This window comes from Dermacentor variabilis, chromosome 1 (genome assembly GCF_050947875.1).
Source record: "Dermacentor variabilis isolate Ectoservices chromosome 1, ASM5094787v1, whole genome shotgun sequence".
NCBI lineage: Eukaryota > Metazoa > Arthropoda > Arachnida > Ixodida > Ixodidae > Dermacentor > Dermacentor variabilis.
Window position 1 is genome coordinate 163,231,959 of NC_134568.1, and position 72,089 is coordinate 163,304,047.

Sequence of the window (72,089 nt, forward strand, 5' to 3'; positions counted from 1 at the left end):
ATAAGACTTTTGTTCACCTTCCCGTCACGAAAGTGCTGTCCTCCCTAACTTAGCACCATCTGTATACGTAGCGTCTATCCGCCGTCGTAGGTAAGGGACTATGGCGTTGCGCTGCTGTGCAAGATGACGCAGGTCCAATCCCTACCGCGGCTGTCACCTTCCTATGGGGGAAGAATGCAAAGACGCTCGCATACCGTGCATTGGGCGCACGTTAAAGAACACAAATCACTCAAGCTTAATCTGGAGACGCTCACAACGACATGCCTCATATCATATCGTGGTTCCGGCAACAAAATGTAAATATTTAGCTTTTTCATAGTGTCAGAGCAGAAACACTTTAGGTTGCTAATGCATTTGTTTTTCATTATTTTTAACGGCAAGTAATTTTTCACAGCAGCAAACGTTGACGTATGGTTAATAATGCTCCTTAAAGAAGGCAAGCCCATTTATTGAAGAAGCGGGGCAAAGAATGCTTTGCTTTAACGATCCGGCGGGCCCCGCGATGATTGGAACTCTGAGCAATAAGATGCCAGTGGCAGATTTTATCTCTCAGACGCTCCACCGATGCAACAAATAGAAGGATACTGCGCTTGAAGAGCATGATCCCACCGCGAGCTCTTATAAGATTAGCTGGCGCTATGTTCTGCAGGTTATCCATAAACCATCCTCGAGGAGAAATAATTTAAATAACGCCGGTGGTAAGAAGTGAAATGCAAAGTAGGAACTTAAGGGGAGGACGAGAAAGACGGACCTCTCTACTTTTTTTCCTACTAGGGAACACTACCTCCACAAACGAACGCGTCGCCGCAAAAGCTACGTCGCGAGCTACCTGCGAGGAGCGAACACCTATTTCTGAAGACGCGGCTGCAAGGAGCAGACATCGCCGGCGCGCGCTTTCGCTCCCGCGCACTGACATGAAAATCATCATCCGCCGGACCTAGGTCCTCATCGTTCGAAAACTACAGGCCCATCAAGTGACCAAGGCGACCATCCAAGCCACCGGAGGGGCGCCCACCTGCAAGGGGGACGACTTCACCATCCGCCTGCGATGCGGCTCGAACGTCATCATGGTGAGCACCCCTCATGAGGCCACGGCGGCCACCTTCATGAAAATTATGACCCACACCTTCCAGGGATGATCACACCCTGTGAACTTGTACCTATTAACACGCGAGAGCCAGCTTAAAGGTGTCGTACACGGCATCGACACAGGCACCGGCGAAGAAGAGCTTATGGTGAATCTTCGGGTCCGCACACATGGAGTCCGCATCGTGCGGGCACGTATGCTAGATCAATCCCAGACAGCCCTACTACACTTCGAGGGACCCCAGGTGCCTAGATTTGTGTGTTTCTACGGAGGGGAAATGCCTTGCCGAGACTACCACCCGACGAGGCAGTTGTGCCCCATCTGCAGAACCACCGGAGACCGACCGGACGCCTGCCCCAACCCAACGGTTCGTGCGTGCAACGTCTGCAACCACCTTAACCCACACGCCGGACATACTTGCGTTCCGAAATGCACCCTGGGCGGAGGGGCCTACCTCCCATACAGCGAGGCGTGGCATATCTTTATACCTAAATATATGCGGGAACTTTCACTCACGGAGAACTCCGCCGACGCGGACACCAACACCGCATTTTCTGCGATACAAGGCTTTCGCGTTCAAGTCCATGTCGCTGGAGCTAGCGTTTCGCGAGCGGCACGCATCTCTTCATCAGGCAACGAAGCGTGGCTCCAGCAAAACTTGGCTCCAGAAACGTCCCTTTTCGACCCCAGCTGATAACTAAAGCTTCTATCTTCCTTTGGTCCTCCATATTTGGCTCTCTAGACGAGATCGTCCCGTTTGATTTTCAAACCTTGCTACACAAAGAAATACGTCACAACGCGATACTACTTCACACCAGGCGAGAAGAAAGAAAGAAAGGCATGGATAAAATGAGAGATAGAGAGGCTAACCAACGACGTAATCTGGTATGAATTTTTCTGCTTCAGTGCATGAGCGCTGTTCCGTGAATTACGATGGATGTTATTGTTTTCACAACATTGACAGTTACAGCGTAAATGAAAGAGCGTGTAAGATGGACAGTGTTGCGTACTCCAGGGTAGCGTACCGTACTGCTGCCGAGAAGTAGCGGCGCCTGCCTATCGAAGCTCGACCGACACTACTTATTGGGTAGCGTGGCGTTGTCGGCGGGCTGCAGGCATCCGGTAAACCATGGCGACCGAGCAAGGGCGAGACGATTTGCTAGTGCGAAACTTGCATGGTTTATTCAAAGGTAGTTGAAAGAAAATGAGAAGAGCATGAAGTATCTAAAAGTACACTTCGGAGCCCCTTAAGTAGGCTCTCTACAAGTGTGGGCGGGATCTTGTTTCCGTCGATGTCACGTGACAGGCACAGAGAGAGGGCCCCTCCTCCTGCATTACCGAGCACGGGTAGGAGAAGTCAATCCTCTTTTCGACGAATCCTGGGTGAAGGTAGGGGGAACGACCTGTCGCCCGTGGGTTCCGGCCTGGTAGAAGGTAGGGTGAATGAACTGTCGCCCGTGGGCTCCGACCAAGTAGAGGGTAGGGGGAACGACCTGCCAACCGTGGGCTCCGGCCTAGTAGAAGGTAGGGTGAATGACCTGTCGCCCGCGGTCTCCGACCAAGTAGAGGGTAGGGGGCTGACGTATCGCCCGTGGTGTCCGACGCCAACCCTAACAGCATCTCCGGTGGGGGAGGAAGATCCCGACGTGTAGGGGCCAGCAGCCGCTGTACGAGGGATCGGCGTTTCGGTATCAGGATTCCCCGTAGAGGTCACGAACCCTTCGTTCGTAGCAGGTAGATTCCGGGGAGTGGTCATCCGTCCTCGTGGCGCTCTTGTGACTTTTCTCCTTGGTGCGGTCCGCTGAAGTTGGTCTTTGCAGGCAGGTCTCGCAACTTTTCGTCTCCTGCGTGGGCAAGCAATCACCCCAGAACAGTGCCGGACTCCCAACCACAAAGCAGCGAGCACAAGGCCACTCTCCCCCAAGACACACCCGGCTTTTAACAAAAAAAGAAAACCCGCTACACCTTTCCCATTTCCTACGCGCGTCCTCCCCCCATCAACAGTAAAAACAGCCATTTCTTGAAAGCGTTAGGACGTGGTCATTAAAATCAGCTAACAATCGGCTTCACTTCGGAAAAACATATGAATGCACGAAAACAATGCCACGGAAACCCGGATGAGCATGAGGCTTTCGATACTCTAGGGGCAACGACTTAAACCGTCGGCATTGCCGTTAAGCTTACCCTTCTTGTAGCGAATATCGAAGGTGTACTGTTTAAGAGCCAAGCTCCAGCGCAAAAGACGACTGTTTTTCGTAGACATGGACTGCAGCCATGTGAGGGGACAGTGGTCAGTCTCTATGGTGAATCTTGAACCAGCGATATAGCAAGCTAGCTTCTGCACCACCCAAACTACGCAGGTGCATTCCTTTTCTGATGCGCTGTATGCTTCTTCACGAACTGAAAGCTTTCTACTGGCGTACAGTACAGGATGTTCGTTCTCGTCATCTTTCTTTTGACAGAGCACCACCCCCATACCCAGGTCACTGGCATCACACTGAAGAATGAATGGCTTAGAGTAGTCGGGCGCGTTCAACAGTGGCTGACTCGTTAGTGCGTTCTTCAGCATACTAAAAGCCTTTTCTTTTGCGTCATCCCACTTTACCGTTTGTGGTTCTGTTTTTCTGAGAACATTAAAGAGAGAGAGGAAGAGCGTAAGCGCCTAGAGAAAGAGGAAAAAGAGGAGCGCGAGCGGGCTGCACGTGAGGCAAAAGAGGAGCGCGAGCAGGCAGCACGTGAGGCCAAAGAAGAGCGTGACCGTGTTGCACGCGACGCTCTCGAAATGAAGCGTCTAGAGATTGAGCTTCTCAAAGCACAAAATAGCGAAAGACCTAGCACAGAGGCACGTGAAAGCGAGCGCAGAATGACAGACTTGATGGCACCCTACGCCGTAGGAGGGGACATAGGTCTTTTTCTGGTGCAGTTTGAGCGCACGTGTGAGAAGGCAAAATTCGCGAGAAACACGTGGCCGCAACGCTTACTTACGTTACTGCCACGTGAGGTAGCTGATATTATCGCCCGCGTGGGGAAAGAAGAAGCAGAGGACTTCGATGAAGTCGAAGGAAATCTGCTTAAAAAGTACAGATTATCAGCGGAAGCATTCAGGCGAAATATCAGGGAAGTCAAGAAGACCAAAAGTGAGTCATACTCAGATTTTGCATACACCTTGGTGGTAAACCTGAAGGAATGGCTCAGAGAAGAGGGTGCACTCGGCGGTGCCGAAAAGACAATGCAGGGCGTTGCCTTAGAACAGTTCTACCGCCGGCTGCTAGTAAACATCAAGTATTGGGTTCAGGATAGGCCAGGCGTAGACACTGTTTCGAGAGCGGCCGATCTCGCTGAGGAGCACGTAACTCGCCGTGCGGATGAAGGCAGCGAAGCTCCTCAGGAGGAGATGAATAAATGCAGACCCGACAAGCCAAAACGATGGTCTAAGTCGAGTCGGTATAAAACAAAGGAAAGATCAGACTAGGGAAAAGTAGTGACGAGGACAGCGAAGGAGAAACGTAGTCACCCGAACAGAGGGCAGAAAAGGAAAAGAAAAAGGCTTTCGAGGCCAAGAAACCAGTAGTTTGCTACAACTGCCGGCAAACGGGGCATATCTCCGTGGGATGCAGAAATCCCAAACTAGTGTTGATGTCACTAAGTAGTAACGCAGAAAATCTGAGCTTGCTAGAACCATACATTCGACACCTCGGGGTAAACGGCAAACCGTGTAGGGTGCTTCGCGACTGAGCAGCCACAATGGACGTAGTGCACCCGTCGTACGTAGAGGAAGGCCAGTTCACGGGAGAATGTGCTTGGATAAGGCAAGCAGTGGAAACCTCCAGTGTTTGTCTCCCTGTGGCCAAGATTCGTATCGAAGGACCTTTTGGAGTACTAGACACTGAAGCTGCCGTCTCGGCACATCTCCCGCCTCAGTATCCATATTTGTTTTCTAACAAATCTGAGGATTTGCTACGACGCAGGGGAATCGGGTTTAGTGAAGGGATAGTGCAAGCCTTGACTCGTTCCAAGGCACGGGAGCTCGCGGCCAAGGCAGTGTATGAGTGTCCAGTAGCGGAGGAAACAGGTTTGAAGGAGGATTCGTCCGCCAGTACCGAACAGGACAGCCCTATGGGGGATGATGCGGAAGGTACCCCAGCTAATGAAGAAGTCAGGAAAGCAGCAGAGCCCGAAATGTTTCGCGAGGCAGAATGCAGACAAAGGTTATTGAATGTAAGCCCTGCCACATTAATTGCTGCGCAGGAAAAAGATCCCACCACTGCCACCAGTTTGTTGCGTACTCCAGGGTAGCGTACCGTACTGCTGCCGAGTAGTAGCGGCGCCTGCCTATCGAAGCTCGACCGACATTACTTATTGGGTAGCGTGGCGTTGTCGGCGGGCTGCAGGCATCCGGTAGGCCATGGCGACCGAGCAAGGGCGAGACGATTTGCTAGTGCGAAACTTGCACGGTTTATTCAAAGGTAGTTGAAAGAAAATGAGAAGAGCATGAAGTATCAAGTATGAAGTATCTAAAAGTACATTTCGGAGCCCCTTAAATAGGCTCTCTACAAGTGTGGGCGGGATCTTGCTTCCGTCGATGTCACCTGACAGGCACAGAGAGAGGGCCCCTCCTCCTGCATTACCGAGCACGGGTAGGAGAAGTCAATCCTCTTTTCGACGAATCCTGGGAGAAGGTAGGGGGAACGACCTGTCGCCCGTGGGCTCCGGCCTGGTAGAAGGTAGGGTGAATGACCTGTCGCCCGTGGGCTCCGACCAAGTAGAGGGTAGGGGGAACGACCTGTCGCCCGTGGGCTCCGGCCTAGTAGAAGGTAGGGTGAATGACCTGTCGCCCGTGGGCTCCGACCAAGTAGAGGGTAGGGAGATGACGTATCGCCCGTGGTGTCCGACGCCAACCCTAACAACAGCCCCCTAACGATTAAACTCAACTTCAGTGTAAGCTACCTTGTTTCTAGACTCCGCTTCTCCGATTAATTACTGTATTTTCATGTGCATTTGGTTCTCGTCGCCGCCACGCCGACTTGAACTAAATACCTTTAGTAAAGTTCGCGAGACACTTTTATATAGCATTCAATTGAATCATACGCTATTCTATGACTGTCTTTATCTAGAGCACGAGAAACAATGTGCAGTGATGATCATGGTGTGAAAAATTATCTGCGCATGGATGCTCGGGGCGATCACAATGCGATCGCCAAAAGCACTGAGAGTGAAGCAACGGCAGCGTGTGCTTCTCGCTTTGCATGCCCAGCAAACCATGCTTATGCTGGCACATTCATAGTCGCTCATTTTGCCACATAACGGCATTTTACGATTCTAGAGCATGAACGGCAGAGCATGGGCAGATAGGTATGGACAGCTATTATATTTGACCCCTTAAGTACTTAAGATACTTACCGAGCTGTGAAGGTTTCAGCTAAAGAACGGCGCCTTTGGGATCATAGTGGTGAAAGATGCACTACTTTTTGTTGCAGTCAATCGGCTTTGTGCGCGGTCAAAATCCTATTTACAGTGTATAAATGTTCGGCTCACTTGCACGAAGCATTTAAGTGCGTTCAATTAGTTCACACTACTTTAGTGCATGTAAACGCAGTATTCGATCGGTTCGATGCGGTCTAGCTCGCAGCAGCCTTTATTTCACGTCAATTCTTGGATAACGGCGCCGTGTCGCACACTAGAAGGGATAAATGTTTACACTTTCGGGAACATTTGTGACTTATTCGTAGCATATCTAAATACGGAACCTGAGAAACGACAGCGCTATAATTAAGTCGACGACAATCTAAGCCGATCATCGTTTTCACCTGAAGTTCGCCCACGGCAAGCAACCTCCCGCTGCTTTTCGGATTCCAATATTAGTGCTGTGGTAATCGCTTCCTCTTCGAAGGCATAGTGCCAATACTGATGAAACGTCAAGGCGTGGCTCCGGGGTTTTCGCTGATTTCCCCCCGATTAACTAAATATAGCGAATAGAACGGATGCCGAAAATGGCATCAATTACCTGGCACGCTTTGCTTGTTCTTTGGGACGAGGCCGGATGGCGTTGTCAGAAAATGGGTGCCGTCCGATAATCCGTCTCTCAAAGTACTTTAGAGTTCGGCCTCAGATTATATCCGGGAGCCCTGCCAAGCTGCACCGTGTGCTTATATTTGATTCACAGTAAACAAACACAAGTAAATACACATTGAGAAGTTATCTTGCTATTATTCATGCTTCTGCAAATGGCCAGGAACGAATGAATCATGCCTCTCAAGCAACAGTGACTTTTTCTAAGTACAGAAACAGTAGGAAAACGTATTCTAAAAGCAGCTCATGAAGTATGGCTCACAATAAGGGTTAGTCTAACACCGTCGTAGACAGGAGGAAGTACATGCAGCCTGAAAATAACATAGCCTGGAACGTATTTTTAACATCTACTCGTTTTCTTTCTTTATTTTTTGTTTTTGTTGTACCAATTCTAAGAAAAGCTAAACGATCACGCTCGCAACTGCAGCGTTGTTATTGGCCGCCTGTTCGCTGCGCTGAACTTGGGTTTTCTCAATGGCGAATTTTTTTGCTCCTGCCGCGGAAAACACTGGAAGGAGGTGCGCAAAAACAACACGAGCCGTGAGAGCTCCGGCGAGACGTGCGGGCGGCTAAGGTGTAGAGAGAGCGGTCCGTAACGGTTGGCTCCCGAAGTGGCCAGCTGCTCCCCACGGAGAGCTAGCGGCTCGATTCAGGCAACGCGGGCAAGCACCTCGCGTTCCGTCAGCTACGCGTACTGTAGACGTCCAGAGTGGCCGTCCTAAAAATAGTCCACGCACTTGGTTCTTCTCAAAGAAGCACCACGCAAACGCCGCCGGTGCCGGTTAAGGTCGCGCGCGGCAAACGACGCGAGCGCGCGCGCGAGGATGAAAGGGAACCACCACCGGCGGCGGTAGCCGGATCGGCGCCAGAAACAAAACACGGCTGGCTGGAGGATATGCATGCATGCCGGCCTAGAGCACTGCGATCTTCCTCCAAGCAGCTATTCGCCTCTCGCCGGTGCGAAAGTCGGTATAGGAGGGGGGCGGCCGGTTTTTCTATAACTGGTAACTGTGCATCGAGCCGAAGACATAAACAGAATCACGTACTGTGTATGTATACGGCTCCCGTGAGGAAGAGAAAACAGGAACACGCGGACCGCGAAGCGAGAGTATTGCAGGGTTGTTCGCGGATGACGTGTGAAGGGCCGCGCGAGAGGAAAGGCTTTCGCTGGACGGTAGCCGACGGCGACCCTCTTTCCTGGTCCAGTGCGGAGGAGGCCGCCCTTCCCGATTCCGTTCTGGTGCACTCCCTCCCTCACCGGTGGCTCCGGCGGCAAGGGGGCAGCGGTCCCCCACACTGCCCAGAGAAAGCTATAAATGGCCCTTTGCAAACGCACGCGCGGTTTCTTGCCATTCTGGATTTCGTACAGCTTAGGTGGGGACAGAGCGCCGTCTGCGAGACGACATGACGTCTCAAATCAAGGTAAGCGTGGAGCAGCAGGCGCCTTGCTACTGCCCCAGCCGTGCATGCGATTCCAGTGGCGATTAGTTGCCGCTTTCAACGGAGTGGAAAAAAAATTGGCAGCCTGGGGAATGCAGTTCGCGTACAGTAGCAACGGCACGTGAATGCAACCAGGAACGGTTAAGAGCCCGTTGTCCCGTCGTTTCAGTCTTCACAGCGCTGCAAGTGTTCATGTTGCTGCAACTGTAAGACGTGTTCGCGCTGCGTCTTACAGTGGGTCAAAGGGCAGTTGATGTGGTTTGCTAAGATGTTGCTTTGGCGTTCAATTTTATAGAAAAATACTTTGATAGTTGCTCCTTTACTCGCTACGATGTTGCAAGATAAGGAGCATTGTACACGCTTTGTAATTCAGGGAAACCTCGCTCCAAGTTCACGCAACTGCATTTACTGATCGATCTGTTGCGACACCTTGATGAAAACGTAAGAATCTCATTTCGTATATAGTTTTCCTCTATTATGCTACGAAAACCAAATTGCTATAATCGGCTACATAGTTGATTTGAATGACATGCTGCGCTTTTATGCACGTGGGAAAGCTGAAATTGATTTATATCAGCTATGCTCACAAGAGTTATGCGGTGGAATGTTTGTTTGCAGTATGAAATTGGGCGTGTATTCACAAAAGAATCCTTAAACTAGAAATTGTCGCTAGAGCAGATGCTATAGCTATTCATGACATGGACGTGCGGTAATGATGGCGGTTGCTTAATGCAGAGAGAATGTATACGACAGAAAAATTTTTTCAATTTGGCCCCCTGTTTCCTCAAGTGGACATACAAGTGGTGACAAGTTGCTCTTGTATTCCCACGGGAAGAGAAGTGGGTGGCAGGCATAGCTGTGCAGACAGCCTTGATGGTAAGGGCAAAACATAAAAGCGTGTCGTATATACTTAAGTTATTTGTACAGGAAAGCAGAGGTAATTTTCCAGCCAACCTTCGCAACTACTGCAGTTACGGCAACCGCGTGTCTACGGGCACTGACGAACACCCTAGTATAGTTACTGAGTCCGTCTATGTTTAATGCGCATCATTTAATTAACTCTTGCGTCACCTTTCGCTGCCTTTTAGGACTAACTCTGACATCTAGAAACTGCTGGACATGGACGGTCTTAATTCTTCTTCTTTTGTTTTAAAGTTAACATGTCCGAACTTTAGCCCGTTTAACTTACCTACACAATGCGAGAAAAACTATGTTACTTGGAACAAAATAATGCTGAACTGAAGTCTCAACTGAACTAATACTGAAGTCCTCGGTGTGGCTCTAGAAATACATGATGAAGGACAAGCCATTTACGCGCCGTGGTTGCTCAGTGGCTATGGTGTTCGGCTGCTGATCACGAGGTCAAGGGATCGAATCCTGGCCACCGCATTTCGATGGGGGCGAAAACATCCGTGTACTTAGATTTAGGTGCACGTTAAAGAACCCCAGGTGGTCGAGATTTCCAGATTCCTCCACTACGGCGTGCCTCATAATCAGAAAGTGGTTTTGGCACGTAAAACCCCCACAAGCCATTTAGAGAAAAGTATAGATTATATTGCTCGGAAGAGCTCGGCTGTCATTTGGGCCTATTCCACATTAGCTGGATGTATAGAGGAGAAGCTGATGAAATCATTCTTAGAGCGCAGCAAGAGCGAGGGGCCAGTATGTCGCTTCGATGGTAACTTCGTGAGACAACATGTTTCAATAGAACATGCCGCCCCATGTATTTTAAATTAAACACCTAGACAGCAACTTTGGCATCATGCCAAAATGTGCACTTTCTATATACGACGGAGAGTCACCTTCTTTTCTCAAAACTTGCTTGTTGCAGTTGCTTAATCTTACAAGAAAGTCGAGGCTGCATGGACGCTGACAATGGGAGTAAGCTTTTTTCCGTGGATGAACGTGCGACAACGCTCGGAAATTAAACGGTTCGCAAAGCATAACAATGGCATGCGATTTCGCAGCCTGAAGCGTTTAATTAGAAGGCTTATCGCGACTTTTGTCTCATCTTTCAGTCATCAGCCACTTCATTTACCCGGCTGCCCATCGCGAGCATTGCATGCTGCAACCGAATTCAGGCGCAAGTTAATCGTCTGCTCGTGCACCTCTGACAGCTTTTCTTTGTTATGAGGAGATAGACGGACCATGTTGCGAAGACCATTCATTGTTCTACTGGCCTAATACCCTACGAATTTAGGCCACAAACTGGGAAATCGCCAGGAGGCAAGTCCTCTCATTTTCCGTCTCAACCACAAGAGGAATCTTAGCCTGCCTCTTACCTAACACCTCTGTTAGGAATGGATCGCTCTCCCACGTCATTACAACGTGCTTCAGAAAAAGGACAGATGGAATATCTCCTTGGCAGCGACTAAACTTGCTTCATGCGTAGCTACTTCACCGATCACGTTCAAAAGGTTTGGCTTTAACTCTATTAACCCAGAGCTCTTCGATCTCACTAAATAAAATATATATATTTTTAGTTGCTGCGCTGTTGCTAGCCAGGCGATAAATTTATCTGATTGAGTATAAAACCGACTTTATTGGCGTATATGTTTGAATAATTATCGTATATTACGTACAAATACCAGGAACACATTATATTTTTTTAAGTGACGGTGCGAAATGCTCTGAAATCTAGGATGGAACTTACTAAGCTTTCCTTTCGTAAAAGCTGTTTCTTATTGGCCGACCACATTCCTTAACAGTGCATGTGGTATTACTATAGTGGCTGATAACGTTTCCTAAAAAACTGCTTTATAGTGTAGGAAATGATTTGTGAACAAAGGCCCTGGTTTATAATGGAACTCTCACAGCTTTTGTGCTTACTTGCTGCCACTTGCATATGTACCGAATCTGCCATTACCTCTCGTTCTTCTTGTGCCTTGCGCACGTTATGGTACGCATTGAATTATGAGTGAGCAGCAAGCCGGGTGGAACAGTTACGCAACGCTCGGACGAGAAAGAAATCCTTCCTCAAGAAGCGAGGAAGACAACATTGTGTCGTCACTCCGGGTCATGGGGCAACTTGCGTAAGTTTTGACGCTGACAGTGCGCTCGTCAGTACTGCCGATTGCGCCGTGTATTTCGAAGTGACGCCACGAGATGACTCGCTCATCATAGGTGTATCGTCTAAGAGGCATCAACGTATTTCGACAAGAATTTTTTGTTTTATTGCCGTCAGGTCATGCATTGCCTTTCACGTCACGCCAGCACAAAAACCTTGCCTACGTTTGTTCATCCAGTGAGCCGTATCTGAGAGGTGACCACAGCCGCTGCAGCTACCGCGTGGTCCGGTGTTTTGAAAAGCCTGTTGGTTCAAGGAGCGTAGTTTTACTCGGCCACTCTAGCAGCGGAAGAGATCATAATGTGGCTCAACTTCGCTGCTTCATTTAGCAGATACGAGAAGGAAGCTATGAACACTGTTATAACGAATATAGGTCTTTATGACGCCAGCGTCATGCACGGGCCTGCTGAAGTTCCTACTGGACATCTTTTAATAGCCTGGCGCAAGAACACGCATCAAACGGTGCGACGCGCGGCCACGGTCGTGGCGAGCGCATTCTGGTGCTTCAACGACAAGGAACCATCGCTCTCCCGTCCCTGCGACTGGCGGTTTTCTCCGCCACCAAAGGAGACGCGATCCCTCTTCGTGCGCTCTGTTTCAAGAGCCGCGATTGCGATTCTTTGCGGAGCTTTGAGGAAAATTGCCGAGAGCGTCCAAGCCCACGCCCTCACAGTGGGTGCTCTCTCTCTCCGTTCTTCCGAAATAACGTGCTGCCATTGCCGGGCACGTACGCGGATGCGGACGCCCGGCTGCGACTCTTACTTCCAGGAAATGCCTCCGCACCAAAGCCCCAGGCCGTTACGGGACCACGTCACTTCGTGCTTTCTATCTGGAGGTTATGATTTTTGATGTTTCGCTGTTGTAATTCCTTACCGTTTCCTAGGATTTCACTCTCAGTCTCGAATACCTTTTACAGAAATGTGAAAGCCCCTCTCGGCTTCCCACATACGTCCTTCTTTCCTCGCTCATGTGTTGAGCCTTTTCGCAGATAGGAGCTACGGCGCATGTAGCATTATTCATAAACCTAAAGATCGTACAATGTTTTGACGGCCCGAAGCACAGGCTTGGATATTTCTCCTTCGCCGGCGTTCTGGAGAAGGAAAACCTTTAAACTAGCGCTGCGTCTGTGTCGTGCGTATCGTTAAGCGCGCCAGCTAATTACGTCGTGACCTGGATGACGACGCGACGCAGCCAAAAATTGTCACTGATATGGACCTTTCTTTAGCTTTCCGGTTATTTTTGTAACACTGAATATGTCAATGCGAGGTCTGTAGAACACTTTTCGAGACATTAGTTGCAGTTTCTTGCTGTGCGTTATCTTTGGCGAAGCTGTTGCTACCGCTTTGAAAAGGGAGTCCACAAAGTTTATAACCTGCCGTCGTGTATATATATATATATATATATATATATATATATATATATATATAACTTCTGGAAACTGTGTGGAAATGACTTTCTTGTTTGGCAAGTAGCGGCAGTTTATTTAACGGTACGCAAAGCAGACACCACACAAAAACACGACGCGCTTGTGTTTGTTGTGTTCTTTGTGTGTTGTCAACTTTTCGCGCGTTTAGAACGAATGCATCCCCGGAGGAAACACAGTGATGGGAATAAACAGCATCTATTTCATATTACTCTAAGCCTTTGTTGCATCGCCAACGCCCGCCTGGCGACGCCAGGTATAGTTTTTGTTTTGTTTCGTTTTATTTGTACACACTACTTTCGAGCTCCCAGCGCTTAATATCACAACGCGAATAAAAAGAAGGATTTAACGCTTCTATATTATGCGAGCCGTGGGTGTGACAGCGCTGTAACACCCACCCTCGTCTCCGTTCACTAACCTGCTTGTGCGTATATAGTGCCTCCTTACAGCCAAACGTTAGGTGTACTGAAGGGCCGGTGCTTGATCATCCACAGCGGGGGCTCAAACGCCATGGCGTTCTGTTTGTTATCACAATGGTTGATTTCTCTTATGTCATATTACCAAAATGACAATGGAACACAATTTCGGCGAGCATGAAACGAAGCCCGAGTTACTGTGCACTTCACATTCAATGGCTTAAATTGAATGTTCTATAGCTTTCCGGTGCAAAAACTACAGCAACTCTTCATTAGGAAGAAAAAGTAAGCTGAGGACTGCGGGAGGGGGGTTGAAGTCAGGCGATGAGCTAAGGAGGCTCTAGATTTGATCACAATGATTGGTCACAGCTGATCTCAATCTCATCTCTGACTTCAGCACGGTAACATGGCATCAGCAACACGAAAAGGAGGGCAATTTATTTTAGATTCTTGAAAATCTTTACAAAAGCGAATAACAATTTACATAGGATTCATGCGTAATCTGTAAAAGCCTATATACATTCTATGAATAGACATTGTGAGTTATGTAAGAAATGTTTAAATCCGTTTTCTTACGTTAGCTACGTACATATATTAGTTGTACATCTGCCCCGTCGCTTACCTATGCAATGTTGTGTTGCATAGCACGAGCCGGAAGAAGAACCAAACGTGAGAAACAGCTTATCGTCGAGTTTAAAAGTACAAAAAAATAACGAGAACTCGCATAATACAGCGTTGTTAAGAACGGCCTAGCTAAGGTGCAAGTTTTGCCAGCCTGTTGCGACAGTGGCGTCAACTTTCTTGGAACGCCACCGTTACGCTCTAGCCTCGTCGCCGTTTTCACTGAATGCGATCAGCGGACCAACTATTGTTACTGAGCCCACCACCGCCGCCCTGGTCTGCCGCGAGCGGGGGTGTGCTCGCGGGAACGTAGTTCGAGGCTCCTTCCCACACGCCGTCTAAGACACAAGACAATGGGCACCCGGCCGCGCTGCGGGGGTCAGCTCGGGGAATAAAAGGCACCTTTCCTGACACAAGCCCCGAGTTCGAGGAAGCCCGTCTGACGTCCGCTCCGGACCGTGAACCTGTGCGGAAGTGTGTGGACGTAAGCCTGTCCCGCAGAGAGGCAGCTTGTTTACGATGACTGGACGAACGTTTCCGTCACCTTGGGATCGAGGGGGGGACCGAGTGTTTATAAACCGCTGTTGTCCGGCTGCTCAGTGCACTTTTCTAAAGCAGTCGTGTTAGACTGAGGCACTTTCTCAAGCAGTCATGTTAGACTGAGGTACATTCTCTCGCAGTCATGCTAGACTGATGTAGATGCTGTAAATAAACCCATATTCCTCGTTCTCGATGAGAAGCAGTCCTTCCCTTCATCAACGTCCTCAGCGTGGATAAGTTGGACGACGGCATGGGCCAGCTACCTTCGAATTCATGCCGGACTCCAATCTTGACAACGGGTTACGAGCGATGGGATTGAGCCCCAAATCCTAACAGCGTAAAACTTGTAGGTGCACGTCTTCTGGCGAAATGCCACCCCCAGACCAGATGTCTCTTGCGTCCATGCGTGCGCCTATGATTTCTGCACATTAACCCCCGCATCGAAAGAAAATAATCTTCGTGTATATATATATATATATATATATATATATATATATATATATATATATATATATATATAAATATTGCAATGAAGAGTGGGCCGTTGGCTCAGAGGCTGGGAGCTTGCCCCTGCGTAAAATCTGCCCGAATCTTGGCCAACCTCCTTGAGTGGGTATGCGCCAAACACATAAATGCCATCATCATCATAATCATCATCATCATCATCATCAAGGAACAGGTGTTGTGTCGGCCTTGTCTCTTAGAATGGCGCAGTCGCTAAAACCCGACCCCATCGAAGGCCCCCACATCCCTGCGTCCATGACACTCCGAAGTGGACGCGTACTCTCGGACTCGCCGGCAGTGCCGTCCACGGACGGCGTCCAAGCCTTCACGACAGCTCCGCGGCAGGACTGCAGCGTCGCCATTTCACAAGCCATGTTCCTGCGGACTCAACAGCTCAAAACATTGGGATTCGAATTCGCTGTTTGAGAACGAAAGTCCATGTTTACATGGTTTTAAAGGTGACCCGACCGCATCTCTCACCATCGTCAATTCGGTTGCTCTGAAGCACTCCTGGGCAGAGGTTACTAAAAAATGTGTTGCCGAAGGCCGTCTTCGAGGATCCGCTCAAGCATGGCATCGATTTCAAAGCAGTGCATATAGGACATGGCCGACTTGGAGCGCGGCCCTGACGGCCGCGTTTACACAGCTTCCGAGCGCTTCTGACGCGCGTTTCATGACGATGCGGCCTCGCAGTGAGGCTAAACGGATGATATTGCAACCTACATTTACGACAAGCTGTCCCTATTAGTGCTTGCGACATACCATGGTCTTCACCGGCAGCCAGGCATTTCGTCGTCGGCGGGATACACGACTCGACGCACGCCGCGATCTTGTCTCTGCACACACCAGGCCGACATCTCCACTTCCTTAAACCGGGTGGTCGAGTTGCAGGGCACTTCTAGTCGCCGCTTGTCACAGGAGACGGCTACACTGAGACGCGGCTGCTTTGCGTGTGGCTGGTCCGGCCATGGATATAAGAACTGCCCGCAAGCCCAACTCTGTCCATGCAATGTCAGTTCAGAAATGTCAGCTCGGATTGACTACAGCATCTTATCTCGGCTATAAGATCTCTCGTGACGGCGTACGACCCCTACCTGAACGCATAGACGCTGTCGCCAAATATCCTGCACCAACCTGTATTAAACAGCTCCAAGTATTCCTCGGGATGGCGCCGTACTTGTGCAAGTTTGTCCCGAACTTTGCATCAACTGCAAGTCCACTCACGAACTTCTTAAAGTAAGGAGCTCAATTTCAATGGGGACTTTCGCAGGACAAAGCCTTCCGAACCCGCAAACACCAGCTGACGCATATTCCGGTGCTGTGCAACTTTATTGAAAATTAGGCGACAGAAGTACATATTGATGCGAGTCAGATTGCCATATGGGCAGTTTTGCTTCCGCGTGACACAAGTGGGCGTGCACACGTTGTCGCTTACGCCAGTCGTAAACTCTCAGACGCGTAGCGTCATACTATTCGAACGAACTGGTGTGCTTGGCTGTAGTTTGGAACGTGGATGAGAAGTTCTGTCGTTAGTTGTTTGGCCGACAATTCACGGTGGTAACGGATAATTCCGCGATTGCATGAATGTTCTGAAAGCAGTACCTCAAACTTAAGTTTGTCCAATGGATTGTTCGGCTACAGGTCTACATATACGACGTGTGTCCCCGTGCTGAAGCTGAAAATCAGCTTGCGGACGCTTATCACAAAACCCAATCGAGGAAGCCTCTCCGCGGAGCCGAGAAAGGTGTATCATGTTTTCTGAACATGACCTGACAAAGGCGCAACGCGCCAACAAAGGTTTGGTTTCGTATATAGACTATAGTACGGATACTGACACAATGCCAAGTTTGTTTTACGTGATGATACGCTGTATCGTCGCCACTGGGCCAATAAGAGAGATGAACGCCACCTTCCGATAATTACTGGTCCTTTACGATCAAGTATTTTGCATGCCATCCACGACAACCCCGAAAGAGGCCATGTCGGCTATCGAGCAACCTTACACAAGGCACAAGAGCGATTTTGGTGGCCGAGAATGGAAAAGAATGTACGTTCAGACGTCGCCAGCTGCGAGGTGTGTCAACAATGCAAACCGTGTCCTGGAGGTCAACATGGACTTCTTATACCCATTTCGCCTCCCTAGATGGCTTTCTACGTGCTGGGCATAGATCACATCGGGCCTCTTCCAATGTCGGCAGCATTAATCGCTATATTATGGTCGTTGTGGATTGGTTGTCCAATTTCGTAGAGGTCGCTGCCGTGCGTTCTCTTGCCGCCAACTAGGTCATAAGATTCCAGTGGGACCGCTTCGAATGGAGATATGGCCTTCCAAAAAAATTGATCTCCGACCGGTCGACCACCTTCCGCAGTCGCGAGCTCCTCACTTACCTACAACAAACTGGAGTTGCGCATCACTTCGCGTCTGCCTACCATCCCCTATCGAATGGTCTGACGGAAAGGTCGAACCAGACTATACAAGCTCGACTCGCACCGTATATCAAAAATTACAAACGAGGTAAAGCTGATTAGGAAGACCATCTCCGAGCAGCTGCGCACGCAGTGAACACAGTTCTACAGAGCTCTATAGGAACTTCCCTACACGAGATCGTGGGCGAAAAACTACCGAAACTGAGCGCTGCATTCGACTTGGACACACCCATAAAGGTTGGACGTTCCGTGGCAGAAGAGGCACTTTGTCGCAATATCCGAATGGTGGCGCGCAGAAGGATTGCTCATGCGCAACAAGCGCAAAAACGGTATTACGATCGACACCACCATCCGGCGGCACCACAATGCAATATAGGTGACGAGGTGTGGGTACAATAAGGTCCACCGTACTCTTCAAACAAACTGCATGAAGTACAAAGGACCTTTCGTTATTACCGAGCGACTGGGAGAGAACATTTGGCGAGTACGCTCCACGCCTTTTGACTCGCGCATAGGCAACAGAAAGCGAAGTAACTTTCCTGTGCATGTGTCACGCATTTAAAACTGCATGCGTCGATAGACGTAACGTGACATCATGTGATTTTCCTACAGGAGCAAACCAGCCGCAAAGTTGAGGCTCGGAGGCTGGATAGAGTGAGGTGGAGGACGACGAAGCGGGAGAACAGCTTGCCCAAGGAAAGGGTGTTGTGTCTGTCTCGGCTCTTTGAACACACACACACACACACAAACACACACACACAAATATATATATATATATATATATATATATATATATATATATATATATATATATATATATATATATATATATATAGGACGTAGTTCTTAGGATCCAGTGTTTGATAAATTGAAAGTGTGCATACGCACGTTATAAAGCGAAAACAAACATTGAATTTTTGTCGTTTCGGTCGGGGTCCTGCCTTCATCTTCACTCTTAATGAATCCCGGACCCCGGTCGCAGCATCAAAATTTACACACACACGCCAGGGTGCGACATTCACCTGGAAATGCCGGTAACAGAAATGCGCGACGCAAAAATGCTTTTATGAGAAAACCACCGCACCGATTTGAACGACATTTGTAGCATTTGTTAGAGAGAGAAAGGTAAATTCTAGGGACTATAGGTAAAGGTTATTGATTTAGGATCTGATTTCTTTAGGAAAGTGTCACAAAAATTGGTAAATATAAAATTATTGAAGCGTGACGTTTACAAATCGGTAATTCCGCAAGAATACCAGATATCGCAGTTATGTTAACTGCATTTGTTAGAACAGCTAAAGCGCAGAAATTTTACATATGAATGTGTGACTTACGTGAAATGATTACAATGTTTGCACGGGTTTTACGAAAGTCCGGCTCACAAATTAGTGGTACATTTTTGAGTGGTGTGGCAATTTTGCCCACTTTTGATGTATCATTGGGTGCAGCTTAAATAATACTGATATCGTTTTTCATTGCACTGTTAAATGGTTGCAAACTTGATAGTTGAGCATTTTTATATTTTGCAATTTTCGTAAACTTTTCCAAAAAGCTGACGGCATGAAGAAGAAATCTGCTTCCTACAGTCACTCGATTTTAACTTTTTCTTTTAAATGCAACAAATCTAATCAAATTTGGAGATGTGGTCTCCGAGAAATATGATTTCTCCATTCACGTGAATGTGCATACGAGCTCCTGAGCTAAAGCTTTCTTTAAATTAATGCACACATGTTATAGAAAAATAGTGGTGGGGGAGGGGCGAACAGTCGCTCAACCGCTTTCAAATAGCACATGACCGAAAAAAAATGTCCATCAAATCAGGTCAACAATCAATAAAAGCGATAGATGCGCTGCAGACTCCTTGTGTGCAACTGAAACAAAGGCAAATAGAAAACTGAACTACCAATTCGGTAGAATTTTCACGAAAAGCAGAAAAGGAGGGTTGCAAAAAGGATACAAAGGTTGCGCCAAAGAAGTTTTAATAATTAGGTGACAACAGTAGTTCTTGAAATAAACACACGTACGAGACACAAACTGAAGAATGGCAGACGGGTATACCGAACTAAAAAGTTCGTGGTAACAGAAAATGTGTTAACAGAAAGTTTTAACAGAAAATGCGTAAAGGAAGAAGGATGGACAATATGGCTGTTTAATAGCAGTCATCCGGAACTATCAGAACAGTTCTTTATTTATTACGTTCGCTCAGTAGGACTAAAACAATCGTCACCACAGCAAAGTCACGTCAGAGGGGTGTGATTAAAGTAATTTAAGACAATGAGACAAAGCGGGGACGTGAAAGCTGCATCAGAAAAGGTGCGTAAACGTGCATAACTGATTTGTGACGAATTTGAAACTGCCGAGTTGCTAGTGCGTCCACAGAAATGTTAGTTTGCATTGATTGGTTTTCGTTGATGCAAGACGATACGGCCTTGAATTTGGGGGTAAGGAATTCCTTACGAACTTACCTTTCGTATGCAAAGTGAAATCAAATTTTAATATAACCTTCGTAACTTTATAAAAAAAAGTGGCTGCGAATGTTAGCGTGCTTGGAAAGAGGGCTATGTGGAAGGCTTGTGGCATGCGATTATTGAAACGCAGTCTGAAAGGAGTTTACATTTGTACAATGCATTGATGCTTATATACTGAGCATACCAGCATTGGGCACATACACAGCGTTACCTTTGGCACAATCAGCCACCTTTTATCCTATAATAAAAATTTCATAATATAATATAATATTTGGGGTTTTACGTGCCAAAACCACTTTCTGATTATGAGGCACGCCGTAGTGGAGGACTCCGGAAATTTTGACCACCTGGGGTTCTTTAACGTGCACCTAAATCTAAGCACACGGGTGTTTTCGCATTTCGCCCCCATCGAAATGCGGCCGCCGTGGCCGGGATTCGATCCCGCGACCTCGTGCTCAGCAGCCCAACACCATAGCCACTGAGCAACCACGGCGGGTAATAAAAATTTCATGCTGCACACTTTGTTGTAAGTGTAGCGGTCATTTGGGTGCAACCTGGCAATGGTGCTTACAAGGATAGCAACCACTGTTAAATAAGGGTGTTAATATTTAGGACGTTGTCTACTTGATCACTCTACGTCTTTCTTTACTTTCGTCTTTGTGGTCTGTCATCTTGTTGTTTCTTTCTGCTTTACTTCCCTTCTGCTGATCTTCAAGATCTTTGTCTGTCCGCTTCTTTACTTGCCGCGGTGGTGTAGTTGCTTTGGAGTTGCACTGCTAAGCACGAAAGCGCGGGATGTAATCCCGGTCGCGGCGACAGCATTTCCATGGGGGTGAAAGGCAAAAGCGCCCGTGCGCCCCGCATTAGTGCATGTTAAAGAGCCCCAGGTGGTCGAAATTAAGCCGGAGTCCCCCACTACGGCGTGCCTCATAGTCATATCGTGGTTTTGGCAAGCAAAACGCGGAATTTTGTCCCCTCCTTTCGTAAGAGTAACCAGGCTTTGGGCCCCTCTCGAAGGCTATTGCCAACATACTCCTTTCGTCTTTCCCTCTCTGTGTATTGTATGTGTGTTTTCATATGAAATAATAATGATAAGTCGTGTGAGTTACTTGTCGTTTAGTACGCTGCACGTGGTGCTTTAGAAAAGATGTCCTTGGGGCAGTTATATATATATATATATATATATATATATATATATATATATATATATATATATATATATATATATATTTATATATATATATATATATATAACTTATTTCTTGCAACTGCTAGTACTCTGAAGACACGACCGAGTATCGAGACTATTGCACAGAAAGGGGTTACTCGCATCAACGTTGTTCCCTTTTTGCTCAGAATTGGAAGCCGATGTTACGACATTGTGTATCTTTAGTAAACGTCACAGGCGTGAAATGGTGACGGGTGTTTATCGCTCCCAATGTGCATGGCTCGGAACCAACATGAAGCAGTAGTCTTCCTTCACTAGCGAAGAAAATGATTTTTGCTATTTATTACATCTATTTTCTTCTGCCTAGGGTAGACAACATTTCAAGACTAATTTTGTCGTGTAGATACAATATGTCATAAGAAAGCTTTATTTGATAAGTATATTCAAAGTATATAAGCATGACGGTCACTACTCCCTATATAAACGGAAGGCAAGACGACACAACAGGATTGCGCTGTTGCGTCCAGTGCCAAGGTGTGCGTCTCACTATATAATAAATGTGAGAAAAGTCCAGTATAGATGCGGCTTCACTCAGTATAGTGTTGAACTAAGGCTGTCAGAATGAAAAAAAAAGATACTACTTAAGGTGAGGCAGACACAGTTTGCAGCTGCAATGGCTTTTTTCGCAAGGCTTTGCAATTATCAACATTTTATTTTTATTATTATTTGTTATGGAAATATACAAACACACAAAGGAAACAGGGAGGGAGGAAGCTGACAACTGCCACCGAGAGGGGCACAAAGCCTGCCTAATGCTGTGGGAGGGGGGAATGAAACGAGAAGAGGAGAAGATAGGAAAAATAGGAAAGAAAATAGGAAATAATCAATCTTTTTGTCTATGGAGAGAAATTCAACGTGAATTCCCTAATTCTGAGAGATATCGGACTTCCGTGCCGACATACTTGTCATTTTGATGCGTCTCTTGCGAATCTACTTTGTGCGAACTTTTTCACTATGAGTTGAAAGCATCATGACAAGCAGCTTGTAATGTGCAGAGTCGTCTCTGATTATTTCCGCAGTAGAGCATGTCTTACCCTGTTGCCACTATTTAATCCTGTATACTTCTTTTGTGCCATCGTACATATGGCCACTCGAGCGCGTTCGTGCAGTCACTGCCACTACGTTCGTGCTGTGCTGGTGTCGACAGCGTGTGCCCAGCCCGCGCCAGGAGGGTTAGAAGGTCTCCAGAGCCGCGCAGTATGTTTGGCTGAAAAAAACGACGAAGCGATGTGGGCGCACGGTCACGTTCTGCATGCAGCCGATTCCGCCAGTGCCAGGGCAGCGTTCGGGGTTCCTCGGCTTTCACGAGCGGCGCGCGCACCCACATTAGCGTTCCAACTAAAGATCTGTGTGCACGCCACGCCGTGGTGCATACGCTGGTCTGAGCCGAACGACTAGTAAACGTCAAGCTAAATATATCTAAACCTTTTACTTGGCGAAGGTTTTCCGTCGATCTCATCTCGTGCACTATCGATGTGGGGCGACTATAATGCGCCCATTGCGCGCTCATCATTGTACAAGCGTTGTAAGACGCCTGGTTTCTGCAACGCGCTCTTCCTACTGCACAGCAGCAGTTGTCTCGCGTGCTGCTTCGCGCCTAGTCGCCTCTGCGCATTGTTACAACACCGTGGGGGGAGTTATAGCGCAACGCTAAACCTTGCGGCCACTTTCAATGCTTTGCATGGGGACGAAACTGCCATTTTGTCCTCGCGCAGCCCGCTTGGGCCTTAGAAAGCAAGGCACTGCCCGTAGTGTAATCGTTCAGATCTTCTTTCGTGATTTCCCTGTTGCACTCTTTGCGAAACTCCATGGACGTTTTTGCTTACATGGTTTTCCGAGTGTATGAGAAAACTTTCGCTGCCACTCTTCTCGACATATCTTCAAGTTTCGCGACACTGCAGTGGTGCGAAAGAAGATCTGCGCTCTTTGCACGCCAGGAGAAAATTTAAGAGAGGAATTCTGCGAAATATTGGATGCTGTTATTTTAGGCCTTTTGTGTCGCCGTCGATGGACCCCAAGTAAGAGCACTTCATAGGTTGAATACACTGCCTGTACACTAAAAGAAAATGTTTCATCAGTGCCGTCCGCCGTTGACCCTAAACAATGGCGATAATCCAATTACGGTGCTTATCGCTATCACGAGTGGCGGCGCGTTCCCGAACACCGTCTATAGCGAGGAAACGTTCTTGCGTAAGGTAAGTATGGGCCTGGAACTGCAGCTGGCGTCGCAAAAGACAGCAAACAGGGGCCGTTACGTTGATAAGTGCGCTGCTAAGCACCAGGTCGCGGGAGCAAATCCCGGCCGCTGCGGTAGGATTTCGATGGGGGCGAAATGCAAAAACGCCTGTGTCCGATGCATTGGGGGCTCATTGAAAATCACCTGGTGGTCGACATTAATCCGGACTACTCTACTATGGCGTGCCTCATAACCAGATCGTGGTTTTGGTGCGTAAAACCCCAGAAATTAATTCATTCCTGGCCAAAGTGGCACAAGGTGGCGTACGTTATCCCGTCGGCACCGGCCTACGACAACCCTCTACAGGTAACCAAAACGGCTTCGAGCTCCTGGACAAAGAACACCATGGGTGTATCTGTATTTCATACTTTAGGAACACTGTGTAGAGCCGCATCGTTAGTAACTATCGCACCAGCTACTTACATACAAAATTCGTCGGCGACTGTAATCGACGGCTTTGATTGAAGGCCAGTGCACAGAAAGGGTAACGTTGTTGTGGAGAGACTGTACGCTCTCCACAACAGACTGCATTTATTCTGCATGCGCCTCGCTAGCCTAAGGTTGAGGACTGACTTTCTCTGGATCTCCTTTAAATTTGCTGAAGTATGGCGCGAAGCAGCTTGAGTTCATCATCCAGTTCTTGACGGCTTGTTGATATCTGAAAGGTGTGTGTTGAAGCTTCCATTGCTTGCGATCACGTGCTTGCGATATAGCGTACTCTACTGATTGATTCAATCCACTCTTACACGTCTGCGCGATAAGAAGCCGACACGCTTGCTAATAAATTTGTTCAGAGGCTTCTGAAGAACAGGTTTATTTGAGGGCCTTTATGATAAAATAAATTGAGATGTGGCTGCTGCCATCATTTTAAAACTTTATTATCCAGTGTAAGAAGCCAAGTCCAAGCAGATGCTGTATCTTGAGCAATGGAGGTAAGTGGATCGAGCTGATATTGCTTCAGACGCAAAACCCATGGTCTGAAGCAAATGATGCAATATGTGTACCCCTTGTATTTGTCTTCCGACTTCCACAAAGCGGATGATGGCGAGTCAGCGATTATTATTCATGAAATAGGAGTCGTAGCTATGTTAGCTAACCTGATGTGGTCGAACCCACTCGAGTGAGAAAAATAAGATGCTATGAACGGAAAAGAACTTCCTGATGCATGGACACTAGTATTGTTTACCTTTGTGAGACTGAACCACAAACATACGTCAATTCTTTCTTAACACAAACGATGACTTTACTTCTTTTTGCGTATGTTGAAGACGTGAGTGATTCATAAGCAAACAATTTGATAGGGCTTGGTACGTGAGATTCACAGATGACCAGAGTAAGAAAACAATTGAGAAAAAATCATCAGTACCAGATTCGAGATTCTGTGGCTAAATTTGCGCCGGTTCTCTAGAAGAGCGCAGATGTAGCAGTGCGGGACAAGCCACATGCATCGCTGCGTTCCGTGCCTCTGCGTCGTTTGGTCTCTCTGAATTGAACAAGTTGGGTGGCGGCGTTGGTGGCAATAGTGGCTGGCGGTCAGGCGATCTGATTAGTGGTCTGGTGATCTGATGCAGTAGAACTGTGATGGTTCAGGGTTGGTGGCTGTATTCCTAGGCTTCTGTCGGGGACCGGAGCGTAGTTATTGCTTTCTGACGATGTCAGCGGCCTCCTTTTTTGTTTACCCATCCCGTACAATCTGTTCCAAAATTATTCATTATATTTTTAAATAGGAAGTTTTTTGAAGAAGCTTCATGGGATCCATGGCAATTATGACACTTCAAGAGAGTTGCTCGGCAGGATACTGCATTTTCTGGCTCTGGGCAAGGGGGAAACCGCCGCGCTTTCGCAAACTCCAATCACACGTCCAATTTTCTGGAATTTACGGCACTGAAGTGGTCTTGGAGTAAATAACAGAGTGGCGAAAATGTCCGACCTTCATGCGCGAAGGTAAAGTGTCACCTCTGAAGACAACCTTTATGCAATGCGAGTTGCCCATGCAGGAAACCTAGATGATGTCATTATGGCCAGTAACATCAGTATCTGAAAGTCGCCATAAGGAATGGCAACGTCAACATTGCAGATTACGTCAGTCATCATGGTTTGTTCAGTGGGATGTGGGCATGGACCTTGACCCCACTGAGGTCCGTAAAATTGTGCAGGTCACTGCGAATGGCAGTGTGTTCAACGTCAATGGCTACGACATTCTTGCGGGTGTTGACTCGTATATGCTTTATTTCGTTACAGCACCAGCATGTCGAGCCTAACTAAGATTGCCTGCAGGTTCAGGTGCCTCAAGTTCCCCGGAGGAGTTACCGGTGCAATTAAGATGGTGCAGTTTGTGAAAGCCCGGGCAGACTTCAGTGCCTATGCATTTGAACGCAGCGGAATTTTTAGAGATGATCTTTCCGCCTTTCCGCTCAGAGCAGGAACGAAGTTGTGAGAGTCGAGACTGCTCACAGAACATTGTTCGTTCGACGCGCTGTCGGCATCCGTCGATCGGCTGCTCCGCTTCCTCGCCGTGCATGCCGAAGGTGGCGGATGTCGGTAGGTTAGACAGTTGGGTTAGACAGTCAAGCTTGACCAATTAAATTGCTGATGATCGCCTTAAGAACAAAACAGAGAGATAAACAGAGGAGATGAAAGGCGAGGAAAACAGACGCACGTCCACATTGCTACACATTGGGGATAAGGCATATGCTGAAGAAAGAGAGACGGGATTCAGAGAGCCGAGTTTCGCTTATATTTCAAGGTGTGCACCGAGCATATAAATGGTCGCAGAGATCCGTCGACTTCAGGTACTGCAATAACGCTTCTTTTTTTCCTCTCTGTGCCATCGACAGGCGTGGAAATGGCCCAAGGATCTCCATTTCCGAAAATGGTCTAGAGTCTAGAGTTTAATGCTGTCAGTAGAGGTTCATTCTCGACGTAGTACCTGGCACAGAGACACAAAATGTGTTGAGTAGCTTCTGCTGATCCACAAGAGTCACACATGGCCGTATCTCATATGCCGATGTGGAACAAACAGTTCTTTGTAAATGCCACCCTGAGCCAGATGTTGAAGAACAATAAATACCTGCAAAAACTAGGACCTGGTAAACAAAGCGCGGTGCAAGAGGCACACTTTGTCATATTCTATGAATAGGTGCTTTAAAGTTTACTCTCCGCTATATGTGCTACAAGTAGTACATACGTCATTGCAATTGAGAATGAACAGGCGTTTGTAAAAGCAACACCCATTCGATGGCGACATAGTTATCTTCAGGTCGCATAAGACCGGGCAAGAGTTATAGTTTCATATAAGAGTTTATTGCGCATGCGGACCGATCAGTGAACTCGATGTACTATTATTCGTCAATGTGTGGTACGGGCAAGAACGCTAAGATGCAGCGCTAGGTCTCTTCTCGATAACATAATTGAAGTGCTTTTCCGATTCCTGATACACCACATGAGCAGTTTGTTCGACACGTTCACTGCCGATAATAATACACTGCCATCGTAGCGATTGAAAATTTATGATATATCCTCTTCAACCACTTAATTATAATATATTGTAATCTCTAAGAGAAGTTTTAGAGCGAGAGTTCTACTACGTCATGTCTCGCAAAGTTATTCATCGAGTCGCAATGACCTTGAACCACCGGAGAGTAAGTGTGGCACGTGTGACATCACGCCACGTGACCCGTCGCGGATAGGCGTCGCAGCTGCGCTCACTCGGAGCATCGCCGCGGCTGTTTAACGGCTGCTTCGCCGGCGCATAGTCGCTGAGTCTCGCCAAGAATAGCGCGCCGGCTAAGCTGTCTGTGCGTGCGCTTCACGGACAACGCGTTCAGCTCGCCGGCTAGGCGAGCGAACAGCGACTTTACGAACAACCCTTTCGGCAGTGTGTGTAACGTGTGTGAAAGACCATGGCCTAACTTAATGACACACTGTGTACATAGTCTTTTCAAAACCAAGGCGAACAGACCTTTCACTCGTGATAACTTGGTTTACGAGAGTTAAACCTCAGCCAATTTTTTCATTTTGTTTGTGACGCAGATCTAACAAGTTAGACTGTAGGGCTGCGTTTCAATCGCAGGATTCATCAGTCAACAATTTGACTGTATCATTTTGAGCGTATCAGCTTGAGCAGTTACGTGTTCCAGAAGCGGGCAACACGCGGCCAACTCCCGGACCGGCTAATTTCTTTAGCCGCCGGCAGACGGCGACACAAGCTTATGCTTGCGCTGTCGTGGCAGCAGATCCGATCCCCATAAGGGCAGGCAAATTTGAATTTTTTGTTAAAAATCAGGCAATTAACTGTGCCAAATGTCACAGCGAACGACGTGGATTCGAATAGGCGATCCTTCTGCGAAATTGTAGCAGAAAACAATGCAGCCGTGAGCGTAAAACCGTTTTTTGAACATACGCAGCTGAATATTCAACACCCTGTTATAACTCCAGTAACGTGTTTCACTGAAGACACGTCCTTTTTGGCAATAAAGTGCTCAGCATAACGCTCATAAAGACGCGACCACATTTTGTTTTACATGCTCAAATTCAGTAAAAATACACTCTGGGGAAGTTCGAAGATGAACGCGAGAAGTAGATCTCTGGTATCGTTCGCCTCCAGTAATGAACTTTGGCTGCTGAATGATGAAAGTCCTACGTTTCTACGTGGCTCAGAAGTAGAATATACAGCAGCTGTCTTGGCTTTTGTCTCACGAAGCCTTGTCAGGCGTGCTGGGTGGTTTGCGGACATAGAGACACACGGAAGCGACGATATCCCCACGTACGTCAAGATCTTGGGATTGTCGCTTTCCAAAATACGGGATACGATCCAAAGAGTGGACTGGTCTAAATTTCAGTCCATCATGGAAGAACACTGTGACGCCAATCCATCTTTCGACTTGAAATAGGCAATCAAGAGCGCGGTGCAAGGCACTATTCGTGCTCTCACATGCTCTTCGAAACTGACGGAATTCGATGTGGAACTAGAACGACTTCGAGCAATCCGACGACGTGCCGAACGAATATACCGACGTACGAAGACAATGGACGATTTACGAACCGCCAGACGCACGCAAAAAAAAAAAGATACAGGGCCGGTTAGACAAGCTCAAATAGCAACGTTGGACTGCGGTCCTGTGAGTCGCTAGATTCACGCAAGCTTTATCGCAAATATGGAGAACGGTGCGCGGTCCCCGGATACTCCCCGTACAGCGGTTCGCATTTAAGGCTCTTGCCCTCTCTCAAAAGAGATCGGAGGTTGACATGGAAGAAGATTTCTGCGCCAGCTTATCCGGCCAACTCACAGCTACCAACATTCCATTGCCTTCCAGTAGCTATCCGCCACCACGTGATCACCGTATGGACCTACCATTCTCAATGCACGAACTTAAGGCAGCATTAGCTTTGTGTTGTCGTACATCAGCGCCAGGACCTGATGGAATTTCCTACCGAGCTCTGTGTCACCTGGGGGAGAGAGCGAGAGGTGTTCTTGAGTTGTAGAATGAATCTTGAAGAGAGGGCACGTTACCAACAAGCTGGAAGACAAGTCGCCTTGTTCCACTGCTGAAGCCTGGCAAGTCGCCGTTCGAACTCTCATCATATCGCCAGATCACTTTTGCAAGTTGTGTGGGCAAAGTAATAGAGAGGATTATCCTAAGACGCCTGGAGTGGTACGTGGAGTACCACAACACCTACCCGGATGCCATGGCGGGCTTTCGACGTGGTCGATCATCGATCAACGTCGTCGACCTGGTCACCTACATTCAGCATGAGAAATGCCGTAAGCATCTCTGCGCTTCTTTATTCCTCGACGTCAAAGGGGCCTATGACAACATTACGCATGAAGCCATCCTCTCTGCTCTCGCCGAAATAGGAGTGGGTGGTCGGATGTTTAAATAGATACGGAGCTATCTCTCCATGCGATACTTCTTTGTAAGCACCGAGGAAGGCCATACTTCTCTACATTATAGGTACCGCGGCGTCTCTCAGGGCGGTGTACTTTGCCTTGTATTACTTCTTCTAACGCTAATTGCTCTCCTTAAGAACGCGTCAACCACCGTCAGGCTATCAATGTACGCGGATGACATCTGCACATGGACGTCTGCAGTAACACACCTACAGTTGCGAGCGAGAATTCAGAGAGCCTTCACCCAAACTGCTATCTACCTCCGTAATCGAGGCCTGAAAATTTCCTCTGAGAAATGCGCACTAGTGCCATTTGCGCGCAAACCCATTACAAACTACAGCGTAATGATAAATGGCCAAATAATACCACGTGTTCGATCATACAAGCTTCTACGTGTCATAATCGACAGGGACTTGTCATGGTGCCCTCACATATACGTGAAAAGATGGTTGACAGGCATCTGCCACCTGTTCAAGTTTTTCACTGGCAAGACCTGGAGAATGTCGACAAGTGCCATGCACAGGGTGCTTTTTCTCAGCTTTCTGCGATACAGCTTGCCAGCAATAACCAACGCAGGTAAAACGAATCTACGCACAATACAAAGTCTTCAGGCTCAAGCGCTCCGGATTTGTCTAGGCCTGCCGCCGAGTGCTTCAGCCGTGGCTATGATAGCAATCGCTAGAGACCACCTTGTCAAGACCTGCATTGAAATTGAAGTGCTCAGGACCCATATAAGGACCCACTCCGGCTGCAAGACCATCAATTCCTCCATGGTGCCTCGCTCAGCCAAAAATCAACCTCACAATACCTGGCGTCGCAAAAACAAAGCTGATCTATCATCACCAGCTCTTAAACAACTCACGCTGCTATTTTTGTACGAGAAGTACCGCGACACTACGCATATCTACACTGATGGATCTGTCCTGCAAAACAGCTCCGCGGCGGCAGTCGTGATACCAGCGACAGTCACAACAATCAAATTTAAGACGACTCACGTGAAAACATCGACGGCAGCCGAGCTCGCAGCGCTCTTCACTGCCCTCCATTACATTGGTCATGAACCGCCACAAAAGTGGACGGTATGCTGCGATTCTAAGGCGGCACTGCAGTCTCTACTGGGTATAGACTGCAGTAGCGCACCTTTACGATGCGGACCGCACGAACAGCTAATATTTCACATTACAGAGACGTTACATCATATAAGTGATGCAGGCCATAAAATTAGCTTCCAATGGTTTCCAAGTCACTGCGGGATTATCGGCAATTAACGGGCCGGTCAAGCTGCCCGCTCAGCCCATATTGAGGAGCGCCACGTACCAATTTCTAGAAATTACGTACCACCACGTACCACTTCACCACCACGTACCAATTACGTACCACATACCACTTTCTAGAAATGATGGAGCACGGAAGCTCCGCCTGCTTGCTCGGCAGTGCACCACGTCGCAATGGAATGAGTCACATTTAATAAATACTCGACTGTACTGCCTTGATCCCACATTAAGTCTTCGAGCGCCATCACAGCTTCGCCGTGGAGACGCCACGCTTTTGTATCGACCGTGGTTGGGCGTTGCCTCTACCAAAGCCTATGCATTCCGCATAGGGATGACCGACACCGCAACCTGTGACCACTGCGGCCATGAAGAATCGATTGACCATAATTTGTGCGCTTGCCCGCAGTACAATCCACAGAGGGAATGTCATCTGGACGACCAACCGCTATCGGAAAAAAGAATTTTACACCATCGAAAGGATCTAACGTCACCGAAGAAGGCCGTGCAAGCACTATTGCGCTTTTTGCGATCTACAGGCCACTGTGAACGTCTTTAACTGGAACCACTTTTGTGTGTGTGTCTCCGTGTGTACGTGTTTTTTTTGTTTTTTTAACGCTTTCATCTCTGCCCTCTTTCTAACCCCTATTTCCCCAGCCCCAGTGTAGGGTAGCAAACCGTAGACTGATATCCGGTTAACATCCCTGCATTTCCTCTTCATCTCTCTCTCTCTCTCTTGGGTCCTTGGCCAACAACGTCCCGGCAGAAGAAAACTTTAAAAGCACTAAATACTTTTCTTGAAGACAGCGGCATTGTTGGCCGTTATTAAGGCTTTTATTGTTCCTTTTGTTTCACTGTCGCTGTATATATCTATGTGTTTGTGGATTTTGTTACGTTGACTGTTGTGTTATGAATATATGTGATAATGCTTTTACACGATGTCTGTACCACCCTTTGACAAGAGACAGTGTTATTAGGCGTCACTATCACTTGCATTATTGAGAGTTTCATCTACATAACTATGGAGACATTTAACTTGTATATTGTATGTACTATGTGTTTGTTACGTCGGAATGTTACTGTGAAAACGTTGCGTACGTGACGAGTCCTGGTGCTTGTGTGAAAAGGTTATTTTATATGTCATTTTGAACCCTGTATGTTGTAAGATGAAACCATTCAAGAGCCAAGACGTAGCCGGCGCCTTAAATTGTGCTTCAACATCTCCCAATATCATATCAATAAAAAAACGGGGTTTCCATTCAGTTACTACCAAGTAACTCAATGAAATAAAAACCTTATAAGATCAGTGCATGCATGTGCGGGTTCAGCTTTGTATTTGTGGTGATTGCGTTGAAATATTATGGCAAAGCTTTTTTTTCCTACGCCCGCGGCGCTTCGCGTGCGTTGGAAGATTGGTGGCTGGGTTTCTATAGCATAGCACCTGTCATATACTAGAAGTGTAGGTGCGGATGAAAATAGTTGAGGGCTAACACTAGGTCGCGCTGAATTATAAATTTACGTGTCTTTGTGGGATTTGAGCTAAGACCTTCAGCACCGCAACCCAAGTCTGTACCTATTTGGCCACAAAACGCATGAACAGCACAATGTCTTACCAGTCCGCGTCGTGCAAAGTAGCTTTAGAGACGCTTAGCGAGTGCGTCGCGTTTAATAGTAAAAATTCACTTATACGCAAGAGAGAGTGACAGTTCCCCCATCTTTCCTCGTGGCATCCTTTTGGGCATTACGTGACATTGCATCGCATTCAGGGTCGGCCAAGGTCGACGACAGAAAGGACGCGTTTGTCGTTGCCTGTCGGGTGACACTACTATATATACATGACAAAACCGAGACACGCGTTTGCGCCCAGTTTCTCGCACCGGCGCGTGTCTCATTTCGTGCCTGCACTGGACTCTGAGGTGAAGCCACGCAACAGGCGCACAAAACGACATCGCCATCAAGTAGACGAGAAAAAACAAACAGACAAGCGCGTTATGGTACAAAACAGTAAACAGTTACGCTTACCTTGAGGGTTAATTTAGATGATTCCTGCACATTTCTCTAATTATCGCTAGCTTTAATAAACCTACGGCGTACGTTCTAGGGTTGTGATGCAAACAAGAGGGCATTTCTGCTGAGTCTTATGTTTTAGGTTCAACCGCAGATATCGTCGCTGACCCTGCTGGCGTGCTGCCTCGCGCTGGCTTCGAGCCATGCCGGTATGGAGCATGGCGCAGGACAGCACGTGTACGCGGGCGGCGAGGACTACCCGCACGGATTCGTGGTGCGCACCATCCACGAGGGCGAGGACCGGCACGGCGATCGGGGCCGGGGCTATGGTCACGGCCACCGGGACTACGTGAACGAGCCGGAGTATGTGGTGCGCAGCCCGTACGGCGCCCTTCTTCAGCAGTCTGAGTCGCAGCACATGTACGCGACTGGTGCAGCGCTGAGCCTTGGAGGCGCCTTGGGCCACGAGCACGCAGCCTTCTTTCCCGGACACATGGGCGGTTACCTGATGGCGAGATGAAATGTCCAATCCCTTGGCGCTGGACAAACTGGACGTAATGTGCTCGTTCCGTGTACCGGTATTGCGTTTTTTTAATTTATATTGCAAAGCAGGGCACCAGCAAGTCCCCAGGGGCATGACCATTCCAGAGGGCGTATAGAAGCTGTTTTGACGTCGACTATATCCTGCTATTAAAAGCGAAAGATTGTAGACCATAAGACAATTTGTGCTGAGTAATATTTTGAACAGTTGCTAAAATCCACATTCGCATCCAATGACAGTGGAATGCACAGAGGCACGCGCACCGTATATCGGGAGCGTATGAAGGAACCTCAGATTGTCATAAATGACTCGGAGGTCATTGCGCAGCTTCAGGATATAAAACACACAATTATTTTTTTTGCCGAGCTTGTAATATAGTTGCTGCCGATTTCCCTTTCGAATTCTTGCTAAGTGTCATATTAATATGAAGTTCCTTCCTTTGGCAGTGTGAAGGTGCAAAAAACTATCAAAATATTCAGACGACTTCCGGAGAATAAAACTCCCTTATCCCGTAGTCGTACCTGTAACCAACGGCGCAGCATTTTGAGGGAGGTATACTGAAAAAAATTAGCAGCAGTGGAGAAAATTTAGGGAAGTAGTTGTTAAATTTGGGAATTGGGGTAGCATTTCAAATTGGTAAACTTGCAACACTTCTTGCTCAATGGGCCATCAAACGTGGAGCGGAATTTTTTACAACTCCGATTGCGTGTGATGCAAAACTGACCGCATATTTGTATTGCTTTCGCCCACAACTGCAGGTTGCTTCTTTAAGCAGCAACGGTACGCTGGCATCCGTCTACCCAGGAGCGCCTACAACGACGGTTCTTGAAGCAATGACTTAAACTACATGCCATAACGCACCCTCATATTTTGTAATATAGTATTCATCCACCATAACAAAACTTCTACTGTTGTTAATAAAGGTCCTGCATACGTTTGTTCCGTTATCATTTGTCGAATATGTCAAAGAGGCATGTGCGGTCACTGGATCTGGAAGTGGAAGGTTCAATCCGCGGCTGCTACATTTGCTCTTTGAGCGAAATTAAGATTTGACATCAAGCTCAATAACGATTCCTTACGTTTGCGTTCGCGTACGTTAAACTGAAATGCTTGAAGGGACGCACATCAAAACACACTTCAATGGTGCTTACGTATAATGTACGTAAGGCGACACACACCATTTTAAACCTGTCTATCTTCTGCAGAGAAATGTCTGGGGTCTGGCGGCCTCACAAAACTACGAAACTATTTCTACCAAGGCGAAAATATGAGCCAAGTGGACGCGCCCTGGCGTGCGTTTTGTGTGTTCAAACCGCCGTTACTCGCGAGGCGTGGCAAACGCAAGGAGCTCGGGCGCGAGCTTTGACACGCCGGCAAGCGTACGTGTAGTTTGACCTTCATGAATGTAGAGCGCACACAGTGTACACGCTGCGCGTGATGTTTGAAGGTACAATGACATATTTGGAAAATGAACACTACATCAAGGAAAGTTGAATATATTTGCGCCAATATTTCACGCTTGTATTTTCTTGGTGTTCATCAACACTCCTTTAAGACTCCACTTTCACCTCATATAATTCACTGAATATGGTTTCGGTAACGCTACTTCCTTGGGTCAGGTAGTCCTTGTTGATATTAGCCATTGTTCTTTCAATAGCAGGATTTTGGCTTTGTGTTTAGTGTTGTGTAGCTGTCTCTGAGGGGCCTGTCACTGATGCTTCACAATGACAGTCTAGCTAATTGAAATCTTGGCAACTATGGATTCCGGGTTTGGGGTGAAGCGGTCGCAAATGTTCGCAGCTGCGGCTGACCATTCGACCATACTGGCTTGTGCGGCATGTAGCAAATAGTGCACCTCATTCGGTCGTGCCGAGAAGGCTTCGTTGTCGACTTTGCCACAATGAACCACTGGGAAATGGCCATCTTTCATTTCCTAAAGTTGCAACTTTGGATGACCGGCACCTGCTAGATGAAGTCACCCATTCGGACGAAGTTTATTTTTTTAATTTTCCGTTTAGGCCAACGTTTAGTATAGCAGACAAGAACAACCTATAGTTCAAGGAGACTTCTAAGCTTTTCCGTTCGCATAAATGCTACTTTTTCTCACTCGTGAAAGCAAAACGTTTTTTATAAAATTCATAAACACGGCGAAGCCCAAGTCACTGTGGATAGTGTCTAAGCCAACTAGGACATTATGGCTTTTCGTCGTCATCGGTTAGACTCAAGCTTTTAAAATGGAACAAATATCTTAATGTTTATGGCTATTGGAAACTGAGTTCTCATATACCTCAATCGCGGAGTCATGATGTAAAAAACTCCCGACCACATTCTCAAACCACTTTTTATAAGTGCTCTTTGCCATTGGTCGGTTGCCTTGGCTATTACGTCCGACATCCCAGTTGCCTGGCATCTGTTCTTATAAACTATCTCAGCTTAAAGACTTTATCGTGTATGGGCCTTCGTCCGTAAAATAATGACGCCGGATCGGGATGTGCCTGCATAGTAGAAAAATGGTACGAAATGAACGTCAACTGAATTTCAGAGTGCGTGTCGTGCTTTGCCACTTATAACAGTTTACTCACACGCGATAGACAGATGAATTCTTGTTTCCAACGTGCCTATGCCTCCCGTGCTCAGTATGGCAATTGCGTCCTGGACGTAATAATGCGAAATTTCTCGGGGACTCCGCTCAGCCACTTTTTTCTTCCCTTTTGTAGTTTCCTGTCTCCTAATCATTCTTCCACCTTCTCCGAACTAATCAGCCTACTTCCTATAGAAGAATACGATGGCGTCTCTCTTTCCCGACAGGTGACCGCAAAAAAAAAGGAGAATAAAGAAAAAATATAGAGGCGCGAAGGCCGCGAGCGCTTACTTCCCGAAATGCAACGTCGCGTGCGAGGGCCCGATCCTTTAAACCACATATCCAGCACCATCCGCACGCCACAGCACCCTCCTACGCAATATTTCCAAAAGCCTTAACGCGGCCTTCCATACAAGTGAGCTTTAGAACAAGGGCGCGTGACAAAAGGTTTCAGAACGCCCTTCGGGAGGGCTTTCCTTTGATCGAATTTGTGTGTAGGAATCATAAAATGTGTAAACATGGTCGTAATAAAGGACTGGAAAGAAGTGCTCATCTTAAGCTGAGCTTTATTGTATGCTGCATCGCGATGGCCGGGTCTGAATAGTAATCTTCACAACCTCGTTGGAATACACTGCAGTGACTTGGTATATCCTTTTTTCTTTTCTTTCGTGTTTCAATTAGTGTACATTACATACTGGTCATGTTGCCGAAGAATGAAAGTAGGCTTGGTAGGCGCGTCGGTGACTGATATTGACTACGGTGGTTCTGTTACTTTAAATGCGATGTTTCAATCTGGGGAAACTTCGCGTCGCACTTTGAAAATTTCCGCTATTTTATTTATTCCATTTCTCTTCAGGTTTGGTGTACATAAACCATTATTCTGTGTAACCATCGTCGCACTGTTATCATCAGTGCGAAACATGTACCGGCATCAGCCAGATGCTGTCGTGTACAAGGCATATAAAGTGCAATTAAGGAAGGGGGTGAATAAGATAGGCATTCGTTTCACCAAGTGGTGCATGCTGCGTGAAGACATCGCCCTTCGCGCCGCATGCGACGTCAATGATTTACCCATAGCCTTTTCGGTAAGGTGAGCTACGCAGGGCTGGAAAATGTGCGATATTGGGGGCTAAACATAACGACTACCATGTGTGTTAATGGAGAAACTTATGCAAAATTCGGTGGTTGTTTTTATTCCACTTAAACTTGCGCCACGCTGGAGTTCGTCTAGCTGAATGAGAAAGCCTCAAGGTCCTCCCTTGTGGTACTCACGTCGAGCTTCTTGTATTTATTGTCGGGAAGCTGAGCCCTCTTTTGTGTAGCAACAATAAATGTCAGGATGCTATGTACTAAACAACGCTCTCAGAATCGAAATCTTTTCAGTGTTCGTACGCAACATGTTTTTTGAGCCCATTAAGCCCTGAGAGATATAAAGTCTTGTCTATGCATTTCGCGCTCCAACCCGCTTGAACGTCTATCGTCAACCACTGTTCTTGACCTGACCTTAGGCCTTCAAGGTAACTCACAAATCGGCTCACTCAGACTTGCTCAGGCAAACCCGTTAGTCAGAGTTAGAGTAGCCCGAGTTAGTAGAATTTTGGTGAATCTGGGCCGAGTCAGCCCGTCTGAGTAGGGGTCTTGTGAGTCTGGGCGTGAGTGAGCCAGGCTGAGCAGAATTCTGGTGAGTTTGAGTCCGAGTGAACCGCAAGCAAAAAATATAATTTGTGGTGTGTCTTAGTGAGTTTCGTTTATTTTGCCGACCTTCGCGCCAAATGGGAAGTGTTCTGTGCGTGTCTTTCTTCAACTTTTGACCAGCGCTTCGCCGCACCTTGCGTGAGGTCCCTCCAGGAGCCACACCGCGGCGGCGTGACATTGGGGGCGCAGTTAATTAATGCGAGAGGAGGTGAGACTCGGATGACGCAGCGGCGCGGCGGCAGAGTCGACGACGAGACAGCAATGCGCGAACGAATAAGTGCGTGTACGGGCAAACGAGTGACCCGAGAGCGGGAGAGTTTACGTTCTCTCTTTTAAAATGTAAGCTGATTTTATAAGTTTTACTGAATCATCACTTTGCTTTTGAAACATGAAGACGATTCAGTAAGTTGTCACCATTTCGGTTCTACCCATCCGATTTGAATGATGACACATCAGACGACTTAAAAACTAGCCGTAAAGATAAAAAAATGAAGCCTGTTAATTCCAATAGATAACCAGTAAAACATGCACGCCAGTCTATGTGGTGAGCCTAAAGAACGGTGCTCTCGAGGAGGGAAATATAAAAACCAACCATTGCAGCAGCGCGTATTCTAAGAGTGCAGCTGCGAATGAATGCCGTCAATTTTTCCGTGCGCGTGTGGTAATCGCTGCGTTAAACGTCTAACGATTCTAGAAGAGTTCATTGTTGGGCTAGTTGGTTTTCCATAATTGAACCAGTAACTTGTCCCCCTTTCTTGTGTCCGTAGTTTTTATTGCGCTAAGGCACGTCCACGCTAGCGGCAAAGATGCCGCAACAGCGAACCGCGCTCCAGTGCCGTATAGAACGTCTGCCGCGCGAGACGTGTCCAAAGGGGGCGGCAGTTCGACCGCCGCACCGCTCGCCGCACGAGGCTGCATCTTCTGTTCCAAGCAAAATATTTTCCGGTAGATAAAGTGATGCGCAGCTTGTACGTACATTTTATGAAAAACGATATCCACTGTCAAACGTTAAACACGAACGAGAGCTCCGATACTTGTCGAGCTCAGCTGCAGTGCAAAGCTGCCGACGGCAGACGACCAGCTCGGCTGTGCTGGCATCGCAGGCGACGGCGCCGCTATATCAGCGTAGTTTCTTCGTTGTGTATAATTATTGCGAAGACCGAAAACAACGGTAAGAAAATATTGCGGCTAGTAAGCGTCGGTGATTCATTCTGAAGCGTCGTCAGCTTTAGCTTTGAAGTGATCCGGAGAAGGCCTAGCGACGATATCGGCGCCGGCGAGCGATCAACGGCCGCGACGCTGCCGTCGGTGCCAGAGTGACCAATCCTTGTATGCTGATTGTCCACTTCACTGTACGGCTGCCGCACAAATGGGTTCCGGTACAATCCTCCCGACGGCAAGGAAATCTCGCCGTTCGCGAGCAAAACCACCGTATAACGGCGGTCCATGAATGGCAAACGGCGTGCGGCGAGTTGCCTTGCCGGTAACGTGCACGGGCCTTTACCGGTTCAAATAACGGCTAATGAGACCTGCCTTTGCTAGGTGTCATGTTTCAGCGGATGTTTGGCGCATTCAAACGGACTGAAACGCTAGTCAATTTGTACAAATCATTCCGCGTGTTCAATGTGCGTGCTGTCGCCTTTTTCTCCGGCCCTTAACCAGCCTAAGAGTGCGCGCCACATGCAGCTGAGTAAAAGAAAGGTCGACGTGGGGTATGGCACAAGTTACCCTTCTTCTGCGTTCAGCAGCATCAATGTCCTCACCTGTTCTGAATAAAGAAAGCAGCAGGCAAGGGTGAACTATCCAACAGTGTCTTCTTACTTAGGTATTGGCCTGAAGCATGGGGTTCGAATTTATATCATACAACGTAATTCGCACTGCCTCCGCAACCACAGGTCATATATGCCGCAGTTCGCTCACGACCAGTGCAGCAGTAAATACATGAACGAAAGCAAAAATTTGGAGGGCGCTTGAGCCTCACCTATAAAAGTGTAGTGTGATAGCTTTCAAAGACCCCTGACTGCTTCTTACGCTTCCTGGCGACTATAGCTTATGTAAACATAATTTTAACCGGGAAATGCCGGCAGCGAACGCTATGTACAAAGGCGAGCTTTCTGATAGAAACGCGGCCTTTTTCGTGGGCCGATCCCGGAGGTTGTGCATAGCCGCGCCGAAAAAATATCATTTTCAAGTTTGTGTTATTGTTTCGGACTTTTAATAGCTGAGTCTGACAAGATTTAGCCTAAAAGGCATCCGCTGTTGGTATTTTGTTTCATCATATTTGTTTGTGGGCTCTCATTCTCAAAATTCCGAGGAATAACTTTGTCAAGAATGTAAGACAATGTATGAGCAACTTTAGTGATGGAATGGTGTGGCAATATAACCCTCTTATACCGCGTGTCATATAGCAAGGCGTGACGGATACATATACCCAAATATATAAGGGAATTATCGGTCACGGAGACACCGACGCCGGACGCCGACACCGGATGTTCTGCGACACAGGGCCCTTAACGCTAACACGTTAAAAATTGCCTATGGAGTTGTCAGGTGAAGAGGCGCACCTTCCCACTACGCACATTTCATGCGGACCTGGGGATTCTTGTTTATAAACTCTGTCGTTAGTAAACATTAAATATTTCCCCAGATCTACGCAATCCGTTCGTAAACTGCGTGTTATAATGAATAATGCGTCCGTGATTTTTATACTGGTGCGTCGGTTTCTATGTGATGCGTTATAGTTAAAAATAGCTTAATTCATGGTGACGTCGGTAACCCGAAATGGAGCGCAGCATGCATTAGAACGAGCATATAAAAGAAAAGCCCCAGTTTCGCCCTGAAGGCGAGGAATCGATTGCGCTAGCAAGTTTGTAGACACTTATACGAAGTAAGGGTGGTAGTTTATTGGCCGTGTAAACTTGGAAACATTCGCTTACTTACTGAATTAACAAGCATGGTGTCAGCGCGCACAAGTAAACATGTACACATCAGCTCGATGACCACGGACACTCGCCGTCAAAGCGCTGGCCTAAGCAAGCGCAGCAGCAACAGCGATCAAAGTGACCTTCGTGCTGTCTATTGGTTCAACCCAAACAGGGGCGAGAAAACAGCACGGACAAAGGTAGGAGCCGTGTGCAGATCGCTTTCGAGATACGACGCGCTCCGCCGCGCAAAGAACGCAGTCACTGGCGGAATAGAAGACACCACCCACTCCCCCACCCCTCCCGCGCGGACTCCCCCCTTTAATTCGTTCAGCGCGCGAGATTGAGCTGCTCCCAGTCGCGAAATACGCGGTTGCTGCCGGAGCCTCGTGCCACTCCCCCCTCCCTCCGCCCCATACCTCTACGGCCTTTTGCGGACGGAAGACAGCGTGTTTGCTCTCGGCCTTCCTCCCTCGATCGTCGGCTTTCCTCGCGTGCCACTCGCACGTACGGCGCGTGGCGACGGCGTTATCGCCCTTGGACTTTATACGGAACATCGCGGCGATGGTGACCCAGACGGCGACGGCAAAAATGCGCCCGGTGTGTCCGCATAATTGCTAACCCAAATAAAAAAAAAGGCTCTTGTACAGAACCTTTTAATTGTTTAGCCCTTGTGATGCCTCTGCATTTCCTATATATGACTCCTTTAATTTCACATTTTATTCATTATTGGATGGGTTCAATCTGCGAGCAACCATGAGTGAATGAGGATCTCTAGTCAAAGCGTATCTGCCCGTGTCTCACTCTGGTGAGGGCGACCGAGTGAGCCCGGCTGAGTATAACTTTGGTGAGTGTGGGTCCGAGTGAGTGCTAAGCAAAAAGTATAATTGTGAGTAAACCTGAGTGAGTTCAGTTTGTATTGCCGACCTGTCTGCCTCTACATAATAAAGACAGCTGCAGGGAGTGTTTTATTTCTCCAAATCTATATGTTCCTTTATTGATTTGTTTTGTCACCGTACCATGTACATATTCATGAAAATGCGCCTTGAGAACAGAAGGCGAGCACTGAAAAGACGAACGAGCAGTATTTACCCCACCTTTCGTTGCATTTGAACGCCTTTTATTTGTAACTGAGGCACCGAAAGATGATGCGGTTCTCCTATCATCAGGAGGGGTTACCTTGATGTTGCTGCTGAAAACAACTTTTTCTAATGATATTGTTTGTAAATAATTCATTGCGGGGTAGCGGACAAAGCTCTCGAGGGAGTGATTGACTAATCGCGGCCCCACTGCGCACACACCCAACTCCCGCATGCATAACGCAGAAGCCTGGTTGTTTGTGCAGCTTGAAGGATGAAGGCTTTCAAAGCCTCTTCCACTTTCATTCCTTTGTAAATGCAATATCGCTTCGCTTACAGATCGCAGACAGACGCAACTCTTCTCGATTTGTAAATGTCGGTGCTTAAGCTGACTGCTTCTATATACGGTCTAGTAATGCGCTGGGATAAGAGAACCGCAGAATTCTTGAATTCCAAAATTTTCTTCAATGCGCTGCGAGCCCGTTCTCCGCAGCACTTTACAGTTATTGCAAAGGCCACGTGGCGCTACACTTGCATATATGAGCTCCCGCATTACGCATTTTGATGGATGACACATGAGGGCTATCTTTTTGTCATCACTTTTTCGCTGTATCGGTTGCATTTGTCTTGTGATTTATAACCTCGGAGTAATGTTTGGAATTTTCAAACTCGAAAGGTGGAAATTCGGCCACTTGGTAACACATTTCGGACGCTGCAACAAAGTTACATAGATTCGCATGATAGCACTATTTATCACTTTATTTCCCGTGGCGGTGCTCCGATGTGCTCGACGAGACGAGACACCAAGAAGCTAGCTGTTGATACGGATGGCAATTTCACATTGTGAAGAGAGTCAGAATCGACTACCATCAAAAGAAGCTTTTCTAGAGGCTCCTCTGTAATGGCTTCATGCGCTTTGCATCAGACACAGTGAAGAACGCATGCATCACCCAGGAAACACGGCCAGTGATCCGCAATGACCTTCGAGCTCTGGTTTTCTTTGTTATCGATGCGCTCGTGAATATCGTGCCACCTTCACCCGCTGAAGTCGCTTGTCAGCGATGACATTAAGGGCAGTGCGTGAAAGCTCATTAGTGAAATTTTGTTCGGGTTCTCGATAGTGTCAACAGAACGCAGTATTATCGATATAAGATTCCGAATACCTGTAACGTATATGAAATGGACGAGATTTGTTAGGCAACAAATTTTAAATTAGGAAGGTAAGTGAAATTTCGCTCCCGTATTCCGACGCGAACGATATGTAATGGCGGAGCTGATGCGTAAGCATGCGTTGTAGTCATGCGCAGAATGGGCGCGTTGCACACAAAATTTTGCACAAACGATTTCGTGAGGAGCGTGAAATCCCACTGCACAGTAAAATTGTGAAGTGTAGTTGGACAATGATAGAAAACGAAACCTGGTTAACGCTTACAAATTAGGTTGCACAAGAGATCCGAATGCGGTTCTATGGCTTCCGACGCTCCTCAATGGAACGCCGTCATAGGAATCTGCATTCCGATACCTATGCAGGGTTTCCCAAATATATCATGAACCAAGTTTTAAAAATATGCAAATGCCATGTAGCGGTACAGAAGCAAGGTAATGTTGTTTGCCGTCGCATAGAGATAGTCAGATTATTTCTTCATTCCACCTATTAACATAAATAATCTTAATTATTTATTCAACTTCTCAAGTATTTCCACTGGCAGCCTGTTCGGGTACAGAAATTCTTAGCACCCTCTGCTGCGTTACAGGTCTGACTGATTGATCTTTATATTCCGTCACGCAGTGGTTACAGCAGCTGGCTCCAAAAAGAACAAAGAATTTTCCACACATTTGCATTCATTTTAGCACAAAGGTGAATTCGTTTAACAAATGGGTGCCTACCTAGGTGAACTTTTGAGCCGTAGCCAAGTCGTTGAATGTAATTATTTAAAGTAAGTTGCCCAATTTAAGGTGTTGGAACTGTTTTAACGGGTTTAGTATAGCGATAAATGCAGTAAACGATGCTTTTAGATGCGTATTGATGTGTTCATGCAAAGCTTTCCGTACGTAAATGTGCTGAAACGATGCTTCCCTTGTAAGTGGTCATTATGCTGCACGTACAGCGAGCTCTAAGCTCGGATATTGGAGTTTGACGTCGCAAAGCAACACACGACCAATGGGAGGCGCAACAGTGGGGCTCTCTAGATTATTTCCGATCCCTGGAATTCGTTACGGTGGCCATAAATATAATTACATGAGCGTTTTTACATCGATACGATAAGGAAACGCTGCCGCCGTGGCGGAGAATCAAGCCCACGACCTCGTGCTCAGAAGCAGAATTGCAATAACCCCTTAGCCACCTCGGCTCAGGCAATAAAAACTAAAGAAAAAATAAAATATGCAAACCTTTTTGTTTGTAAGTGCATAATTTTGCTGTGGGCCAGCCGCTTTCGCTCATCATATGTGCAGATCAGGATTGGCTGAAATGTGCTTTTACGAACAATTCTAGCTTAAACATTTTTCTTGGTACGGGCCCAGATAGAATGGATCATTTCTTTTAAAAGAAATAAAAATAAGATACGTTCAACGACCAAGACTGGAAAGAAATTAAAAACATTAAAGTAGGGATATTAACCAAATTAGGAATTAGCATGATAAACGTTTCGCAGCTTGAATAAAATTACACACATCGCCATGTTACTCAAATCTTGTGTCGAGTCCTCCAAAGGGGGAGTGAGACCAAAAAACTTATTCAAGCCACGTTTACGAAGCAGAGCTACAAGCATTATTCATTTTTATTTAGCGTTGATTTAATTAACGATGGAGGGGTAACTACACTTGAAAAGTTTGCCACCCCTTGTACGCAATGACTCAAGACTTAATGTGCACCAAGTGGCCGGAAGATTACCAACATTATACTAATTAATAAGAAGGGAGATGTTAAAGGAATTGAAGTTATAGGCCCATTAGCTTGTTTTCAATATTGCGCAAAATATTCACCAAGGTAACTTTCAGTATAATTCAAGCGACACCAGTTGTATTAACTTCACGTAACCCATCGAATAGTTGAGAAAACTGTAATGTACAGCGAAACTCTCTACATGGCTTTGATAGATTACGAAAAGGCATTTTATTCATTAGAGACACCAGCCGTCATAGGCGCATTATGTAGTCAAGGAGCATGGGAAGCGCGCGAGAACGTCTCGGCAAATATTTATAAAGGTTCCACAGTAACCTTTAAGGAGTCCTGAAGCACCCTTCAGGATTGGAAGAAAAACACAGTCCGCGAATAGCACACGCTGTTGTGAACATCTCCGCCAAATTTTGCAGTCGTGCGCGGGGCAGGGAGCTCGGAAGCGGAGCGCGAAGTCTTCACTGTGACAACGACGACGAAGCTTTTCTTTTGATACCATGCTCTTTTTTCTAGCTCCGGTTTATTTCTGTTAAAATATAAGTTTATCCGCTGCTCCTCGCTCCCTGCTCGATCGTGATGTGTGTGGACCATCCCGCAGGTTTGCCGGCGACGGCGGCGTCAGCGGCGGCCGCCTCCAGGAAGTGGATCGGTCAACAGAGCAACAGTGACAGCGAGGACACCCATGTTTACTCTCTCAGCAGTGAGGGCACTTCCGATGACGTCTTCCAGCTTGTGCAGTGCCGCAGAGCGGAGAGAAGGAACACCAGGACGTGTTCATCGCCTAGCACTGTTAAGAACGGCCCAGCTGAGGTGCAAGTGTTGCCAGCCAGTTGCGACGACGGCGGCGTCAACTTTCAAGGAACGATACCGTTACGCTCTAGCCTCGTCGCCTTTGTGACTGAATGAGTTCGACGAAGCAGGCTTTGTGCCGCAACACGACACCGCCAACCGGGTCGGCCTTGAGCGGGAGAGTTGCCGCGGGAACGTCGTCGGGGGCCCCTTCCCACGCGGTGACCAAGACGCATGACAATGGCTACCCGGGCGAGCCGCGAGAGTCAGCTCCGAATTCTACGAAATTCGTGTGATGTCGGTTTCGGACCGTGAACCTGTGTGTGTGTGTGTGGGTGTGTGTGTATGTAAGCCGTCCCGGAGAGAGGCAGCGTGTTTACAATGCCTGGAAGAACGTTTCCGTCTTCTTGGAATCAAGGGGGGACCGAGTGTTTATAAACCGCTGTTGTGCGGATGCTCGAAACACTTTCTTAAGCAGTCATGTTAGACTGAGACACTCTCTCAAGCAGTCGTGTTAGACTGACGTACTTTCTCTTCCAGTCATGCTAGACTGATGAACTGCATGTAAATACTGTAAATAAACCCATATCCCTCGTTCTCGATGAGAAGCAGTCCTTCCCTCCATCAACGTCCTCAGCGTGGATAAGTTGGACGACGGCTTGGGCCAGCTACCTTTGAATGCATGCCGGACTCCAATCTTGACAACGGGTTACGAACGATGGGATTGAGCCCCCAATCATAACAGCACGCAAACAGTAAGACACACGCACAGGCTGGACGCCAATAGCATCATATTTGTGCCCCCGGTGCCGAATAAAATATCGGATATTCGAGTGAACACCCGAAAAAATCTACTGGCGGTTGATGTCCAGCGTGCGGCTGCTATGACCACTCTACGCATCTTAACTGACCTCGATGCCATTCAGGTGCGTTCTTACATCCCTCTGGGATCTGACGTAGTCACCGGCGTTATCTACGACGTAGACGTCGTCATCCTTAATAACGACTTGCAGATTCTCGTCAGGCCAGCAACTGATGAGGTCATTGTTGATGTTAAGCGGCTAGGCAGTTCATGCTGCGCGAAGATTGCATTCAAGGGTAGATATATACCCTTACATGTTAAGGTGGGATACTTCAGACATGTAGTGTGGTCTTTCATTGCGAAACCTCTTCAGTGCCGCAAATGCATAAGACTGGGACACGTGAGCAGTGTCTGGGAAAATCAGGCAGCATGCCGCCGCTGCGCCGTGCTCCACGCTGCGATAAATGTGGGGCGGGGCGACTGTAATGAAGTGTTCGAACTGCGGAGCGTCTCGCGAAGCTTCATCGCAGAATTGCCCACATATTAAGAAGGAAATGGCCATCTTGAAAGAGATGGCGAGAGATTATTCATCTCATTGCGAAGCCGCCGATAAAATCACGAAGTGATGTTCCCGTCACCGGCGCTCCTCAAGGAAGGCTGTTGCCTCTGCAATGCGCATGCCACTGTCTACAACACCACTTCCTCCTCTACCGCGCCGGCCAGGGACTGTGGAAAGGACCGCGAAGAACAAGGCTACTGAGAAGACCACATCTGCTGAATCTTGGCCGGTTCTACCGAAACGACAGCATTGAACAACAGAATCACAGCAAAGTTTTGCTGGACAACCCCCGACGCCCACTGTCGGTGATTTCTGCGACCAACACAGGCAGGTGGCAGTAATGCTGCAATCGCTAATTAATACAAAGCGCATCATACTGAACAAGCTGCAAACATCAGCAGCTCGAAGTGTTCTGCAAATACCGGATGCACTAAATCCAGTGCTTGCTAGCATCGTTTAAACATCATGGCTCGACCAATAGTCCCCTTCCACGCTGAAGTTAAAAGTGTGTCGATCTTTCAATGGAATGCCAGAGGTCTAAGGACCCTTTAGCAGACTTTCGCCAATTCATTTTTACAAATCGCTTCCCCATACTGGTCATTTGCGAACCAAATACATCAACTCCACTCAGACTGTCCGGTTACGAATCTTTAGTCTCGTCCACATGCGGTGCGAGCACGAACATAATCATCTACATCCACACGGACTTTACATATGTCGCTAATGTGGTAGAGTCTCATGACGACAACCAATATGTCTGCCTGAATGTCAAAGAGGAAGTGTCATTTACACTAATTGGAGCCTACATATATCCCCAACGGCAAATGACTTAAAACAATATTACTAATGAACAATAGCCCCTGGGTTATCACAGGTGACTTTAACACGCCTTACCAGCTATGGGGAAGCACTAAAATTGACTCCGGAGGCAGGTGTCTTGCCTCATTTGCTGCCGACCATGATTTTGTGCTATATGAATTACGGCAACCTTACATTTCTGCGAGGCACAACCTATAGTAGCTGCTTGGACTTAGATTTGGGGTCACGGTCTTTTGCCTCGAACGTCCAATGGTTTACGGACATAGAAACACATGGAAGCGTCCAATTCCAACGTACATAAAAATTAATGGAGTTGTGCAGCGCTTCTCTACTGTCTTGCGTACAGTTTATTGGTCAAAGTATAAGAATCATATGGATGACGCATGTCGGGAAGGCCTTTCACACACTATCGAGGATGCAATCGCAGAGGCATTGAAAACATCCATCTGCTCGCATACAAGGTCAGCAAGGCGAACAGACTTGGACATTAAACTGGAGAGGCTGCGTGTGGCACGCCGACAGGCGGAGAGAAGGTGTCGGCGCACGAAGTCCGTCTTAGATCTGAGGGCGTCACGACGCATTCAAAGAAATTCCAGGGTCGTATGGATAAATTGGAAAACAAGCAATGGAAAACTTTGTTTTCCATTGTTTTCTTTCTGTTTCCGCAAATCGCTCTCGCACATATGGAGAACGGTTAGAGGTCTTCGCTCATCTCCCCATCGAAGGAAGCCCTTTGCTGCTCTGGCCCTCTACCAACTGCGCTCGGAACTTGAAGTGACTGAAGAGTTCTGTGCACGGGTGCCTGGGTCCGTAGTCATCATTACTGAAGCAGCACTAAATGACATCGCTGAGGCACGTGTACCAGAAATGAACGTGTCATTTTCACTCGAAGCGCTCGACGCTGCGTTGGTGACCTGCAGGCTTTCTTGGTCACGAGGACCTAATGGCACCACGTATGCTGTTCTATGCCATCTTGGACATGACTCACGTGGTGAGCGGCTCAACAACTACAATGAGTCTTGGTAGAACGGCGCCGTTCCTAAACAATGGAAATCTAGCCGCTTGATCCCCATTCTGAGACCTGCAGTCTCCGCTTGATTTATCATCATATCGTCCGATTGCGCTTTTGAGCTGCGTCGGCAAAGCGATAGAAAGAATGATACTTGCTCGCTTGGAATCGTACCTAGAGCGACTCAACATCTATCCGGACGCCATGACGCGCTTTCGTCGAGGTCGCTCGTCCACCAACAATGTCATTGACATCGTAACCTAGGTCCAAAATCAAAAAAGCCTCAAGCGCTTATCAGTGGCACTTTTTCTATATATAAAAGGAGCATACTACAACGTCACCCATGAAGCCATACTGAACTCACTTGAGGCTGTGGGAGTTGGTGGCCGGATGTATGGATGAATTCGGGACTATTTGACTGAGAGGTGCTTTTTGTTACAGACCGAAGACGGCCCCACTTCAGGACATTACATCTGCTGTGGTGTGGCACAGGGTGGAGTGTTGAGCCCCATATTGTTCAACCTCGTCCTGGTAGGAATAGCGGAGTACTTACTGTGGAGAGTTCGTGTCTCAATATGCGCCGACCACATTTGCATCTGGGCCCCTGGGGTGACTCGCCCTCAGGCACGAGCCAACTTCAGCAGGAGGCAACAATGACGGCGCCTTATCTCCGAGAACAAGGCCTCAATGGGTCTACTGAAAAGTGCGCATTGGTTGGCTTTGCGCGCAAACAAGTGTCATTGTACCCTGTTTGAATCAATGGTCAAGTTGTATCCTATGTTAAGACGCATCGCTTTCTGGGTGTCATCATTGACCGCAACCTCTCGTCGAGTGATCACTGCGGCTATCTGAAGAAGTTAGTTTCCATTTTCTCAGGCCTCCAAATTTCTCTGCGGGGAAAACTGGCGTACACCAGTCCATTCTATGATGTAGCTGTACAGGGTACTGTTTCTCGGACTCCTACGTTACAGTCTACCAGTATTGTCAAATACATGCAAGACGAGCTTTACCGCTTTGGAGAGCATACAAGGTCAAGCCCTACGCATGTGTTTAGGGCTCCCTCGGTGCACCTCAACAGCAGCAACAATTGCCATCGCGGTAGGCCATATTCTCCAGACACATGTAGCTGTCGACTCTTTCAGAGCGCACATTCGCCATCTATCAAAGCTCCCCGACCATCATTTAGCCTCCCTACCAGCTAAGAGACCTCAAGTGAACTTTTCAAAAGTGATTAGCGCTGATCAAGAGTGCATACCATCATCTTTTACACCGGCGGCGAAGCCCTGTGGTGCCTGCGACAGCCTCAAGGGAATTTGCTATTCCTGGAATTACAAAGAAGGCCAATCATCCATCGCCTGCTCTGAAGCAACTTACGCTCTTATTACTGCACCAGACGTGTCATGACCACACACATATATGCACCGGTGGTTCGACCTCACCTACCAGCTCAACGGCCGCATTCGTCGTTCCAGCTAAGCAGGTTACAGTTAGATTCAAATTGCCACACATGACTACATCTACGTCAGCAGAATTTGCAGTTCTCCATACCGCTATGACGTACGTCACCGAAGAGCCAACAGAGAAATGGGTCGTATTTTGTGATTTTAAGGCAGCTCTTCACAGTATCAAGTCTGCATTACATCACAGAACTTACGAGCAGATGATATCTGACATCAACGAAGAGCACCACCATGCTGTGGTGGCACAACATTATCTTTCAATGGGTTCCTGCTCACTGTGGCATCGTCGGCAACATCCTTGCTGACAAGGCTGCCCGGTCTGCCCACGAGGATTTCCTGATGCGTCCAACATCTTTGGCGAGGTCGGACGCTGCCAAGAAACTTCGCCTACTTGCACACAAAAAGTCACAAGATCTCTGGAGTTCAAGTGCCCTCAATTGCCGATTACATAAACTGGACTCCACGCTACGGCTACAACTGCCGTCTAGTCTTTGTCACGGCTAAACAACCTTGCTGTGCCGCTTGTGGCTGCGAGTGGCGTCCACGAACACCTACTCCTATCCTTTGGGAATGGCGGAGAGCCCGGTGTGCGACTACTGTGGGTCCGAGGAAACCATCGAGCACCTATTGTGTACGTGCCCCCGCTACGATGTACAACGCCTCTCTCTGCGGGCAACTTTACACCGACTGGACTCAAGACCGTTCACCGAGTCAAAGATACTCGGACCATGACCACGCCCGTCACTGGCACGAAAAGGGATTCGTGCACTAGCACAATACTTGAAGTGCACCTGCTTAAGAGATCGTTTATAGTGTCCCTGTGTATAGTGCCCCTACCACACGCACTCAGTGCTTACTCTCCCTGCTTTTTTCCTCTTTCTATTCCCATTTCCCCCACCCCCAGTGTCGGTTAGCAAACCGGGTGCTCGTCGCGGTGACCTCCCTGCCTTTCCTGTCCTTGCTCTCTCTCTTTTTTTCTACTTTGTCTTAAACGCTCCCTTTTCAACAGAAACCTTCTCCTCACTATTTCCCAGCTGCTACATTTCTTCATATCGCAGATTCCCTAATACGCGGCTGCTATTGGCCAACAGCCGACATCAATGAAGAAGGGCGTTTGGATCAGGGCTCTTCTTCTTACTGTTACTGTGCATATTAATTGATGCAATTTAATAAACCAGCTGAAGTAAGCGAAAATCTGCGTTTCAAATTTCGATAGGAATTGCCTACTTCCGGAAGTACAACTATCGTACTATCGCTGACTATCGTCTGCTAACGCTCAGCCGCGCCCGCTCGCGTAGTAGTGACACCATGAGTGCACCGCTTATCAGTGTTATAGCTGTCGGATCTCGCTAATTTCATATAGTCTCGAACACTCAACTAGTCTCGAACCATTCCAAACTTAAGATCAGACCAGAGGTTCGCTTGCCAGCGCGCGCTCACTCCTGGCCGGTCCTGCCTAGACGCCTTCGCATACTTCGCTTCGTATTATGCTATTGCGCAAAATCCGTAATTTTGATGGGGATACTCCGTCGGTAATTCTGGTGCATGGCAAAGCTAGGCCGCACGAAATAACACGGCCAAACTGGAGCGCATGAGCGCCAGAACGCCCTCCAAGCCTGTCGTGTACATAGTCGCTTCAGTTGCATGCAGCTGCGTCTGCATGGTGGCGTAGATACCACGGCCGTCGTAAGGACCATGCAACGAGCGATGGAACAAAACATATTAAGCGAAATATCAAGATACAGGATGCCAGCGGTTCGGATCACAGAGCTAACAGGGGTACCTGATATTCTATAGTTGGCATTAAAAGGAAACAGTGGAGCTGCACAGGCCATGCAATGTGTATAGCTGATAGCGATGGTTTTATTAGAGTTACGGAATCGTTGCTAAAGGAAGAGAATCACAATCCAGGACGGTAGAGAATTTGGTGTTGGGATGAAATTGGAAGGTTTGCAAGCATAAGGTGGAATCTGCGGGGGCAAGGTAAGGGGTATTGAAGATCGCTGGGAGAGGCCTTCTTCCTGCAGTGGACATAAATAGTATTACGACGCTGCTGCTCGTGATCATAACGAATGATAACACTAAAGGGATTACGACTGTATTATAAGAATGGAACTACTGCCATGGCTCAACGATGACCACATGACAACGACGCAATGATGACGATGAAATGATGAAGAAATGATGATAACGGGATGATGATGCTCGAATGACGAGAACAGTATGATGACGACAGTATGACGACGGCATGATGATAATGGGGTGGTGAATAATGACGGTGACAGTAGGACCACGAGGGCAAATGAGGACGACTGTATGACGACGACGCATACACGATTTTACGAAGGCGATGGAACGATGACGACATGACTGCGACGGAATGATAAACATTACATGATTGCGACTCCGATCGAAGATGTCGTGATGACGATGGTATAATGACAATGGAAAAATGACAAGATAAAACGACAGAATCATGGTGATGTCGTGCCAGCGCTTCTTTTTTCACGTACTCGGGCTCATTGCTCAACGAAATCCACTAAGCCCGCCATACTTAGAGGAAGTGCACGGCTTCTGGTAGTGCATGCCCCCACATGGGCTAAGTGGCATGAAAAAAATCCTCTCTGAGCTGAGGGCTACCAGCCCACGGCTGTTTCATCGGTGGAGCATTCACTTCAGAATGAAAAGAGAGTGGAACGCAGGGAGATTCATTGAGCACGGGCAGGGTTGGCTATCCTCTACTTGTTAATAAGGAAAGTGTGAAAGATGGACAAGGAAAATTCAGAAAAATAATGAAGAGACAGCAATGGGAACACACTCGCAGAGGAATGTTCGCTATCAGTCTCAAACGTTCGCGTACAGTCCAATCGCTTTCAAGTTGCGCAATGGGGAATTTGATGCCTTGCGCATGCAAGAGTCGTTAAGCAAATTTCCCAAGATCTTGTTGCTGTGAGAGCGGTCTTCCATCCAAGCAGCTGAGGCTAACTCGCAGAGCACTAGTTTAGTGTCAAAGGATGGGCAGTAGCATAGAAGGTACTCTATTGTCTCGTGTCACTCGCAAAAATTGCCGGCGACGGTGTTGGCCATGATTATTTGGGATGAATAGGCATTCGTAAATGCGACGCTCAACCACATGAGATACAACAAAGTTATGTTGACGATGTTTGTTGCATTTGACGATGTTTGTTGCATTAAAAATAAAAACTTAGAATCTAGTGACTTTGGTGTCAAATGTTTTATTTAGGTCGTTAATTTTTACTAAATATGAGCAAATATGGCAAATTTTCAGAAAACGAAACTATCAAGTTTACTACTCTGTAACTAAGCAATGAAAAGTAATATCACAACTCTGTGAATTGCACCTCATTGTACATCTAAAGCGTAGAAAACTGATATGTTGCACATGAATCTCAAGAAATTTGGTAATGTTTAAATACAGCTTTTGCAGAACCCTTGTACACAACATAACACGCTCACGTAATATATAAATTCACATATCGAATTTGTGAGCTTTGTATGGTCTAATGGATGCCGCTTACAGAACCGCGATATCTGTTCTTAACGGAGAGCTATTAATTGTAAATTTCGTGCTTCTATTTCTTTAGAACTTTCGATTTTTGAAAATTCATTCAACAATGTTCAGGCCCTAAATAGAAATTCCGCTCCGAGCAGTCACTAGAAGTTAACTTTCTCTCTCAAATTCAACAAAAATCCTTAAAATTGGTGCAGGGTTTATCTCAGAAAGGAGTCTTTGCACTTTACATGGATTTCAATAGGCCACATCGTAGTTAGGCCAGAGCCGACCAAGCGCTTGAGAAAGGACACGACGTTATACTTCAATGACAGCCGAGCGACTACGAAATTATCGGCAACCATGGCGCCAATGAAGCTGCGTGTTTGGTTCATTAACAAGATGTGCGGATGCCTATACCACTCGCTCTCGAGAACAGATTCTTCGGTGCAACTTGAATCGCTTGCTCGGAATGAGGATTGCCGCATGTGCTACTATATCCTTGTGAGAGCAATAGGTATGCGTTTTCCGAATTTCTTGGTGGAGAACAGAATGCAGCAAGAATCTATCCAGGTGAGAATTCCTCACGGCGCACAGAACGCTGAGGAATTGACAACAAAGATGTTATTGCTTTGAGAATATCAGGCAGCACACACAGCTACCATGCTTCAGCTAATATGCACGCTGCTTTAAAAAAAGTTGGATGATTCTACGCGAATAACACTAAGTGCAGGTCGTTAAAAGAATTGTGGAAAAACTGCTGGAAAGATTTTGTTCATACAATCCAATTACTCAATCAGAAGTAATGAGCTACCTTTCTAATTCTTGTTCTTATGTTAGGATGCCAATTAATGAGCTACATAGAATCGTAAATCTATCTATCTATCTATCTATCTATCTATCTATCTATCTATCTATCTATCTATCTATCTATCTATCTATCTATCTATCTATCTATCTATCTATCTATCTATCTATCTATCTATCTATCTATCTATCTATCTATCTTCTTACGCCAACCCAGCGGTCCAAGTTCTGTACTAGCTCGGGCTACTAAGTCCCCGGTATGGATGATTTCATGGTCGCTGCCTCGTCAGCTTCGTCATCGGACTTTTGTCATGCTGTCATTGTCAGGCTATCGTCGTCCTACACATGTCATGTATTCGTTCTCATACCGTTGACCTGATACTGTTGTAGAGCCCATTGGCACCGCAACTTGGGGACGGTAAGGTCGGCGCTCTCAGCCGGCGCCTGGGCGCCGGCTGTTAAAGACGAGGAAAATTTGGAGGACGCTTCAGCTTCACCTTTAACAGTGGAACGCGATAGCGTTCAAAAATTCCTGTCTGCTTATCACGCTTCCTAGACTCTGCAGCTGATGTAACCGTAATGTTTACCGGGAAGCGAGGGGTGAACGCTATGCACGAAGGCGAGCTTTCTGGTAGAAACGCGGCCTCTTGCGTGGGCCGCAATGCGGCGGAAGCAAGCGCCATCTGCAGGTGTTACAAGCAACCGGGCGTGCGGCTTTATGGCCTTTGAGATTTGTGTGCACAAATCTGGGAATCTATGGCTGCTCTATGAATGCTAGAAACGCTGGAAAAGAGGTATGTGCTTTTTTATAGTTTTCGCGTAACAAAATTGTGTTTTCACGTATATTCAAATTACAATCCGACGCTATCATGTGTGTAGGCTGTGTGTAAGTCATACTTTGCGATTTTTCTACGTATTTTACCTGGAGAAATTCAGTCAGTTCAGAAACTTCCTTGCGTCACATAAAGGGCCTGCAGACTACAGTGAGCCCTTCGGGAGAGTTTTTTATCAAAAGCGTGTGAAACACGCGTGAATTATGTGTGACTCAATATTCCTTCCGTTTCCAGTAGGCAATGCCAAGAACTCATGAAAAAAGAACTTTTCTAATAATTCACATTTAATAGGGATCGAAGAGTTTAGCTTTATAAGAATAGAAAAACATTTACTCTATATTAAAGCGTACATCACAGACATACTCAGTCTGCATAAGCCATGCGGCTTGTGTGCGTAACTGGGTAATGTCAGCCGATGAGCGCATAGATCCAGCAAAAAAAATTAAAAAAATAAAGGAAGAATAAAACATAACGCTCATACAATATACAGGCATGCACAATGAATAAAATAAACGCCAACACCACGCTTATACAGGAATTCTTTATCATCATCACCAGCCTATTTTATGTCCACTGCAGGATGAAGGCCCATCCCTGCAATCTCGAATTACCTCTGTCTTGCGCCAACCAATTCCAACAAGCGCCTGCGAATTTCTTAATTTCATCACCTCATCGAGTCTTCTGTCGTCCTCGACTGCGCTTCCCTTGTCTTGGCACCGATTCTGTAACCCTAGTGGTACGCCGGTTATCTAACCTACCCGTTACATGACCTGCGCAGCTTCATTTTTTTCTCTTAATGTCAATTAGAATATCAGCTATCGCTATTTGCTCTCCGATCCACACCGCTCTCTTTCTTTCTCCTAGAGTTTCGCCTAACATTCTCCGTTCCATCGCGTTTTGCGCGGCCCTTCACTTGTTCTCGAGCTTCTTGTCAGATACGGCAAACTGGGCGAGTTGGTGATGGAACATGTTCCTATGGGTGGGGGAGGGCAGCGCAACCCGGATGAAGGACGAGAGGAAGTATACACACACAAGTCTGCGCTCGTATTGTGTACTTCCTCTCGTCCTTCATCCGGGTTGCACTGCCCACCCATAGCAACATGTTCTTTGTCAGATACATGTTAGCACCGGTAGAATGCACTGATTGTACACCTTCCTTTTCAATGATAATGGTAAGCTTCCCGTCAGGATCTGACAATGTCTGCCGCATGTGTTCAACCTATTTTTATTCTTCAGTAAATTTCGTTCTCATGGTCATTGTCCCCTGTGAGTATTTGACCTAAGCTTAACGTGTTCCTTCACTGACTCTAGAGGCTGACTGGCGATCATGAACTCTTGTTCCCTTGCCAGGCCATTCAATATTATCTATGTTCTCTGCATATTAATCTTCAACCGCACTCTTACACTCTCTCTGTTAAGGTCCTCAATCATTTTTTGCTGCTCGTCCTTAGTGTTGATGAACAGGACAATGTCATCTGAAAACCGAAGGTTGCTGAGATATTCGCCGTTGATCCTTACTCCTAAGTCTTTCCAGTTTAATAGCTTGAATACGCCTTCCAAGCATGTAGTTAATAGCATTGAAGAGATTGTGTCTCCTTGTCTGACCCCTTTTTTATAGGTATCCTTCTACTTTTCTTCTAAAGAATTAAGATAGCTGTGGAATCTCTGTAACTATTTTCGAACATATTTACTTAAGCCTATGGTACTCCTGGAAAACGTAAGGCCTCTATGACTGCTGGTATTTCTACTGAAACAAATGCCTTTTTCATAATCTATGAAAACCATATAGAGAGGCTGATTGTAGTCGGCAGATTTCTCAATTACCTGATTAGTGACATGAACGTGATCTATTGTAGAGTATCCCCTCCTGAAGCAAGCCTGTTCTCTTGGTTGACTGAAGTCAAATGTTGCCCATATTCTATTAGAAAATATCCTTGGTGAATATTTTATACAATACCGGAGGTAAGCTGTTGGGCCTGTAATTTTCCAATTCTTTAATGACTTCCTTTTTGTCGATTGGTTTATTGTTGGCATTCCTCCAGTTCTGTGGGACTCTTGCAGTCGTGAGACATTTCGTATAAAGGGCCGCAAGCTTTTCAAGCATGATGTCTCCTCCATCTCTGATTAAATCGACTGTTATTCCATCTTCTCCTGCCACTTTACCTGGTTTCATGTCTTGTAAGGCCCTTCTAACTTCATCGCTAGTTATAGAAGGAGCCTCTGTAACCTGTTCATTACTACTTCGAATGGAGGTATCGTGGATGCCCTGGGTAATGTACAGGTCAGTAGAGAATTATTCCGGTGCTTTTACTATGCCTTCGATATTGCTGATGATATTACCTGCTTATCTTTCAGTGCATACACCTTGACTAATCCTATGCCAAGTTTGCTTCTCACCGCGGCCTTCCTCCCCCTCCCCTCCCTCTCTCTATCTTATTTTTCTGTTCCCTTTCTCCTTTCCCCCAGAGCTGGGTAGCGAACCAGAGGCATTTCTGATTAACTTCAATACCTTCTCTCTTTATTTCCTCTTCCTCCTCTTTCTTCTCACTGATTTCAATATGCATCCATTTTTTACTGCTTCCTCAGTCTTTCTTACGTTATAATTCAAATATCCTTTATTTGACTATTCCGCGAATCAGTTTTGACAATTCCGCAAATTCGATCTGATCTCTTGAGTAGGTCACTTTACATTCTTTGTTGTTTCCTTATTAGGTCCTTCTTTACTTTGGAGAGCTTACCTATTGTTTGCCTTGGTGCGTTACCTCCGACTTCAATTGCTACTTCTGAAACCAGCCGAGTTAGAATTTGGTTCATTACCTCTATGTCGTCTTCACCTCGCTGTTCAAATTAGAAGGCTGCTTATTTGTTTGCAAGTACCTGCATTGGTCTGCTTTTACCCTTATTGCGTTTAGGTTGGCCTGTTCCTTTTTGAACAATTTTACTCTTTCCTTCTTGAGATTGAGGTAAGTCCTAGATCTCACTGACCTATGATCGGTGCACTTTACCCTACCTAACACTTCTACATCCTGCTCAATGCTGGGGTCGGCAGAAAGTATGAGATAAATTTAGTTTCCTGTTTCACCATTAGGGCTTTTACAGGTCCGCTTTTTGTTGCTACACTTCCTGAAGAAGGTGTTCATTTTTCGCAGCTTATTCCTTTCAGCAAATTCTACCAACATCTCTCCTCGAGTGATTCTAGAATCGACGCCATCGGTATGAATTGATTGTTCACCAGCATGCTTTTCCCCCACTTTTGTATGGAAGTCGCCCATTACTATAGTATACTGAGCTTGCACTTTTCTCATTGCTGATTCATCTTTATAAAACTGATCTACTTCATCATCATCATAACTGCAGGTTGGAGCGTACGCTTGTACTACCTTTATTCTGTACCTCTTATTAAGCTTTATTAAGACTACAGCTACCCTCTCATTGTTGCTTTATAATTCGCTAATGTTGCCCGCAGTCCTTATAGATTAGGAATACTAATCCGTAGTGCTTGTTATCTCGAAGTCCTCTTTAGCAGAGGACGCGGCCATTGGTCAGCTCTGTATAGCCTCACCAGTTGTTGCAACCTGACTATGGCGAATGATATCCCAAACAATGCCTAATAGTTCCTCAAAAAGGCCTGCTAAGCTAGCTTCACTTGAGGGAGTTCGGGTGTTAAGTGTTGCCAGGGTCAGTTTCCATTGGCGGCCTGTCCGGGTCCAGAGATTCGTAGCACATTCTGCTTTACAGGTATGACTACCGCCTTTGTCAGGTGCTCTGGAGCTGCTGGGGACTGAGGGCCATTGGTTGATCGAATGAGTCATTTGCGAGGGAGTGGCCGAATAATGCACGAGGGAGCCCAATTCCTGTTCTGGTGAGGGAGTGCCTTTCGCTGAAGCTTAGTGGGTCTTCCTAATCTGATTAGTATAGCCCCACTGGCTCTCGGAATTTTTGCCGGTATCAGGCGCCACTCCAATGAATGAATAATACGTACAAGCAAGTGTAGGTGAACGTAGAGAACAGGAGCAAGAACCGGCTCGGGTGACAGTAAAAGCTTGTGTTTAGAAATTTGTGGATTGCAGCGAAGCTCTCAAGAACATTTTCCTTTTACACAGGGGTGGGTGGGCAGGCATAGTGTGTAGTTTATTAAAGTAAGGGGGAATATAAAAACTTCGAGCTCTTTAGCCGGATTTTGTAAAAATTTGAGGAATAAATAATGATCTATTCTTTTTTAGGGGACGTGTTCTGAAATTATGAATTTTAAAAATAGTAAAAATGTAATTTCTTTCAAGGGCTTCGCGAATATATTGTTTGCCAACATCAGGCATGTTGAAACGGCTAATATTAGCCTCCGAATTTTCAACCTGGTACTGCGTGCCTTAAGATAAATGTGCCGCAATCTTATGAGCGATAGTGTTCAATGTTCTTAATTTGCAGAGAGAAGCTTGTGCATAAAGTGTTAACCCTTATCGCATAACTGATTCAACGAGAACTTTGTAAATCATGCATTTTACAAACACATCACATAGAGATCGCAAGACATAAAGGTAGGAACAGACGTCTTAGACACTTCGCCCCATATTAAACATCGATACTTGCATGCCAAGGTCATAAATATATATTATTCACTCACTAATTGAAATGAAACCAAGCGGGATTCACTCGAAATCAGAATCAAGAGCAGTCATGCGCAGCAGTGCTTATACTCCGACGCACAGAAAAAAAATAAGAAAGAGAGGGAAAAAAGGCTGCTGTTTCGCCGGAAAGGAGATGCAGTATTAGTGATGGCGAAGAATGACACAATTCTGCAAAGTGAACCATTCTTAGAGGACACAGAATTCCTTCGAGTGCAACTTTTATCAAAGGTACTATATATATATATATATATATATATATATATATATATATATATATATATATATATATATATATATATAGGGTGTCCAACGTAAGTTGAACCAAACAATACAAATACGCAAATGCCATGCGGCTGCACAGAAACAACGTCCTATAGTTTGCCGTCGCTTGGAGATACTCAGATATTTTTTTTTATTTTAGCCTACTTAGATAATTAGTTTTGATTGATCACCTTCTATAATATTATAATAGATCTAAAGTGTCAAAGAGAAATTTCTCGAGCAACATGAAAAACTCCCGATACAACTTCCTGTTGCTCGTCACGTGCTACATAAAAGTGTTTTTCTGAGCGTAAAAGAAGCTCGAGCGTGGAAGTTGCCATGCCATCGCCTTATACATTCGTCATCATCTCGTTATCGTCATGCCATCTTCACCACGCTCTCGTCATTATACTATCGTCATCATTTCAAAGATCGTCATCTCACGGTCGTCGTGCCATCATTGTCCTAGGGCTTTCGCCGTTCCATCGATGTCCTTGTTTCGCTGTCATGCAGTCATCGTCATGGCGTCATGCTCATGGCAGACCTTAGCAAGTGAGGGGGGTAGCAAAGAAGGCCGATGCCGAATACAGTATATGTCGAATGTAGCTGAAGCAAGGAAGTCTCAGAATAACCGCTACACATTCTAAATAGTTGTCTTCAGCGATTTTGTATGTCGCCACATTGCTTGAATGCAAATCGCATTACCGTCAATAAGTCATCGTGAGATGGGTTCTGCCTGATTTTCTTATTCCTGGCAGACGAGAGAAAAGTTGCTTAATTTGCCATGCCACTATGCACCCGCGAGCACTAAAAGAAGAGCAAATAGAAAAAAAAGAAAAAAAAGGAAACGCCTTAAGTAACGCCGTTCATTCATGCACTCTGTTACTCTCCTACGCGTTGTGTTGATGGGTGCATTCACGTGACAGCGAGCGCCACCTTATATGTCCACATGTGTGTCGGATGGCCGATCGTTGCACGCTGTACGCTTGACTGCACTTCCTGCTGTTCGCCCTTTTGGTTCTGCACATTTGACGACGCGGATTTACTGCGCTAGCGGACGCAAAAGCTGTAATGGAAAGGAGCTTACTTAGTTCTTCGGGCTAAGGCAGCTCGGCGAAAAGTCTGGCTCCAACTGATCCGTCTACTCCACCGGCTATATTGACAGCCTAGTCACAAGACCGTTTCGGAGCTGAAACAGACTTTGTAGCCATGTTTTCCTGTTCTTTCTTTTTTTTTATCAGGGACTCGAGACTGCTTTGCGGGCTCTTCGTAATAATTCATCCACGATGTCAACGTCCCACTGCGCTTTCTCTCCGACGCCCTGGTGGTTTGACTGCTTCGAGGCACCAAGGGGAGCTGCGTTGATGGTTGTTTTCTCGTCGACATTCGATACCAACCTCACCGTGAAATGTTGCCGCCGCCGCAGGAAACAAGTTGTGGAACTCCATTGTGCAGCTACAGTGTGAAAAAAAAAACATTCCCGAAGTCGAGGGCAGGACTTGGGCACAACTAGCGGCTACACAATTTCGCGCCAGCAACATAACACGCGCAAGCAATTGTGTGGCCGAGCTCACGCGCAGGCAAATGCGATGATCTCACAGGATGGTGCGCCCACAAGCCGCAGTTTCACTGTGCGCCACTGCTGTTGCGGCTCGAAAACGAGGAAAACGCTAAGAGACAGAGTTGATGTTTCTTAAGCTTTCGTCCTCATGACATAGCACGGCCACCAAGAAGCCTCCCTGCGAAAGCAAGCTGTTCTTACCAGGCGTGCAGCTCACGACAGACGCGTGCCTTTGTCGCTGGTACGCAATAATCGCTCGGAGCTGTTGGCGCGCCGTGGCAGGAACAAGTGAGTTGTTATCGTCGCTGCTCGGCCAAGCTTGCTTTCTCATTCAGACAGTTTGAGGGAAGCCGGTGCGCGCGGGTGCTTAATCACGCGGCATTTCTTTATATGCCGAGAGCTTTCTCTCGCCTCGTCGGGAAAAATAAACACACGATGTCATCAGTACTGGAAACATCCCATTTTGATGTCTCTTTTTGAGCCTCCACAACTTCCCAGTTGGCATCCTGATTATTAGAACGGCAAATAAAAAGATAGGCAAATATTTTTGCACAATTGTTTGCATGTCAGGGACTAAAATTGTACAGGAGCGCTCTCAACTATACTCTGAATAACATGCACACGGTCTTACTGGCGTAGGGGGACCCATCATTTTTTTAAGGTTCGTGCATGATAACTCGTACGTCTTCTACAATTATGTATAATTTCCTGTACCAAACTACTAATGCATTGACTGCATGCCAATTTGTTATTATGCGAGTGTAGACAGTTACTTTAGTTTGTTTTTACTCCTTTTATGCGAACACGTTTGAGTTGAAACAACGTTCATCTCTGTCCGTAGTGGATAGCTTGATAAAACCACATGCAACAAAGTCATGTCGCACCAGTATCTCTCATATCGCCTATACCGCTTATATCTTTGCAACCGTACTACGAAGGAGCCATACTTTGGTACTAAGCACTAAAATGGGGTAGTTTGTTCAGGAGCGGCTTGCGCCATGCAATGGCGTGAGGCGGCAAGCGTATTAATGTCCGGCACTTCGACGCCAGCCCACGGGACAGCAACGTCATGGCCAACATCAGTAGCTCATTCCTGCTGTTGTCAGTTACGCTGGTTGTGCCCTGCTCGTGCTTGCGTCGATGTTTGCATTGTTCGTGATTTTGTTAGGTAGTTTATGTAGCTTAAGTGAGGCGCTCGTTTAAGATAAAGGCTTCCCTTTACCTGAGTTATTCCAGCTTGAAATGTACACAACGGCTGTGAGTGCAAACTTGTCACCTGCACTTAATTAATTTCTTAATTATTCAATAAATTTTAAGTCCGTAAATACTTGAACAATTAATTTATTTTGTGGTATGCTTATCAGAACCACTAGTTGATGCAGTAAAATTTCATTATTTACCTCATCAATTACTTTAATGATAAGTAATTGATGAACTGTTTTTTCGCATTTTTCAAGTACTTAAGGAGTTATTTAATCGGTAATCCATTAATATGTTTGGTATATACAGTACTTTATAGATCCTGTGACTTTTGGAAATGAATTAAGCAGTCTATTTCATAATTGATTTTAATTTCATAATTTATTTATTTATTAGTAAAAATACAGATAATTGCATGTGCGTAGTATACATAAGGAGGTCCCATAGTCAAAGACTGTATCAGTTCATGCATTGCTTGAATTGTACTTCATAGAAATTTGCAGGTTTTCCTTGACACGTTTTTCATGTGACACGTAACTGCTAGAAGTGCAAGTCCATTTCCCCAGTTCATTTTCTGTAGCCTAATGACGTATAAGCAACAAATTTTGACTTCTGCCGTTAACCATCACGTATTATTTGACTTCACACTACTAAATTTTATGTAACGAGTTAACTGTTGCTCCTTTTAAATATTCTTGGCCTGTCCTAACCTCCCTCACGCAATACTCCACCTCATAGATTGTGAGGACCTTGGAAAAAAGATATAGATACATCTAAAAATATTCGCACGCACCACTGGTGCAACAAGCAGTTGTTGGAGCGCCGTGTCCGGAAAACAATCGATTCAGCCTATCTTCTGTACTTGCGTCTTTAATTCTGGAGGTGAAGTATGACGGGACGGAAAAGTTTTAATTTTTGAGTGTTTTTCGGCGCAAATCAAATAAAAAACAGACACCTTCAATCTCACTAAATAGTCCCCTGGTTCATCTCTTGTCGTAGTTAATCTGTTTTATGCAAACACCCGTCAATTACTTGCCTTGAATACAAAATAGCGCAAGGAAGTATTAGTACAACCTGCTGTGCTCGGCGCGCAGCGCCGTCTCTCCTATAGATTGTCGCACCATGTATGAATCAGATTTCATGATAGCTGCTGCTTTCTCGCATCAACTAGAAAATAATCGGTGGCACTACAAAAGGAATTTGGAAACCTAGAAAAGAAATAGGCATGGCTAGTTTCAACTGGAATGGCTCAGTGGATGCGGCGTTCTAGTGCTGAGCACGAGGGCGCAATCTCAATTTGCGGCTGCGGCAGCCGCATTCCGATAGGGGTGGCAGCAAGAACTTGAAAACTCATGAAAATAGTATTTCATGCAGTTGTCCTCAGAATTCACGAAAATCAACCAATGTGCTCAAGATATTTCTCCGCATTACAGCGGAAGTAGGTTTGAAATTTCACCCAAAGCCTTTTTGCACGCCTTGTACAGGGTCTCCCCCGTAAGTCGAACGACACATTAAATATACGCAAATGCCGCGTAGCTGTACAGCACCGAGGTAACGTTGCTTGATATCGGTTGGAGGTACTGAGATTATTTCTTGCATTCCGCCTAATTACATAATTACTGCTAGTTAATCAATCAACATCTTAAATATTATATGCAGATGAAAAGTGTCAATGAGCAAATTGTACAGCAACGTGATAAACTTCAGATATAGCTTTCTGATACTCAATACGTGCTACATAAAAGTGTTTTTCAGAGTGCGAAAGAAGCCCGCGAATAGAAGCAAAGTGCCTCGAGCGGCCAATCGCGCGGCAATCTTGTGGCGCTGCCCTTGTTCCCTTCCTTCCTTCCTTGTTTGCACCATAGCGATCATATTTATCGTCTACTCAGCAATATGAACCGACAAGCCCAGCAACATGTACTTCTGGATTTTGCGTGTATTTGCGAGCTTCATTCACGCTCCGACAAACACTTTCATGTAGCATGTATTGACCAACAGAAAGTTGCAACGGGAGTTTTACATGTTGCCCTGCAATTTTCTCATGTACACGTTTCGTCTAATCAAAATATTTGAGGAGTTCAATATTTATTTAAGAGTATTTAAGCAATTAGGCGCAATCCAAAATATAATCTGAGTATCTCATAGAGAGGGCAAACAACGTTATCTTGGTTCTGTCCACCTGCGTGGTATCTGCATATTTTTAAATCTTGGTGCATGATAATGGGAACACCCGTTATATACTTGTATATATCCGGAACATTTCGGTGACGGGGAAAATTTGCGTGCAGCGCGCATATAATCCCTGAAAACAGAAATAGGGATGTATACGTTACCTGTTATTAACATTTCTGGTCAACACTCCAGCAGTGAAAAATAAGAGTACTTTGAGGACTCCCTTCTTTTCCCTCGCTCATCATGCCGGGTATCGTGATCGCTTACTAGGATTGCAAATATATCGATTAAGCTGTTTTTCTTTAACATTCCAACTTGAGTTTGGATGGTCTATTCTACGCTGCCTTTATCTCTCCAAATATTTTTTTTTAATATTTCCCTTGGGTTTCTTTTTTCATTTAATGGCAGCGCTACTGGTTTCGTCTTGCTTAATTCACCACACAAGACACCCTTAACTACCTTTGCTGCATTTTCATGACCTATCACCCGCAATTCATATTGTAACGGTTAGTTTCTGAGCGTAGAATTCACTGAGTGATGAATTACAGACTTCTTGGAGGGAGGGATTCACTACGTTTTCAATATCCCGAAGCAATACCGTGCAGGGGGTACGACGAGAAGCCACCATGGAGAACCCTGGATTGCCTTCTGCAGTTCTTTAACGTGCACCTAAATCTCAGTGCAGGAACGCAGCTGCATTTTCCTTCGTGTAAATGAGACCGCTACAGACTTACGTGCATTCCTCCAGTATTTATGCAGGTTGATTTTTAGTTCATCTAGATCGAAGGCTTGTATGTGAGTGAGCCTTCGTGTTGGCCTACGAGATAAATATATGACAGTTACGCGTTCCGCCTCAGAATACTGCGTGCTGATTTCTGTTCTTTCTGCCAAATAACCTTTCCCCTTCCTATTTCTTTAAAGTACCCTTTTCCTTTTTGCCCGTGCAGAGTAGCAAACCATACTATATAGTGTCTGTATAGTGTACAGTGCGTATAGTTTAAGTGTCTCTAAATAATAATGTATTTGCAAGATCCGCGTCTACTAAATTTCTTGGTGTACTGCTAGATGAGAACCTAAAGTTCCAGTGCCATATTCGATCACTTATTCAAAAAATCTCATTTGGTATTTACATCATAAAATCTCGCTCTTTTTTCAGCAAACCATTCTCATGTCTTTATATTACGCGTAATATACACAGTCATCTCTCATACTGCCTGTCATCTTGGGGTAATACATATGCCACACATCTTCATCAGCTAGAAGTTTTGCGAAAGCAGGCATTACGATTAATTGAATTCCAATCGCATACATCTCCCTCTGCTCCCATATTCCGTTCCGTAAATCGTTTACCTTTACGCATGTTATTCAATCATAAGCTGTCACTACATATGTTTCGTCTTATAAATACCGAGTTTAGTATTCCAGGTTTTACTCGCTCTAGCCTCATCAATTATAACAAGACAAGATTTTCAGCACAACCCAATCTTCTCCTTCCAAAAGCAAGAACTATTTATGGGAAATTTACCGTAGCGTTTAGAGGTATTTCTGTTTGTAATTCAATACCATCTGATATGAAGACATCTACATTATTATCATTCAAGCGTAGAACGAAGGAGCATTTCATGAACACTTTATCTGACGCGTAGTATAATTTAACGAACCTAGAATTAATTCGATTTTGTTCGCTTTACCGTTACGCAAAGTACTGTTCAATTACCGAGTTACTGTATTTTGCCTATAATTGATACTTCTCCTCGTTGTTAGCTTCACGTGCCATTTATCCTCGTTTGAATATTTGCATGTTATTTTTAAGATTTCTTCAATTATTTTTCTTCTTTTTAACTGTGTGAATGTACTTGGTGATATTTTTAATAGATATTTTTTTCTCTCTTACCGTTTATTTCCGATGATGATGTAGAAATTGTATAATATATAACATGACTCACTGTTTGCCACGATCCTACTATCCCCTTTTCATGTCTTGTTAGGAGGTCCCCCCAACAGTTGTCACTTCGGGACCTCCGAATGTGTACTTATACCCATCTTGAATTTAACTTCGTCAAAAATAAATATTGATTGATTGATCAAAAAAATACTTTTTTTTCCAGTTACCCTTTACAAAGTACCTCACTTTCTCAGTTTGCCTTCAGTTCAGGCAAAAAATTGCCGACATTCTTCTAACCTGTCACTTGCGCTGCGCCTCGCGGGCCCGAACAGAGAGAGAGAGATAGTTAACGCTTTGTTGTGGATGGCACTTAGGCCAAATTGGATAAGAGAAGGGAGGGAAATGCTTGGTAGTGAAATGCAATGGATTAGTCCGGTGTCAGCGGAGAAAACCATCAGTGACTTCAGCACAGCCTTGCGAAGGGCTGAGTCGGCAGCCGGGTGGATAAACGATCCAGTCGTTGCTGCTGGTGACGGTAACCGTAGTAGCCACATAGGAAATGCGTGTTTGGCGTTATGTGGCTGGTGCGTGAGCACCGCAGACCCAGACGAAGTGGCTAGCTGTTGGCCTGATGGCTCCATGTCCCTCGGGACAGCGGGTATACGAGAGGCTGACTGCTGTCGCGCGGTACATCAGCGCTCGGGATGTGATGACAAGGCACAGACGCACGCCATTTCGCCATTATACAGAAACAGCCAACTGACTCTACGTTTCTTTCTTTTATACTCAAAACAAAATGGCGCAATTCGTTTCATCTGCTATTCTGTTTCTTCATGCTGAAACGCTGATTCAATGCATCCAAACATTTGCGCATAACAGCCGCCTCGGCGCGCAAAGCCTTTGGTTCTTTGGATCATTGAGTATTGGTCAACATAATCAGCAATGGTGTGCTGGTGGGACAGCAGCAGAAGCGTTGGTGGAAGTGGCGCACAAGAGTACAAACACGCCTTAGAAAAATGAAACACGTGGTAAGATCACGAACAGATTAATGTATGTGTACAATCGCAACGCCTGCCGCCAGAAGAACACATGGGGCCAGCCATGCTTTTGTATCATTTAGAACTTCGCAGACATGTCGCTGGCAGAGCGAGCCGATCAGATGCCCGGGTGGTCCGCTGTGCATGTGAATAATATTATTCTATCACGTCAGCAAGCCGGCGGTTCAATGTGGTCGGTCCTATGGCAAGATCAGGAACATATTAAATATTGCGTCTGAAAGCAGCCGCTGGCACTGCTTTCAAGTGAGACACGTACCATAGTGACGTACCATAGTGACGCAGCGGCTGAAATCAGCCGCTGGCACTGCTTTCAAATGAGACACGTGCCATAGTGACGCATTGACGAGACATGTGCCCGGCCCGGTTTTCTCATGCATGATGCATTCTACTGGTCGCCCGGCCTCTCTGCGTAAGAGGGTAGGGGGCGCACTCCAGATTAATTTAGCTTGCTTGGGGTCTTTAACTCGCACCCAATGTATGTTACACGCACATTGCATTTCGCTCCCATCGAAATGCAGCCGCCGCGGCCATGATTAGATCCCGCGCCCTCGGGCTTAGCAGCGCAACGCCAAAGCCACTACGCCACCACGGCGGGTGCTAGAGGACAAATACATAAGCTGATCGTGCCAGACAAGAAAAGTTGAAAAGTGATGTCGCGGTATTAGCGTTTAGCGCAAAAACTGCTCATAGTACAATGCAAGCCACTGGCTGAGCGGGTTGTAGACAACAAATTCCAGGGGGCGACTCTAATGAACTCGAATGGACAGTTTGGGTATATCTTGGGTCAAGGCACAAACAGCGCACGTCAGAACGAAGTCAGGAAATGGGGCGAGAGAAGCTGCGAAATTCGAGCGGGCATACTGACGCGCTGAGGCACACAGTGGTCTCACGTGAGTGGGCGTGAGCTGGATCCAGCTAACCACTTGACGGCTCCAAAGCGACCAGCCAATAATAACTACGGTAAATCAGTTCTGCACAATCCCGCAAAGTGGAGGAAGGTACACGAAAGGGAAAATTGTCATCCACCAGAATGCAACACGATGCTACAAAGAAAACCAACACGGGTTCCTCAGAAAGAAAGCTTCGCCGCTGAGGCGAAGCTTTCCTGGAGGACGAATGTTTCCTGAACTGCGAAGGATTCTTTCTGAGGAAACCATATGGATTTCCTTTGTGGCTTCGTGTTGCACCCTGGTGGATCACAATTTTCCCTTTCGTGTCACCAACTAAATTAAAGGACGCTTCTGGACAATTAGCTCGTCGGAGATCCGATCCGCAATGGCTTGCATTCGCAACTATGTGTGTTCGTTTGTGACACCTTTGCTGCCATCGATTACGCTCTCACTACTGGTCAGGACCGGCGATTAATAACCGCCGAATAAGTTACGGTTGCAAGTCGAGAACTGCCTTTTTTAGACATGTTCAGCAAGAGTACAACTACACAGTAGTCGAAAGCAGGAACCCTCGCTCTCGCGGTTGTGCCACGTTCACTTTCGAGAACTCTAATATGAGTAGCATTGAGCATTGTAAACGTTGGGATTGTTATGCCAAACTTTAGGATGTGTGAATGCCAAGCACTAACTTTGCCAGTGACCATGCAGCACTCGAGTGTCTATTAAAGTGGTCAGGTGATAATTTATTGATAGCCGCCCTAGCGTGAGTGTGAAGGAAGACCTAAAGGAAGACGCAGAGAGCTATCAAGTATGAAAATAAACTCCTGGATCCGTTCTCAGTAAACTTTTTATATGCTTCACTGAGATCCCTAGTATATATTCCTTACATATATTGTTGCGTTTTCGCGCCAATCGTATCATCAGTTTCTGGCTGCGAAATTAGGCCAATTAGAAAATGCTATAAGTCAATACAAATTTTCTAAATACGGGAAGTGATTTTTATTCTTAGGAAAAGGTGACTTTACACGTTAACTATTAACTGGAATGCAAGGACATTCTATATGAAGCTAACTAATCAACAAAGAACTGGGTGCACGTTCACCCATCATGTTATGAGTCACCTGAAGGGCAGCGATCTTTATCGATATAGCTAATTTGTTATTTCCTTCGACCGTACATCAAGAACGCCTTTCTGGTGATTAAGTTCAGCATTAAGTTCAGCGCACTGCTTACTTTTGCGCCTTCTAGTGCGACAACAGACATGCATAATATTTTAGCGATGCAGTTGGCTTCTAAGCGTTAATAAGGTCCAGTTTTTCGATTCCCAATGGGCACAGAATGTGCGCCTTGGCGTGGCTGCTTGAAATAGCGAGCAATCAACACCATAATGCACTTCGTGGTGATCGTTTAGCCAAATTTTGTTTATTTGCAGCAGTAGATAAACGAAGAAACGGGAACCGAGGGTCCCGATTTTTCGTGAGCCACAACCATTCAAACCCACCAAATAATGAAGCCAAGGAAAGCATCGGGGAAACTATTTGTAGTTTTATTTGAAGTGTAGAAATGATAAGCTAAACGGAAGAAAAATGGAGGAAAAAGCAACTTGTCGCGAGCGTTTCACTACCAATTGTGCCACAGCTGTGGCTGTTCGCACATCCACATTCTTCAGTGTGTGTGTGTATATATATATATATATATATATATATATATATATATATATATATATAGACGCAGAACAGAGACGACGAACTTCTAGGAAGACTTGTTTACTGAACGTTTTTGGCTGTTGGCTGGTGGACTAGCCTTCGTCAGAGTGTAGTCAATACAAATTATATATATATATATATATATATATATGCCGACGTTATGGCTTGCAGCTAGTGTAGTATTATTGAGTGCGCGTTTTCCCGCGTTGCTTATCCTCGTCCTCTTTGACAGTCCTATTGCTACTTGTACTAGGTAATCGCCTGCGCTTCCTTTTTAGCCCGGTTATGGCAAATTGCTTTGCGAAGTGCACCAAGTACGTTCGGCATAAGGAAGAGATAATTCGCGCTTAATGAAGGAGTGAATCATTGAGCAGTGACCGTGGGAGAGTCAATCTCATATGTTATCTGCGATGGTTATAAAAACACGAACTTATTGCTTTCTGTATTGTATGTTTTGCATATATAACCTTAAAGCATAACACGGAAACGTATAGTTTTGCTATTACGGTCTATGAGCCATATTACAATGTGGCTGCTCACTAATCGGCAAGACACTTCTTCAGTAGATAGGTAACTGCCTTTGAGAAAGAAAATTAGGAACACAGGAGCAGCTATGGATGAAAAATATAAAGCACATTATCATAACATCATTTCGTGCCTGCCGCAATGAATATTCGAACAATTGCGATTTAATGAAGATACAGATGCAAATGAAAGTATACAAACAATGCGAAAATAAACTCAGGAAGCATTTGCAGATTTAAGGCATCCGTGGAACCTGGTGGACGTCGTAATAATTTCTTGCGAAATCCGCTCCACGGTTGTGTCCAAGCACCCCTTTATCTGCAGATGCGATGGTTGCACATGTCGTTTGGCCATTCTTGAATTAGACCTTTTTTTTTCTTCGAGAATCACAAAATAATTACTCGCTTTGTAAGCAAAATAATTTTGCTTGTTTTCTTCTTTGGTCCATACTACTTTCATTCTGTGCCTTGAACCTGAAGAGAACATATGAAAGGGAGAAAATGAACATATTAGATCACAAGATAAAAATTAGGATTATTTTTATTACCAGAGCATTTTCTTTTTTTGTGTGTGACTTAAGTTGCTTACTGCATGCAAAACCATTCATTAGGACAACTTCCCAGAACCATAGATAAGCTGACTTCGGTTTAATCATTTCCTTCGGCGCGCAGTACAAGTAATGATATTTTAGGTGATTCTCACTGAACTGAGTGAAAAGTCGTCATTAAAGCACGGTGTGTCTATTTCTTGGGTGAACCGCTTCGTGTCTAATGATTATGGTCTATTTTATCTAATTTTATTTTATTTGGTACAATACTGCGGACAATAGTCCAAGCAGGAGAGGGGGCAAACAGAAAGAGAAACATCCATGTTAACACATCAGAAATCATTACGTAGTAAGGGTGAAGTTGACGGTAATGAATTCCACTCTGTAATTGTACGGGGGTAGAATGCCTATTAATATAAGTTAGTCTTTGCGAATATAGGTTTGATGTGCTGACTGTGTTTATGACGTGAGGCTCGACCAGCGTGTTTCTCCAAGTAGTCATACGGTTTTATTCCTGGCCCAACCGGAATGCAAATATTTAGGACTGGCATTAACTTCCAGTCCTGACTGGTCAACTTGGTCAACTATTAACTGGTAACTGGTCAACTAACTGGTCAATAACATACAGCTCGCAAAAATTAGGCATATTGAAACATAAGT

At 46.2% G+C, this 72,089-nt stretch overlaps 1 protein-coding gene across 1 annotated transcript; it reads left to right on the forward strand.

Annotated features, from left to right (window-relative positions):
- Positions 1-8,508: 8,508 nt before the first annotated feature.
- LOC142572342 (uncharacterized) lies at positions 8,509-34,172 on the forward strand. The gene is made up of 3 exons (XM_075681383.1): positions 8,509-8,578; positions 32,849-33,248; positions 33,994-34,172. Exons 1-2 carry the CDS (start codon positions 8,561-8,563, stop codon positions 33,212-33,214), a joined length of 384 nt encoding a protein of 127 aa, XP_075537498.1. The 5' UTR covers positions 8,509-8,560; the 3' UTR covers positions 33,215-33,248; positions 33,994-34,172.
- Positions 34,173-72,089: the final 37,917 nt, after the last annotated feature.